Raw genomic sequence first — 60,994 nt, 5'->3', positions numbered from 1 at the left:
ACTAACTAAGCACTCTTCCGTTTGAGAAACAAAGTTTAGCTTCATTTTAGAAAGATCATTCTGTTGAAATACTTACTGTATGTGCATTTTCTTGGGAATTTTTTTTCTTTTTAACACCATGGTAGTTAATATCTCAAGCAGTGAGGTATTAAGATGCAAGTCCTACTTGACAATTTTCTCCAATAAAGGCTCATAATGTCATTTATTAGGATTTTAGAGCCAGAAGAATAATCTTCTGCTGTTGCAACATCAACATAGCAATGTCCACCAGACACTTTCACATTGTGACTTTCAGAACAGTTTTTAAACTGGTGGAACTTACACTCTGTAGGTATTTGCTAAGTATAGGTGCAGGCATAGCTGTGTGGTAAGAAACTTGCTTCTCAACCATATGGTTTTGTGTTCAGTCCTACTGCATGGCACTTCTGGTGTCTTCTATAATTCTGGGCTGACAAAAGCTTTGTGAGTGGATTTGGTTGACAGAAACTGAAAGACGTGTGTATATATATGTTTGTGTCTGTGTTTGACCCCGACACACACTTAACAACTGGTATTGGTTTGTTTACATCCCCATAATTTAGTGGTTCAGCGGAAAAGAGCCTAATAGAATAAGTACCAAGACTTTAAAAAAATAAGTACTGTTGATTTGTTTGACTAAAAAAAAAAAAAAAAACCTTCAAGGCATGGCTCAACTCCAAAGACAAGTAAAAAGATAAAATATACAATTTGCTTAAGTGTTTAAGTGCTGCAACAAAGTAGTTGTATGCTGTCAATTTAATGTGATTGTCCCCTGAAGGGAGTAATAATAAGGACACAGCAAATGTGTCAAGGCCGACAGGAAGCGGTGCAGCTTCCTAGGTCTAACCAACAGTAGTATTATTCCCTTCAGGGGACTGTCACATTAAGTTGACAGCATACAACTACTTCATCGTATCACTACTGCATAAATCTCTCAGAGAGATTTAGAAATGTATTATTTCTAAATGCTGCAACAAAGTTTATTTCATCAAACAACTATGTTCAAAACTAGCTTAAAAACCACACTCTGTGTGGACTTTTAAGCTAGCTCCTGTGGAGGGCTAATTGGGCTTGCAGCTCATAACTAAAGAGAGCAAAATATAATGACTATATGCCCCGGTGGTGCTTGATCAGGGGTTAAAGAAGGATGAGAATTAATTCTGTAATGCAATCACTATTGTTCTAGTTCCCAATAACTGTTGGCCAATTTGTCCTAAAGTTCTTATCTCAATGTAAAATTAATGATGTGAATGTCATTTATCTCCCCCTTGATCTCTGACGTCATCTGACAAACGCCACTAAAATGGTGTGAATCAGCCAAACTTTACCGGCTAGAAATAGCAACCCATATGCTTTTAAATCAGATCTCAATGCTGGGATCATCCTGATTCCAAAAAGGTATGTCTATGTAGAGCAAATGTAGGCTCAAATACAGAGGTCCCAGATGGACAGAGAGAGTTTTGCTTTTATTATTATAGATTATTGTGTCACAGGAACATTGTTTTAATTCAAGAACAACTCAATCCTGACAATGACTTCATTTATATCCATTGTCTCTCTACATGAAGAATTTGTTGTGGAGGATGAAACACTTGTTATTGTTCTGTGTGTGTTCATTGTTTTGTCAACATTATTCATAATGTTGGAAAAAGTAGATACTAAACTCAACACTTTATACACATTCAACTATGCTCACTAGACATCACACAATGAATCAGGTTTTCTTCTCAATTGTTAGAGTTTAACACTCTTTGCTGGCTCTACCTGACACAAACTCCAAATAGAAATCATAGGTATACACAAGTTTTTATGATTAATGAGAAATAATACTATGTAACTTGTTAGCAAATGTGGGAAAAACTTATAAATACCAACATGAATGTAAATAGTTAGTCATATGATTATTATTCCACTTCAATGAACCATGAAAACTAAAAACAAGCACATTGTATGTGTGGACTCACTGGTCTTGCTGCAATGTATGACTTAGTTGCAATTTTCTTGCTGTCTTTTATCTTTTACTTGTTTCAGTCATTTGACTGTGGCCATGCTGGGGCATTGCCTAGAAGAATTTTAGTTGAATGAATCGACCCCAGTACTTTTTTTTTTTAAAAGCCTGGTACTTATTCCAGTGGCAGATCTACAATATTGGGGCCCTGAAGCTTAAAATGTTATGGGGGGGGGGGGGCCTATACAACTAGCAACAGTAAGATAACATCCAACAAGGGTCAAAGAATTTTCTTGCCCTTGCAAGGAACTCCAGCCTTGAGGCCCTGATAGCCCAAGTGGTGATGTGGAGTCCTTAAAGATGAGTTTGACAGTGAGCGCTCTTTCCACCAGAAACAAAGTGTAGGTAATCACCGATATCTTTGTTGATGTGGTTGTTCCATGGCAGATTGCCACAAGTTTCTTTACAAATTTAAGCACTACATTTCAGATAGTGATACTCAAAGTCACTGGTGTGAACAAATATTTTCCAGACTATGCCTGATACTTTTAGAGTCATGGGAGTTGAAAATAAGGGAAGTATTATATACATGCATGATGCATTATAGAATGACATAAAACATAACAAATACCACAGTTGATAAATATAAGATTAATATTAGATTATAAGATACATATGAAAATTACAAAATACTCTTTCTTTCTGTTTTTTTTTATAGCAACATATTCCCTTACAGTTTTGTCATATGTGAGCTTCCTTGCAATATCATTTTCTAGGGACTATGCACAAGAAATTTAAGCGCTCTTCAATCATGGTAGACTGAAATTTATTCTTTATAAAGGAAAGCGTTGAGAAATTCTTTTCTGCTTCACAGCTCGTGGTAGGCATTGACAAGTACAGTGGTAATATTAGGGAACACTCAAATTCCACCAAGGTTGACTTTGCCTTTCATCCTTTCAGGGATCGATAAATTAAGTACTAGTTGCGTACTGGGGGGGGGGGGGGGTGTCAATCTAATTGACTGGGTCCCCTCCCCAAAATTTTCGGACCTTGTGCCTAGAGTAGAAAAGAACATTAGGGAACACGTCAATAGCACTCAATTTGTGGTCAATATCATCTTTGTAATGCAATATAAGTCTGATAATATCCTCATCAAATTCTGAATTGTTCATCAGTTCTGACAGAAATTTGAACCTTTTCGCAATCTGCTCATATGGCTCCATCCTCTTGCTTAAATGAATTATCAAGCAGTCATAGACTTGATTTAGAACTTCTATCCTAAATTTTTCAACTCTTTTCAAAGAATCCCTATCACTTGTTCCATCTGCAGATTTCTTTGTAACAATGCGTTTGGAAACATCAGAATAATTCTGATGGAAGGTTTTAATTTTAATAACTTTAAAACTAGAAGTTTGTATCATAGAACCAGGGCAGGTTAAAAAGGTTAAGTGGTTCATGATGGAAAGTATATCCAGCTGTAATAATCATAACATATTTGAAAGAACAGAGGGAAGAGACATGGACACTACTCTGAATTAAGAACTGTTATAGAGCAAAGATAGATTCTATTCTGTCCAGCAGCTGACAACCTTTCTAGTGACACACAAAAAAAAAAAAAAAAAAAAAAAATTCACTCAGCCCAAGCTGTAAGACAGGGTTCCCAACCATTTTTTATAATCTATTTATTTTATTCTGGTAAAGTCCTTTAGTTATTCAAAGTTTAAAAACTAGTTTAATAGAAACTTTTTTAAAATCTTTTGTTTCTTGGTGTTCCAGCATGACTGTAGTCAAATAACTGAAACAAGTAAAATACATCTATATCAAAAATTTTTCAGGAGCCCTTAAAATACTATTGTGGATCTCCCTTTTACTATTTTGCTGTGTGGACCCTCAAAAACCTTAAACCATCAAGGGCCATATGGACCCCAGTTGAGAACCACTGCTGTAAGACATGCACAGCAAGTTGGCTGGTTTTTCTTTAGTGTGTATGACAGGTGACAAAGCAATGTGATTGGGTGTAAGACAGTGACAAATGTTAAGAAACTGCGAGACCTGTATCAGCATGAAAAAAAATGTACCTTTAAATGAAAAATGAAATGAGAATTCAGTTTGAAGAGAAACAAACATGTCCACCTGACAATATTAGTCAGAGGAGCAACATTTTATTTACAAGTTATTACATTTAAATTAGACATACAGATAAATTTAGAGTTGATCCAGTCATTCAAACCTTGCAGCTTTTCCATTAACTCTGAACACAACTTGAATACAGTTCATAACTTCCAAGTGCAATTCTATCACAGCACTCATGATATCCCAAGTTATGTTTTTCCATATTTAATCAACAGCATAAAATTTTTCTTTTCATAAAATTTTGATTTTTAGGTGAAGATTAGCTAATCAAATCATGGAGTTGGAATGTAGTAGCAATAAACAGTTTCACAATAGGCAAATTATAGTTTAAATGGAAAAAAACAAAACAAAAAAAAAACACTGTTTGCAAACTATTAATAGAATTGCTTAGCTACTAAAACTGCTAAATTTATTTGACGAGAGAAAAAAAAACAAAAAAACTGAATAGTGATATTAAGATGACTTAGATAAATGTTGTTCGTGCCAGAGTCAAAATTGATACATTAAACAATAAATACAGCTTAATTCTTCTGGTATTAAAAATTTACATAAGCTTCATTCAAGTAGATTGTGATAAATGCAAATACTGCAATAAAATAAATGCAGAAAATTTTGTTCTTTATTTTCTTAAATATTAAGTAGAGTTCACTTCAAACTAAGTCAAAATATCATGCATAGTTAATCCCAAGCTAATTTTGAGGGAATAGAAATGATCTTAATATGGTCTTACATATTCTTAATTTAACTGCAACTGAATAGCTGAACCAAATTTAACTCTTATATATATATATATATATATATATATATATATATATATATATATATATATATATATATAACAATGAAACTGGTAATCACAAAAGTATACACATAATACAAATGATATGCTAAGTTAGAGAACAAACAAAGCATCTTACTTCCAAGTAATCAACTAATGAATTGATATCGTGAATAATCAAATGAAAAGTAATGTCAAGTACAATAAATATCTTAAAGAAAGATAGGTTGACAAGAAATGTTTGAAAAGTCTTCAATTGACTTGGCTCATACAATTGTAGAAATGAAAATTATATTGAAGAAAATAAATGTAAAGGAACGATAATAATAAAGTAACATTCATAAAAGAAAAAAATATTCAAAATGAGATTTTGTATTGAAATTCTCCTTTTTCTTTCTAATGAGAAATACTGAAAGCTAATTGCTTTTGAGCCAACTATCATCATTTTACATCTGAAACTTTATCTTTTCTCAGTAAAATTTTATATATATATATATATATATATATATATATATATATATACATACACACACATATAAAAGAATATAATGAGCAGCTGTAAAAATTCAAAGGACTCAGTCTTCAGTGTATGTTTCTTAGTCCGGAGATAACTATTCCAGAAAATAATAAGCATTAAGAAATCTTAGAAAACTCAATAGAACAGATCTTCAAATAAATGTAAAATAATGAGAATAGTTAATTTCAAGAAAATATCCAACAATTTAATAAATTCTTTTTCTTTCCTTTTGCTTTCATTTTTTTTACTTCATCCATACGTTTGCCAAACAATGTGTTCTTTGAAACAAATTTCTGTCTCAAAAACAATTTTTATACTTATAAAACTTTCCTTTAATTTGTTTCAGTATCATTTCAGCAGCTTGCCATATTCTTCATGCATCTCTATAAAAGTTCTTGATTTCTTTATACTTTGTTGAATCCCACTGCCTGCACTAGCCAAACCTGAATGGTGGGACTGCGAAGTCCCTTTATGAGAGGAGTTCAATATTTTGTTTGGCTCTGAAGGAAATATGTCAACAATATCATTATCCATAGTGTTAAATGGGTTAAACCTGTTTTGTTGTCCAAAGGGATACCGATAGATTGTGTTACTGTCATTGGGATCACAAGAATCTTTGATATTGTGGAGTCCATGCTCACGAAAATTAGAGCTGTGTGAGGAACAGTCAGAAGTTCGACTTTCAGAAAGATTGTTCTTGTTACGATTATTGTGAGAATTTGAAGGGCATTCACCAGAATTCAAAGTATTTCCAAAATTAGAGCTATCTTCCCAAACTTGACCCATAATTCTTTCACTTTGTTCTATGTTTGCCTGAAAGAAAAAAAAAAAAAGAATAAACATTAATTCATTAAATAACTTTTTTATAAGGAAATTAAAAATAGAAATTCAATTAGATTGAAACGAACAGAAAAACCAAAACGTACCATTCCGAATTAACACAGTCAGATCCTAGTTGTTAAACAAAGTAATATAAGACTGTCATTTACAGGGGATGTGAAACAAATGAATGTTGTAGTGATCTTCCAGATTAATGTGCAATTAGTCCAAAATTTGCTTTTATATAATGTTAGAGATGAAACAATTTTATTGTATTCTATCTGAGTTATTATGAGAACAAGAATGTCATTGTAAATTTGTATTCATTTATGCGAAAGAAGTATTTGAGCTAATATTTGATTGGCTGGAGCAATCAACTTCACTACTTCAAGTGGATGTTTCCTTCTGCTCTTCTTATTTACAATGGTCATATAGGAATGATAAATTTGTTTGTTCAACTCCAGTGGCTGTCATCTGCTGTTACCTACTTTGCATGTCTAATGTAACAGCCCAAAGCAGTACTGTTTTTATGATCTTAGAGAACAAATGCTTTATGACTTGGAAATAATCATCAGTTCTTTCAATAAAGCAATTTAATTAATATTTGGTGAAATTGAATTTCATGTAAAAACTATATCAAGATGGTGAATAAACAACACACTACTATCATTATATAATATCCTTGAATAGAAGTATTATTTGTAAAAAGATGAAAAAGAAATGACCCTCACCCACACAATATATTTACTTTGTATGTCATAGTTATAAATAGTTCAATTTCACAGCATAATTGTGAATAAGTAGTGCAATTTCAACAAAACAGGATGTGTGAAACAATAAGGATTGAATAATATAATGTAAAATAATACATTTATTTTAGCTCTTTGGAATTTTGCATGACAGCGATCAGTTAATCTGCCATAAATAGTAACAAAATGTCCTTGTTTTGCTTCCTATCCTCTTTCTCAATAAATAAGAAATAAATGCATTGGATAATATATTCTGGGATTTTTTATACCAGGTAAAAGATGTGATAGCTTTAACTAGAATGCCTTTGATCAAACAGCTTGATCAGAGCCTATGGCTAAACAAATTAAATCTCAAATGTCATGTAGTCTTAGCTATATAGGGCCTTAAAAGCAAACATAATCATGACTGAAATGCCTTTGATAGATCTACTCGATCAGTATTGACCTGGATAAAATAAAAATATCTCAAACTATGCTGAATAATCTATTCTTTCTCATCAACCTTCAATATAAATTTAACTTGGAGTCCTACATTGCACACCAGTGTCCTTTACTGATTATATATATATATATGTGTGTGTGTGTATATGGCTTAGTGGTTAGGGTGTCGTACTTATGATCATGAGCCTGTGGTTTCAAGGCTAGAACAATGTAAGAAGATATAAAGTACACTACAAAAAGAAAACAAAACAAAAAGTTATAGTTTTACCCTATATTTCTATATTTTGGGGTTATGACCTCTTCTTCAGGGCACATGGAAAAGTGAGGGATGGAAAAGGTCCTTGCTCAGATGTGTGGGGAGGTAGGAGAAAGAAGGAAGGAGGAAGATGACAAGGCACAGACTGGTGTTGCTATAGTAACTGGTCTGCTTCATGTAATTCCTTCCTGTTGCGTTTATGGCTGGTCTCAGTTTGTTGATAAGGAAGGCCTCTATGATTCTGAGATTGCTCTAGTTGCACTGAGTGACCTTGATGGATACTTTAAAATCCTGTATCTGGCACTTCTTTAGGTGTTTTTTGGTTGAAATGTCTGTGCACAGGTTATTTTATTCCAATATGCAATTTCCTGGTGGCGTTCTCAATATAGGATAAGTTTATTGTGCATGTTGAGGTTCAATGGGGCTTAGTCTTCAGCCCATTTCTGTTCATTACAGTCCTCTGAAGTATAACACAAGATTTTAAGACCAGCTGTCTTTGGGAACTCCTATAGGCTGATGATCTTATTCTCAGCGGAATTTAAAGTTGATTTAAAGAAAAAATTCTAGACTCTGAATTTTAACCTGGAATTAAGAGACATCAAGCTAGTCTTAGCAAAGACTAAAGTTTTAGTAAGTAAAAAGAAACTAGGATCTTACTACCATTAGGGAAATAGCCATGGTTGATATGCAAAAAAGGCGTAAGAAAAAATTCCATATAGTGTACCAAGTGTAAACTATAGGAAAAACAAAAAAAAAAGTGGGATCATAGGCAATTAAAGGAAAAAGTGAAGTACAGATATGGCAGGTGCAGAGGAGCAATAAACACATGAGTGTTCTGAAAACATTGTAGTCGGAGAAACAAAGAGTTAGACATGGTTAAAGGAGCTATTATATCAGCTGACAACAAAGGACTTCATCAAAGTGAAGGACAAATTATATGAAGTGCAATGCTGCATGGTAGTGAGATGTGAACCCTTGAATGCAAAGAAAACTAGAAAGAAATGAAGTGGGTATGCTCCACTGGCTTTGTAACCTTAGAGTGCATAAAAGGAGAGAAAACTGGATACAAGAATCAGATGTAGTGTGCAAGAGAAAAGACTGTGCTGGTACAGGCATATGAAGCATACAGAGAGTGACATGTATTAAAAAGTGGTGAACACTCAAGATGGAAAGGACCTATGGAAGAAGATGAATGAAGAAACAGACAAAAATGGTGAGAACTAATCTCAAGATGTTGCAACTCACTGTCAAAGAAAAGATGCTGACAGTGATAGTGTTGGAAAAGACACAATTGCTGAGGCAAGCATAGTAAAATATACATTAATATGGCAGGCTAGTGATGGAGGCTCAATATATATGATGCCTACATTTGGAGCTTTCACACAAGTGAGTCTCTATCTACAGCGCCTCTTGCCTGTTTGATTCCCCTCTCCTATTTACACTATCATACTACCCATGCAATGAGGAGAAAAACATTAGATCAACTCATACAGAATGACCATCATCAGTATATCTCTACTTCCTCCCACTATCACAATATCTCAGTAACAAGAGATTGCACAGGACATGTTATTTGATATACTTCTCTATTTCTCCACCTTTTCTGCAAGTCATAACTCTCCCCACTTCCTCAGGTCATATTTCTATTTATATTCAATCATTCTCTTACTATTACCATCTCAACTATTTGTCTCTCATGTTCTCTTTTACCAGCCAACATTATTACTCTATATCATTATTTTCTCCCTTCCATTACACCTTCTAGTACTGTGTCTCTTATCTCTCTCTTCTCTTCCACATAGTTACACCAATGAACCTGTTTTCACCATCATACGCTTAATCCCTTCCCTCTCTCAGCTCAGTTCATCTTCTGCAATCACCTCTTCTATCCACTCTCTTGGCCATCTTGCTCTGAATGAATGGAGACAATGTAGAGTTGAGAACTCATTTGATAAAATGTAAAATGCATCTAGTGCATTCTATATAGTTGGTGAACAAGTGGAGACAACACAGGGTTGAGAGAGCTTTCAGTCTTCTCAACCTCCTACTATTGGTGCAACTATAAAATACAGTCAAGGAAGAGTATGCAATCATAGAAACCAGCAGCAGATGAGCGACTATCTTTCCATACAGACACAACACAGGCTACACTTTCAGGTTTTTTGGATAAAGTTTCCAGAAATAACTCGATAGGTTTATCATGAATTCTGTAAAATATTCATGGGCCCCACTAGTATACATATAAGGTGGCGAGCTGGCAGAATCGTTAGCATGCTGGGCGAAATGCCTAGCGGTATTTCGTCTGCCGTTACGTTCTGAGTTCAAATTCCGCCGAGGTCGGCTTTGCCTTTCATCCTTTCGAGGTCGATAAATTAAGTACCAGTTACGCACTGGGGTCGATGTAATCGACTTAATCCCTTTGTCTGTCCTTATTTGTCCCTTCTATGTTTAGCCCCTTGTGGGCAATAAAGAAATAAGTATACATATAATGGGCTTCTTTCCCTTTCTGTCTACATATCCACTCACAAAACTTTGGTTCCCACAGAGCTATAGTAAATGACACTTACATAAGGTGTCATGAAATGGGAATGGACCCACAACTAAGTGGGAGGGAAGTAAAATGAATATATATATATATATATATATATGATAAAAAAATTTATAAATATTATGAAAGTGATAATACTTTTAAAACAAAAGAGTTTAATTTCATTTATGTTGATATGTGCACATGTGTGTGAAATTGATAAAATAAATTGTTGATAGTTTGAAGTAAAAGTTTTGTTTCATTTTTAACAAAATACTGATGACTTCAGAGCAAAAGATCGCATTACAGTTCACCTGCATTTTGCATCTCTGACTGTCACTCACACCCATTGTTTGTTGTTTTAGTTTCTGTTGTCCAGTGTAACCAATGCAAAACACATTGCATTTCATTACATGTAAGATTAGATTAGTTAAGCATTTACAATGAACTTTCAAATATAAAAGACAAACAGAGCAACTAAGTAGAGACACTGTTATAGGAAGAGAGTAGAAATGTTGTTGAATAATTTAGAAAACTATTTCATTAAGCCTTATGAGACAAATGCAAAAAATAATCAGAACAACTGCAGCTCGAGTCAAGTGATTTAGAAAGTAAAAATCTTATAAATTGGAATGAATTCAACAGCCTCAAATGCCAAAGTATTACCCCCCAAAAATGTATATAAAGACATGTAGTGTATTATATGTATTGATTAATTGAAACAAAAACAGTGTAGTTTATCAGAAATAAGGTAACAGAAGAGTTAATGTAGTCCTCAGCCAGAATCAGCATGATATAATGTGACATGGTTGATTTTATGAATGACAAGCTCAACCATTTGGCAAACTTCCACAGTTTCTGTCTACTCAATTTTATTCATAATGTACAGATCAATTTGAGGTAAAAGGCGCTTGTCTTAAATACTATGCAGTAGGAGTGAACCCAGGAGCTCATCATTGTGAAATAAGCTTCTCAACCACTTAGACATGTCTGAAGAAGCCTGTTGGATAGACGAGTGATTCAAATGGTTAGTTTTGTCACACAGAATCACTTCTGATTCCGCTCAAGAATTATGTAAAAGGAACATGTGCCTGTGGAATATCCAGCTGTTTATATGCTAATTCAATGTATGGGAAGTTCACTTGGTTGAATAACTGGTATAGTTATCCTTGAAATTGGTTATCCTTGTGCCAGTGCCATGTAAAATGCACTTGTGCTGGTGCCACATAAAAGCACCTGCACTGGTAGCACCTAAAAACACCCAGCACACTCTGTAAAGTGTTTGGTGTTAGGAAGGGCATCCAGCACCTGTCAAACTGTACAACCCATGCCAGCATAGAAAATGGACATTAAATGATGATGATAGTGATTATATATATATATATATTCTAACATCCACTTTTCTATGCTTGCATGGGTTGGACTTATTCCATCTGGCCCATGCACCCTTGGAAAAGTGGGCATTAACTCTTTCACATTCAAACCAGTCACATCGAGCCAGAATATTCAATATGCTTTATGTTGAAAATGGCCAGATCCAGCCTCTCACATCAACCCTATTATATCATTCTAAAAAATAAACAATCATATCATCAAAATCTCAAGGCTACAAGATAATGCAGGATAAATTCAAAATGGTGAATAAATAAGCATTACATTTGACAGAGTAATCTGAATGCTAAAGGGTTGAATGATGATAATGTACACAGAAGCACACATTCACAAATGCCCATGTACACATTTACTTCAAAATGGAAATACTACTTTAACAACAACCAATACTACAATGCTATGTATGTACTTCAAATAATAATGTAACGTGTGTTGGTTTGTTTTTTAACCCCTTTTGATAGTAACCCACCTGAAATTGCTTCAACTTTTGACAATTAAATTAAAACCTTTCACCATCATTTTATATAAAAAAAACCTCTGTTAAGTTACATTTCAAACATTAGCTTTATATAACAAATACTAGTTATTTTACTAAATCCTTCTAATTTTTTTTTATTATATTTCAAAATGATTTAAACAAAATCAATGGTTTATTTAATTTTATGTGGTAAAGAAATGGTTAAACACAAATTTGATTACAATTGTAACCAAAGAAGGAAACAACTGAAATAGCATAAACTAAAATACAAACTGGAAAAGAAGATATGGTAAACTCAGATTTTCTCAAGTAATAGTTTATTTTATATATTTTACATAATTAAAAGAAAAAAACAATCTAGTATAAAACAGAGGTCTTGATAGCTTCATATACTTACAGTCGTTTTGATATATTTAAAAAAGCTAAGACATACTTATATATAAACAATGGTCATGTTATGTTAAGGTGAAGAAAAAAAAAACCAGGAGTACAATGTTGATGTAACAGCTAACAATTTACACATGCAGATTTTCACAATAATAATAAAAAGTAGGTAGTTAAATAACAACAGAAGCTGAAGCTGGAGAAGGAAGAATGTTATTTATGCAAGGAGTATTATATGTGCATTGAGTTGCATAAATACTGAAGTATGAATCTATAAATTTGTCTAAATATATAAATGCACAAAAGTGATTGACTATGAACCAAGTATGTAGATATCAAAAGAACTACAGTATATGGTGGTTATTGATTAGTGTTGGTTTCCTTGCTATGAACAATTTATGGCACAGTCAATCACGAAAGCTACAATGACACACAAGCCCTTATAAGTTATGCATCAGTTTAGTCTAGGACACAAGCTGTACACTCAATCATGCATGTGTTAATATGGTGTTTCTATGTTCCTAAATTTTCCCCTTAACATTTTTTTTCAAATCTGCTGGCACTACTTCATTTTCCCCTTGGTTTAACTGTTGCCCACCTTAGCAAACACTCATCTTTCTCTGTGCTACCTCTCCTCCCACATTTTTTTTTATTATACTTCCTTGGCATAACAATATTTTCTTGGCTCTCATTATTCCCTGTATCCCTCAGAACAGTACTTTTATTCAAATTTTTGAATACCTTGTAAGGTTTGGTTATGTGGTGGTGAAAGTGTAGGAAGTAGGAAATACTGAAACCTGGTCTACTGTTTTGTAACTGGTAGTCCTAGAGATACAATAGAGATAAGCAAAGCAAACTTATCCAGTGCATTATATACTCAGAACATATAACTGTAGACAATATTGAAGAAATTTCAGATCAGGGATGGCATTTCTATTGCAGTTGTCCAGATGTGTATGTATGGATCAAATAGAAAAGGGCATGAGAGAGAGAGAGAGATTTTACAACTGTTAAGCTCCACCACAACCCCCCCCCCCCCCACAAAAAACAAAAAAAAACCAGGATTTAAAGAGACTAGTGGTGGTCACCACTGACAGAGTGGTAAAGAGCAAAGTTTCTTAAGTCCATATGTTAGTGGGGGAAGAGTTGCTTTGGAAAGCAAGGAAAACTTTTGTCACTTTTAGTTAGGGGACCATGGATACAGTAGAGAATGTTTACAAATGATCGAGGATTAGTTTTTGTACATAATATGAGAATGTAAGTGGAAAGAGACAGCAAAATGGTTAAAAGGAGAAAAAAAAAAAGAGAAACTAGAAGAGGGTAAGGTTAGAGGTAGAAAGAGATTAAGAGTGAGGAGGAAGGCACGGAGGAAATATTGGTTAATTCAAGGTAGAGACATTTATGTTAGTCAGGTCAATGATTGTGATAAGCTATTAGTCAATAGCATTATTCACATACATGCCTGTACAGGCATAAACCTATGGACAGCTGGACACGGGTTAGAAAATGTTCAAACACAGGTACAAATAAATAGTAGTTGTAGACAGAGAGAGAGAGAGTGGAAGTTGGGCAGTCAGTTCACATGTTCTCTCTGTTGCTTTCATACACACAAGCAAACAAAGGTGCTCAGTATCATAGTAAATAGCAACAGGTGTATATGTATGAAACCCACACATACTGGCATGCAAATTTATACATATACATGGCAATAGGTGCATAGATACATACATACATGTCCATCTGTAGTGTGTGTTGTTTTATATCTACATTTCTGTTATTGGATGGATCGAAGATGGTTTAGTTGTTAGAAAAACTATTTTTACAGCTGGATATACTTCTTCCTAATCTGCATTAGGATGTACAAGTAGATGTTTTGTTTACTTTCATTCAGTCAAACTAGAATAATCAGTATTATATGTCTTATTTAGAAGCACTATAGAGCGGTTACAGTAAGATTGGAACTTATATCAGTAGTTAGACACCTTAACCACACAGCTGGTTTCAAATTTTGGCAGAAGGTCAGCAATTTCAGGGGGAAGGGGTAAGTTGATTACATCAACCCCAGTGCTCAACTGGTACTTGTCATATCAAAGATGACTTTGCCCTTCATCATTCCAGGGTTGATAGAAATGAATACCAGCTAAGAACTGGAGTTGATTCAAGTTATTGTGACTCTCCACTGCCACTATTTCTGGCCTTGTCCTAATGTGAGGAATCAATATTAGACATCAACAGAAAGTTGTTTAAAATGAAAAAAGATAAATATTGGAAAATAGTATCATAAAGAGGGAAAAAAATGTAATTTTTTTCCATCTGTCTGTGTATACACAGCAGTAGACTGAGATTAATAGTTGGAACTAAAGAATCTGTTACTGAAAATATTTTGCTTTTGCCATCTGATGAACTTGCTTTTGCAAGCCAAGTGGTCTGAATGAACCATTCAAATTTGCCATACAAACAACTTAAATGTCTCTGGTAAAAAGAAATAAAGACACAAAAGAGTGCAAAGAGAAACTTGCTTGAAAATGATAAAGGAAAAAAAATCAGGACAAACTAAAAATAACCATTAACAATGTCCAACATTTAGTAAAAGGTACAGCAGATCTAGAAGGAAGTTGTTCATGGGCAACAGGTACCTAAAAAGGGAAGGTTGATCATGGTGGATCACACAAAGATCACTCCCAGCCTAAAGAATAGATGATAATGATGATATTGAAAATATCTTTTCAGAAAGCTCAGAAATTTTTATTAACCCTTTAGCATTCATATTACCCCCTCACATTGTTTTGGATTAATTATGTATTATCTCATCACTTTGAAATTTCAGTGATGTGAATGTTTATTTTTAGAATGACATTGTAGGGGAGGTATGAGAGGCTAGATCTGGTCAGTTTGAATATAAAACAGAATATTTGGGCCTGATGTGGCCAGTTTAAATGCTAAAGAGTTAAGCAACTGTTTTCTTTTGAATAGGTATGATACAAATGATGGATACAGTATTTTACAGGCACTGTATCATTTCTTTTAGATTTTGAATTCAGAATGTAGAGAGACAAAAGCTGAGTGCTTTAAAGGTATTTAGTCTGATGCCTGGCTGCATCTGCTAACTTGCCACCCTCAACGGTTATTGATATCTTATAATAAGATAGTCACTCACAGTTGTTAAGTATTAGGCTTCAAAAGAAAGAAATTCTTTTGGAGATTCAACAAGTAGCGGAAACTAATATCCAGTAATTGTCTAGAATTTAGAGTGAAGAAAAAAATAAAACTGTGTAAATGTTCATGCCTTTCTGTAGAATGTCAGTAAAGTATGTGAAGAGTGAAACAGTTACATTTAGGAACCAAAACCTGGTAGTCATAATCTTAATAATATAAATCTAGTGAAGAATACAAAATTGATATACTTAAGCACTATCATCAATGTTGTTGTTGCTGTTGGTAGCGGTGGTGGTAGTAGTAGTAGTAATAGCACTTATTTGGATGTACAAGAGTTACTTCAAAGTAAGTTACATTAACCTTATAAGCATTTTGACCGATCGTGTGGCCCAAATATTCTACAGGTTTTATTTACAAACTGGCCAGACCTGGCCTATAACACTTACCCTACCATGTCATTCTAAAAATGAAAACAAGCCTATCATCAAAACCTTGAAACTATAAGATAATGCATGATTAATTCAAGGCAATGTGAATAAACACATTCTACCAGTATACAAAGTTTCAAAGTGCTTAGTTAAAGAAAATTAATTAATCAAGCTGCCCATGAGAAGGAAAATATCCTTCTACTGCTTCACTTTCATACAAAAAAATATGGGCACAGGTATGGTTTTGAAGTCTGCTTCATGGTTCCAAGTTTGATCCTACTGTGTAGTATCTTGGACAAGCATTTTCAGCTGTAGCTTCAAGATGATCAGTATTTTGTGAATGAAATTTTTATCACAAAGTGTACAAAAACCCTCTGTATGTAGATGTGTATGAACATATGTATACATGTGAGTGTGTATGTATACACACACCAACACCAGTTGTCAAGTGGTAGGGCAGGATAAACACAGACAGACACGCACACACACACACATATATATAGCCTGAAGTTGACTGGTAGTTTGTGAATGGCATTTTTCTAACAAAATATGCAAAAGTCCTCTGTGTGTAGATGTATATATGTGTGTGTTTAGTAAGAGAGAGAGACAGAGAAAGAGAGAGGTAATGTTTATTGCAACTTAAACATGGCTGTTCTATAGGAACCAACGTTACTGCTATTTTATAATACATACAGGGTGTGATGGGTAAATTGTCACCATTTTATATTTTTTAATTTCGCACATGTGCATTGTTTGTTTTTTATTTTGTCAACTACACAGTATAGTAGGGTCAGTTGGGCACTGTCTATGAGAATAACAGCACCCTGACACAATTTGCTCTGCCAGAAATTTGGAAACAACATGCTGTACTGCTTGGCATTTGCACCAGAAGCTCCAATACGAACATTTCAGAGTGTTTGGGTGTCAATCTGGGGACAGTGCAGAGATTCGGAAAGAGCTGGATGACTCTAATGGTGATTGTGAAGGTACAGCAGCTCAAAAAACTCACTCTGATCGTTCTGATAAGAAAAGAACTCTTGAATTTGTTGGGGAGATCCAGGCCATGATTGACTATGATCCCTCCAAGTCAATCAGGTCTATCGCCAGGGACATGCGAGTGTCTGAGTTTCTTATGAGGTAGATAGTGCATGAAGACACTTGGTATTCCTCATACAAGATGAGGAAAGGCCAATTTTTATAATAAACCATCAAGGACAAGAGGAAAGATCACACTATGAAGCTTTTGAACAAACTCAAGTATCCCTTCCAACTGAACATGCTTTGGTTTTTCTCAAATGAGAAAAATTTCTGCCAGGATCAGATGATGAACAAACAGAACAACCATTGGCTTGCTGTGTCCCTAAAACATGTACGGAGAGTGATAAAAATCAAACATCCAGTTAATAACATGGTGTTTGGAGTGATCAGTAGTGATGGCGATGTTATGCCTCCATTCATCCTCCCAAGCGACCTCACACTCAACATGGAGGTTTACATCAAGTGCCTGGAGGAAGTAGTGCTGCTCTGGGTCAAGAGAGTGGCTACTGGAAGACCCAATGTCCGGCAACAGGACTCTGCACCATGCCACACAAGCAAGAGAACCCAGTCATAGCAGTTAGACAATTTCTGAAACCACATCAGCCCTAACATCTGGCCACTTAACTCCCCAGATTGCAGCTCCCTCCATTATTATGTGTGGGGTGCAGTTGAGTGAGAGACCAACAAAACTCCTTGTAACACCAAAGATGAACTGAAGGCAAGAATTATGGCAGCATTCACCAACTTAAACAAGGAGACCGTCCAGAAGAGTTGCAGGAGATTCTGAAGTCGTCTGGAGGCCATGGTTGAAGCCAATGGTGATTTTATTGAATAAATTTAGTCTTTAGTATTTCAAAATATTTTAATATAATTTTGGTAAATATATCTGTTAAAATGAGATGTCAGTGTTATTTTCATTTTTGCATAATTTAGATGACAATTTATTCACTGCACTCTGTATATATTCCTTTTTCTCTCTCTCTCTCCCTCTTTTTTTTATATAAACTAGTTCAAACCTGTTACTACGCTGCCAGCTAAAAATATTTCTAAATCATGCACATACCTTCATAAATTGTGCAAATAAATTCTAGACCAACTTTCATGGTGAACATTAATAACAGAATATAAGATTATACATTATACACACACACACACACAGAGTTATTGTTTTGAACTATGTGTTGCTTTGTCTTTATTTTGAAAGACAAAAAAAAAATTATATATATATATATATATATATATATATATATATATATACATACACACACACACACAGTCAGTTTTTGAGGTTCATGTTCTGTTGTATTGACTTGCACTTAGAGTATTTTAATCAAAACTTGTTAGTTATCATGGTGACAACAATACCTATCTATCTGGCTATCTATCTTTCACACACACACACACACACACACACACACACACACACACACACACACACACACACAACAACCCTTTCTCCTTCCCTTCTTTTATTCAAAGTGAAACTCCTTTTTTAAAGTCTGTATTGCTTTCTATATATTGAAAGACACAGATATACACATACATAATCCACCACACACACACACACACATACACAATCCACCACACACACACACACACACAAAACTATATATCTTTCAAAACTTGTTAGTTATGATGATGATAACACTACCATCTATCTTTCTCTCTCTCTGTATTTCTCTCTCTCTGTATTTCTCTCTGAACAACTCTCCTCCCTTTTTCCATCCTCTACAATATCTCTCTATCTCCCCACCACACTCTCTCTCATTATTTTTCTCTCAACAACAACTTTTTCTTTTCCCCTACCAAAAATACATTGTAACATATATTTCCATTCTTCCCTTTTTCCCCTCCCTATTATAGATGTTGTTATTGACAGACAGACACAGCGATTCACATGTCTTTTATATTATAAGATATATATATATATATAGAATATACTCTCATATGGCTATCATCTACAATACAGTTAAATATAACTGGCTTTTACATTGAAAACAATCCTAAACTACATCTTGACAAACTGAAAATCTTGAGGTGGTTGTTATGTAAAAAGAAAAAAGGAAAAATTTCTTCATATATGGAACTAATTTTTTATCACCCTTGCCTACAAAATAACTGTTTGACAATATTAACTCTTGATGACATAAGCAATCAGTCTTCTATCTTGCCTACACCTAGCTGTCCGTTTGTAACAGATAACCGGGAAACTTCAACAGCAATGAAATTAAAAGCATACTTGAATAACTGAGCAAGTAAAAAGGAATAAATTTAAGGAACATTTGTTTTTGTTGAAAGTATCAGAATTCCATCATGGTTATCATGAATATAAAAAGAACATTAAAGTAGTTAAAAAATTTCTTAGGACAATAGATTCTCTTTATGCATTCAGTTCAAGTGAACAAGTGTGAAACATGCAGACAATTTATTTTAGATGTAAGTGTTTATGTTATACAGAGTGGCTGAAAAACCAATGAAAGCCAAAAAGACAAAATAGTATGATAATAACAAAACATTCACACATTAAAAAAAAAAAAGAAAACAATAAGCAATAGAAGCAGAATTTATTTAACACGCAGGTGTTTAAATACTAAACTGTTCAGATATAAAGACAAATGTATTTCAAATGTGCGAAAGTCAAAGTTACATGATCCTAGTTGCTGATAAACTGAGATGGTTTTCATAGAAGTTAATCATGAGAACTCAATCTTATTAGGATACATCACCATCAATGTGTGCATGAGTATACAATTTGTTAAAATGTTACTTTGGACCACTCTGACTGCTTTGTTTGGAAAGTTCCCATTAGCTGTATATTAAGTTGCTCAGATCAATTTACAAGTAAGTAACGTCTACAATGTTATTCCATACACTATAGGTTTTAGATGTGTTTTAAAAAATGCAAAGCACAGAGATTTTTAGCAATGTTGTGTCTGCATATTGAAAAATATAAATATTTCTGGTACTTAGTAGTATGCAAATTAGCTTACCTAGTATCATGCTAGGTAAGCTAATAATTTTTTTTGTATAACTATATGATGTAATTTCTCAGCAAAACAATGGCATCAAGTAATTAAGGTAGATACTTGCAAACTTGATGCAGTAAACCAAGAAAGTCTAATTAATTGAAACAATCATCTGAATGAATAATTCTGGTAAAGGAAAAAAAAGAAAAAAAAGGTAGGGGATCACAACCTTGAAATTTTAACTGATTAAAATTAATAACATATAGAACACAGTGGGAAGTGAGTCTGATCTTTGATAACAGTGACACCTTTTGGCATGTAGTTTTATTAGACCAGATGTTCTCTAGTCCAGCGTTTCTCAACTGGTGTTCCCTGGAACCCTAGGGTTCTGCAAAAGGTTCCTAGTGGTTATGCGAGAAAGAGTGAAATAAGCTAATACTAATTTCATGATCACAATATACATGCACAATATATTATTGGTTATTGTAATATAGACACTATCCGATCTAACCTATTATGTTATAAAAAAAATATAAAAATATGGTATATAATTTTTTTGTGGAGGGGTTTCTTGAGACGTAATTTATTTTAAGGGTTACGCAAGAGTATAAAGGTTGAGAAACACTGTTCTAGTCTGATACTCCAGCCATTTTGTGGGTAACTTTAGTGTATCCTCAGGATTCATTCCACAGTAAGAATAAAGAATACATGTCTCAAGCATACATAAATATATAACTTCTATCTTCTTACATCTAAACTAGAAGATTAACATATTAGGAAATCTAATTTAAGTGAAAAAACCAACAAGCCGTTTATATTACATAACTGACAGCTATTTGTTTTTATTATATGTTGCATAACTTACAAATTTCAGTATATTCAACCCTTTAGCATTCGATGATGTTATTGCTAGTTTTAGAATGGTATTATAGGATAGGCATGAGAGGTTAAATCAGGCTAGTTTGAACATAAAACAGGAGGCATATTCAGGCTGGATATGACCAGTTTAAATGCTAAAGGGTTAAACAGTTAGTAATACAAAGTTTAGACTGACCACAATTAAAGCATCAGATTCTTTTCACTCCACCAAACATATTTCATCATGGTTCATTATTTGAACTTTATAACATAAGAATAAATGGTTACTCTAAAATCTACTCTAAAATGCTTTGTTAGATCACGATTTCAGACAATATGAGCAAGATTTAATGATTGACTTGCACGAAAATTTATAATGAATAAATAAATAAATGAAATGAAAAAATTCTGGAGACATTTTGCCTGTAAGTTCTACCTTTAGGCCCAATGTTGGCAGTCATAATCTAATTAACCCCTTAGCATTCAGATTACTCACTTAAATGTAATGCTTATTTATTCACATTATTTAAATCAATCATGCATTATCATGTAGCTTCAAGATTTCAATGAGACTGTTTATTTTAAAAATTACATTGCAGAATAGGAGCGAGAAGCCGGATCCATCCAATTTTGCCATAAAATAAGTAGAATATTTGGGCCAAATGTAGCTGGTTTAAGTGCTAAAAGGTTAAAGTCTAAATCAAGGTTGATTTAGGAGATTAACATTGATCAATAATTTAGTTTTAACTTATTTAGCTGAGTCGGAATGAATATTGCCTGATATTTTAGACATAACTGTGTTGGGTCTTGCAGTCAGAAACTATATTTCAATTACTTCTATTATTTAATCCTTTGCCTGTTCAATGCATTTTCACAAGTTTTTCCTACATGTCTATGTCTGTTTTCAGACTTTTAGTTAGCTCTTTTACATATGGTCTGTGTAATATAAAGTTTTCCTTTCATAAATCCCCAAATACTCTGTTGGATGGGAAAAAAAAAAAAAAAAAAAAGAAGGGAATGTCTATCATATATGATGCATGGTTGCCAGTGAATTCTATCCTGTGCAGCTCATGATACACAGGACAAACAATGGGGTTAAGTACTGTGGTAATGGGGTGTGCAGGTGGATGGGTAGAGGTGACTAACTACTGTCTAGTAGTTATAAGATATGATAGTCCAAATAAAACAAGGTGAGCACAGCAAGTGTTATTTACCACAAACAAGTGTTCGATAGTATGAAGAAAAAAAAAAAAGATGGTGGCTAAATAGAATATCAAGGTGAGATAAATGTCATGAAAGAGAGAGGTGTAGAAAAAGTTAATTTGTCAAAGAGAGAGAGAGAGAACAGAAGGAAATTATTATTATTATTATTATTAAAGACAAGAGGAAGAAGTAACAAGAGACGGAACCTGACATTTTAAATTCATATAACATTTCCAAAAGAAAAAGCAACAAATGTTTTCATAAACTGAAGATGATTCACTAAAACAGACAAAAAAAGAAAAAAAAAATTTAAACAGCTGTAAATTTACAGGACTTTAACAGATGTTAAACAATCGAGTATGAGAGATTAAGTGATATTATATAAGGTGAATCCAAACCATGATATTTATAATGTATTGAAATCCAATATAGCGATACAAAAGTTGTTACCCAAGAAAATATATACTCTAGGTTCAATAGCACTCATAATTATTCAGGGCGTCTGTTGTTTATGAAATACAAAATGGTAGAAATATTTTAATAGAAAGAATCCTCAAAAGTTTAACTATAACCAATCTTGATTCTAGTAAAAACCAATTCTAATCAAATATAATTTAGAGCTGTTTGTATAAACCAAGCTGAATCAAGCTTAGAATTGTAGAGACAGTATAGCAGAAAGTTAAACCAAACACAGCTAACATGTTTGTTACAAGCCTATATAAATAAGATTTATTGCAAAACACAAACAATGAAGAAGCTTGTTCCTTCTTATATTTTTCATTAACTGTATGATAATAGAACATTTAGCAATAAATAAACCAAAAGGTTAGCTCAGTCTGTAACTATAGATGTACTTTCAGAGATAAGCTTTCACTTGTGCTTTCAGAGATAAGCACAAGTGATACATATATAAAAAGAATAGAAAAAAAAAGTCAACAAGGTATTAGATTAACTGTTAAAAGATAGTTTCAAAATCAAAACTTGAATAACTAAGTTAAGAATTTCTTTTGAAAACCACCAATAGTCAGGTATATATATATATTTATTATCGAAATCGAACCAAATTCAACGACTGGCACCCATGCTAACCTCTCCTTCATTGGACACTAAACTCTGCTTGCGAAGACCTGTTGGGGCAAGTGAAATCGAAATTGTAATTGAATCAAATTCGATGACTGGCACCTGTGCCAGTGGAGTGCTAACAGCACCGTCCGAGCATGATCATTGCCAGAGCAGCTGTCTGGCTTCCATGCCAGTGGCACGTAAATAGCACCATTTGAGCGTGATCATTACCAGTGTCGCCTTACTGGCACTTGTGCCGGTGGCACGTGAAAAAATATTCAAGCGAGGTCGTTGCCAGTGCTGCTGGACTGGCTCCTGTGCAGGTGACGCATAAAAAACACCATCTTGAGGGTGGCCGTTGCCAGTACCGCCTAACTGGCCCTCGTGCCAGTGGCATGTAAAAGCACCCACTACACTCTTGGAGTGGTTGGCATTAGGAAGGGCATCCAGCTGTAGAGACTCTGCCAGATCAGATTGGAGCCTGGAGCAGCCATCAGGTTCGCCAGTCCTCAGTCAAATCGTCCAACCCATGCCAGCATGGAAAGTGGACGTAAAACGATGATGATGATGATTTGTTAAACAGGACAACAAACATAAAGGCAAGGCAAATATCTCAAGTCATATACAATATTATTACTGGAAAAAATTCAAAATCTTACACCTGTTTCTGGGATATCCCCCGAGTATGGGATATTCCATCATCAGAAACAAATAGGGAAAAAAAATAGGAAAAATGAGACTGGTATATATATTGAGATGACGACATAGAGAAAAGGAGTAAAAGAATAAGGAGATGGAAAGAGAGAAAGAAAAAAGAAGCATAAAAGTTCATAGTTCAACTTAGTGAAGTTATAGAAACCAGAAAATGAGTCCTTAGATGCAATCCTGTGTAGATCCATGAGCATAAGTCCTTAGGTGCAATCCTGCATTCTGTTATTGAACGCTGATATGTTTGTGTCTTTTCTTGGGATGTCTACTATATTAGGATTTTAACTCACATGGATCTATGCAGGATTGCACCTAAAGATTTATGCTCATGGATCTACGCAAGATTGCACCTAAGGACTCATGCTCTGGTTTCTATAACTTCACTAAGTTGAACTATGAACTTTTATGCTTCTTTTTTCTTCTTTCTTTCCATCTCCTTATTCTTTTGCTCCCTTTCTCTGTGTCATCTCATACCATTTTCATTTTCCCTATTTGTCTCTGATGACGGAATATCCCATACTTGGGGATATCCAAGAAACAGCTGTAAGATTTTGAATTTTTTCCAACAATAATATTATTTACGAGTTGAGATGTTTGCCTTGCCTTAATGTTTGCTGTCCTGTTTAACAATGATATATCCACTGCATCGGAAATCTGCCATGGCTCCATAACTACCATCTCGGCTATAACCCTGGAGCCCTAATAATCCGTTTCAGCACTTACCTAATCGTTAAGATCACCTGTGAACTAAACCCCCATACTTTGTGTATGTGTGTGTGTGTGTGTGTGTGTGTGTGTGTGTGTGTGTGTGTGTGTGTGTATATATATATATATATATATATATATATATATATATATGTTTATATAGAGATTCCCAGCAACATGGTTTTAGGTTCAGTCCCACTGCATGACACCTTGGATAAGTATCTTCTATTAAAGCTTCAGGTTGACCAAAGCTTTGAGAATTGATTTGGTGAATGGAACTAAAAGAAGTCCATTATATACATACATATATGTGCACCTCCTTATCTTGACATCATGTGATTGCTGTAAATGAGTGTCACTGTCATACAGGCAGTGTCATTCATTTCCAACATGCTACATAAACATGTCTGGCCATGGGGAAATATTACCTTACTTGAAAATAGGTGAGGGTTAGCAATAGGAAGGACATGTAGCTGTAGAAAATCTGCCTCAATAAACTTCATCTGAACCATATAAGCATGTAAAAGTGGACATTAAAATGCTGCTACTGATGATCCATCTATCTATTGATAGAAAGATATACATATGTATATATAAACACATATGGATACCTATGGATACCATGTAGCTCCCCTACAACAAGAATCTGCTCTGCCTCACCCCCTTATCTCATACCTTAACCCTCATCAGCATAAAACCTTTCCCCTTGGGCTTCACAGACTTGCAAGCTGTATGGCAACCTCACTAATGCCAGTAGCATGAGAAAAGCATCCAAGACATACTGTAAAATGATTGGCATGAGGAAGGGCATCCAGCCATAGAAACCATACCAAAGCAGACACTGGAGTATGATGCAGTCCTTAGACTCATTGGATCTTGTCAAATCATCCAATCCATGCTAGCATGGAACATGGATGTGCAACATATATCTAAGTGAATGCTAGTTTAACCCTTTTAATACCAATCCGGCTGAAACCACATCTGGCTCTGTAGTACAAATATCTAGTTTTCATAAGTTTTTAGTTAAAATCTTCCATCAAACCTTAGTCATTTTACTAAATTCTTTGTTATATTTAAAATTAATCAAAAGAAATACAGAGCATCTCAAAAGATATACAGTAACAAAAGGGTTAAAAATACATACCATTCTGATGAGATCCAATTATTTCTGAACTACTTATTAAAATATGGCTTTTTAAAAATGGTCCTATGAGTTATCTGCTTTTAAAATTGCTAACTTGTCAATAAGATTGCACCTCACTTCTTTTGTTACATTTAATCAAACCTCAAAGTATCCCTCTCAACACATGGCTATGATAATCTCTCACTACTCTTGCTCATGATCAGAGATGCACATATTGTCAGCCACTAAGGAACATGCTCAAAAAATACAAATTTGTTACACAGTGTATTAAGAAGGATTTTGTAATCTCCATGAAGATGAAAAGAGAAGTTTTAAATTTAAAATATCCCAGTATCAGATGCAATTCTGAGAAAAATCAAGGAAATCCTCATAAGATACTATCATATACTTAATGATTAAGTATCTTCTAAAATTCTTCCTGACTGACTGTTTCATAGTATTTTTCCCCAAAGAGGCCAAGCAGCAATAAGCAACATCATATAAAGCACACCATGTTCATTAGCTTTATTCAATTTGGTTTATGATAACATATAACAAAACTATCAGTAAATCTTGAGCTAACATAGTCTTGTGGTAATCAAACACTATTAGAATCCGCATCCAATTTTATATCTGCAGTATCTTAAATTTCATAGATTTAATACACTAAGAGGCAACATTGCATGATTATTACAGCAGCAGATGTTGTACAAGTAAAATCTGTAACGTGGTTGAGTCTATGATCCCCATGAGAGGTGGTAGCTTCTTAATAATGCTGATACCATTAGGAAAAGCATATATGCCATTACTTCAGCATTCCCATTTCTCTTAGGTCTTGGATCTAGTGAAGGCAACAGAAAATGGTGCGTGTGTGTGCATGTGCACATGCACAATTGTGTGTGTTTTATTTTGCATAACACCAAATCTATCTATCTACCTACAATCATAATTTTATATCCCATTTTCCCTCACAGCATGGATTGTACAATTTAATAGGAACCAATAAGCCCGAGTTCTGTACTGGGATCCAATGAGTGCTTTGGCATAGATTCAAAAGTTGGATGCCCTTCCTAAAACCAACCACTTTCCAGAGTGTACTGGGTACTTTTTTGTGGCACCATCACTATGTATATGTGTGTGTGTTCTACTTTCCACACCACTATATATATATCATCATCGTTTAACATCTGCTTTTCATGATGGCCAGCCAGAAGGCTGCACCAGGCTCCAATCTGATCTGGCAAAGTTTCTGCAGCTGGATGCCCTTCCACTCTGAGAGTGTAGTGAGTGCTTTTACATGCCACCGGCATGAGGGCCAATCAGGTGGTACTGGCATTGGCCACGCTTATATATATACGTATATATACATGAGTTAACATCTAAGCTCTGATTAATTTAAGTATGTTTTTAGCATTTACTAAAATAATAATAATAATAATGGTTTCAAATTTGGCACAAGGCCAGCAATTTTGGGGGAGGAATAAGTCGATTATGTTGACCAAGTTCAAGTGGTATTTATTTTATTGACCCACAAAAGGATGAAAGGTAAAGTTGACCCCAATAGAATTTAAACTCAGGACGTAAAGAGAGACAAAATGTTACTAAGCATTTTTCCCAGCACTGTATCAATTCTGCCAGCTTGCTGCCTTAAATAGTAATGATGATGATGATGATGAGCTTGGTAGAGGCAAAATGTTGTAATAACTTTTTAAGTATGAAGTAGATTATTTTATATATATATATAAATCTCCATGCACACACACATACATATATAAACATATCAAATGTCACAGGTAGAAAATACTTACATTCAAGACTGAGTTTCTGTGCAGGAATTTCATAATAGCTGCACTGCAACTCAGAGTCCTGATGGTTAGTGTTCCATACTTTTGTCATTTAATAAATTTAGCCCTCTGTTTCTAATGATATTGGGGTCTACATCTTTTGCTGTTATACATGGTTAAATACATAAAAATAGATAGACAGATAGATAGCAGCAGTAATCTTTTGGAACTGGAAAGCCAAACAGTGAATTATGGTAATTTAGAGGAAGAGATCTGACTGCAAGATAGAGAACCAGCTAAATAGCGTGCACTTATTACACACAGCATTAAATTATGACTTTGAAAACAGTTCAAGAAATGGGGAAAAAACAAACAAAACTTTCAGATATCTTTGGTGATGCTTTGTTAAGAAGCAGCCAACTGAATAATGGGATAAACAACTGAAAGATGTGACCTTAACAAAAACAAGTCACTGAAAAAAAAAATGATTCTAGGCATGCCTTTTGCTCACAACAATAAGGAAAATTCTTTTCGTAAATGTTATTACGAAAAGGCAATTAAGCTTACTTACCTTAAATACTCACATCGTTACTATTTAGTTTCATTCTGTTAGTAAAGGGGAAATTGTTAATCAATTAGTGTTAGCATGATTTAAAAAAATGAAAAAAAAAAAAAGGGGTGGTAGGAAGGGGAGCAAACTGCAAGCAGGCATCTGTGCTCCCGATGATGAATGCAATGTAAACTACATTTTGGGATTATAGCTTTAAAAGCAATGTTAGTCTTGCCAAGAAAAACCATAAGATTATAAAAACAAATAAAATAAATAAAAATAGAAATAGTGAAGGGATTGGTAATTTTTTTAAAACCAAAATAAAGATAACGTAGCCATCATTAGTAAAATCAAGATAGATATGTCATCTAGAATCACAATGAGATATACAAGAAAAGGGAAAATGGTTTAAGTTGAAGCAGTGAGGAAGGTAAACAATGCATGAACAAACATAAACAATATCAAATGACAAAAGAGGTAGGGTTCAGGAATAAGAGACTAATTTATTATGTCTTTAACTGTTTCATATTCACTTTAATTATACCAAAGACACAATGATACCAATAAGGCACATGGCATTAAGACAGCTAATATGAAAAAAAAAAAAAAAAGTCAAAACTCCTATGCTTGAAACAGTCCGACTTGCATTTCTCCATAGCAATAGTAGATTTATCCAAAATTGTGAAATTTTCCTAGAAAAAGCTACTTTTCTCCTGATTGAAGAGAGGTGTCAACAGCCTGAAACTAACAAATATCGCCCAAACATGCAGTAATAAATGAAATGTTAAAGACAAAAAAGCAGTCAGTGCTAAATGTTAGATAGGGAGTGTTTTAAGCAGTTAACTCTTTAGCATTCAGAATCTAGCAGCTTTGAGAGTTCATTGATGTGATTATTTACTTTTAGAATGATATTGTAGGGTAGGCCAGATCTGGCTGTTTTTTTTTTTTTTTTTACATAAAATGAAGAGACTATTTGGGCTGGATATGGTTAGTTTAAATTAATGCTAAAGAGTAAATGTAATGGGTAAGTAAGTAAATGTAATAAAAATACCTCCAAAGTTATAAGAGTCTTCAAGTCCAGGGCCTAGCCCAGAAGCAGATGAGAGGGAAACCTTTCCTTTGACACAACAAGTGTATTACAATTAACTTTCCCAGATAGAGCTGGCACCTATTCCAGACAGCTATGGTGAACTAAGGTAAAGTAGAATAAAGTGTTCTGATATGAAACAAAATATTTCTGGGACATCCAGAATCATATTTTAGGTGCAAATAACCCAAACTTTGTTCATTTCCATCACAACTGTGGCTGTGTGGTAAGTAGCTTGCTTACCAACCACATGGTTCTGGGTTCAGTCCCACTGTGTGGCACCTTGGGCAAGTGTCTTCTACTATAGCCTCGGGCCGACCAAAGCCTTGTGAGTGGATTTGGTAGACGGAAACTGAAAGAAGCCCGTTGTATACATGTATATATATATGTGTGTGTGTGTATGTTTGTCCCCCCAACATCGCTTGACAACTGATGCTGGTGTGTTTACGTCCCCGCAACTTAGCGGTTCAGTAAAAGAGACTGATAGAATAAGTACTAGGCTTCCAAAGAATAAGTCTTGGGGTCGATTTGCTCAACTAAAGGCGGTGCTCCAGCATGGCCGCAGTCAAATGACTGAAACAAGTAAAAGAGTAAAGACAGTGTTGTGATAGTGAGTGAAAGCTGACATGGTTAGTAAGAAGGCAGTAGTGAATAGCTGATATCTATTAAAGAAGGGGATGGAATATGTTAAATTTGGTTAATCTCAGATTGTTGAGTATAGTTCATCTTACATTAATGGAAGGAATAGCTGACACAGTATAGCAATTAAAAGTTAAAAAAAAGATTAGATTACATTAGGACACAATGGAATCAATAACTTATAACCAAGAACATTAATTCTTTTAATATCCAGACATGGACAGCAACATGGATAAATATACAAGAAACCATTGCTTTCCTTTTATCAGATGTCAGAGACAAAATAATGTTTTAATTTTCTGTAAAGAGTATTAAAAAAAAAAAAAAAGAGGGGTGAGAGAAATCAGTATAATTAATACGGCCTAGCAATCTTACTTGCTACACTGCACTAGAGAAACATTTATAGAATTGGTTTGCGTCTGTCTGATCTGGAAATGAAGAGACACCCAGAAAAATTTGCAATGCATAGATTTATGCATATGGTTTATCAAATGTGGTTTGCAGTGTATTGATAGAGTGTAATGTATTTCAGTAGGTAAATTAACATCTTAGTAATGCAGTCTTGTACAGTTATCGTATTTCGTACATTTAACACAATCCAATGCATAGAAATAAATAAATAACATGGTGGATGATGTAACAGAAGTAATGAAAATGGGAATAGAAAACAGGAAATAATACAGTATATATTTGTCTTAATCACTCTTTGAGTAGATTGGAGCAGTGGAAGTATGCTGGGTCCATAATTCAGAGGTTCATAGATCAAAACTACATTCTACAAAGAAATCATTCTCATCATCATCAACATTTAACATCTATTGTCCATGCTAGCATGGGTTGAACGGTGTGACCAGGGCTGGTAAGCTGGTGGGGTTGCACCAGACTCCAGTCTGATTTGGCATGGTTTCAATGGTTGGATGCCCTTCCTAATGCCAACCACTTTACAGAGTGTGCTGGGTGCTTTTGTGTGATACTGTATGAGTGCTTTTATGTGGTACTACATGGGCACTTTTACATGGCACCATACAAGTGCTTTTATGTGACACTGCATAGGCATTTTTACATGACACAGCACAGGTGCTTTTATATGGCACTGCATGGGTGCTTTTATGTGACACTGTACTGTGCTTTTATGGGGTACTACATGGGTGCTTTTATGGGGCACAGCAAAGGCACTTTTACATGGCACCATCATGAGTGCTTTACACCCCCAGAAGGGTCAGATACTATTTTCGATATTTATACATCACAACTGAGTTGATTTCAAATATACCAACCACACACACACATTTATCTACAAGGGTACGTAAAGTTATATTATGCAATAGAAATTTATACAAGGTCACCTACTGATTGAGGTAAACCAAAATTCAAGTGATGATAACAACAACAGCACTTTTCACTTAATGTGTAGGATCTTTGAGAATTGGAGATTGGTGCTTTATTATGGAAACTCATAAGACAGGAGTGAGCTCTATATGACAATGATATCATTACATATAAAGGAGTGTGAGGTTCAGGAAGAGAATCAGTGTTTGAGTAGCATGAAGCAAAGGTTGAATATGTATGGCAGGTTTTGTGCATGTGGCACTATGGCATGTGAAAACATGGCACCAACAGAACACATGGTATTATGACACAAATAGGGAAACTGGTATTGTGAGAAAGGAACATGTGACACTACTGAATCAATACAGACTATGTGACAATACAGGCTATGGAACCATATCAAATAGACTATATGATATTATGCTATAAGTTACTATCAAAATATCATAATACCTATATGAACTTCAATGCAGACTACATGACACCAAGATAAGAATAAAGACCAGAAATGGGCAACTTTTTTTGAGAAGTGGGCTGCAGGGGCATTGTTTATCATTAGGTGGGCCTACTAGTAAAAAAAGTCAAGGTTATTTTTCACTGAAGGCGCCATTCACAAAGTCTCTTGGTCTGCAGATTGACCATGGCTGATATTGACTATACATTTTGATAGCAATGTGATATTCACGTGGTCAATATAACATTATAGGTTATGTGACTATGATATAAATACAGGCCATGAGATATAATGACATTAATACAAAGCCTGTGTTACTATATCATTATAGAGTATGCTACTGTCAATATAGGGTATGTGATGCTATGATATTGTAAGCTTATGTAAAAGAATCTCATGTAAAGTATGGTATTACATTGACACTGATTGTGTTAATTAAAAAAAAAAATTGTTGCTATGAAGCTAGGAATGTTATGTTGTGTTTAATAAAGCTTGAACAAAGAAAGACACATAGTTGAACTGAGGAAATAGATGTAGTGCTAAAACAGGACATTTGTAAACAAGATTAAAAATTGAAATTATTATTGTGAGAACTCTACATATATTACTCCTTTATAGGATCAATAAGGATGAATATTAACAAAATCTACCCACAAATTATCAGCTGGGACAAAAATGAATTATTAGAAGATTGGTATGATTCAAATATATCCGGATGAATACCAAATTCTCAGTTCTTTAATTTATGTCATAAATAAAACAATGTTTTTTTAAATAATTATTTCTAGTTAGATTTTTTAAGATTCCTGAATAAACAATGTCATTCCAAATTTAACAATTAACATTATTTATCTAAGGCAAATAAGGATTATGTTATTCAAAGAATGTTAATAGATCTCATAATCAAATGTCTTTTTATCTCCAGCATGAGAACCTACTATTTCATGATCATCATCGTCATTATTGTTTTAATGTTCCCTTTCCATGCTCACATGGGTTGGCTGGGATTAGTTCAGTTGGGTCTTCTATGACTGGATGCCCTTCCTGTCACTAACCCTCACCTGTTTTCAAGTAAGGTAATATTTACCCTTGACTAGATATGGTCTCATGGAAAATTAGAAATGAAGGACACTGCTTGCATGACAATGACAACTATCACAAGATGCCAAGGCAAAGAGACAGTGACACACACACACACAATGGGCTTAGGTTGGAAACAAGGTTCCTGCACAACTTTTTATATACGTTTATTTATTTATTGATTTATATATAAGTAAATGCAATATCTTTTGATTGAATATTTTTATCATTTCAGAGCTTAAGTTTGAAAAATGACCCAGCAAATGACTCACTCACTTTTGTGAACAGCTATGTACTTTGTCACTGTATGGTTACAAGTCCGACCTAAATGCAATGTTATATCAACCAAGCATTTGGAGAAGATACAAAAGACACAGCTGGTTGTTGCACAGCCTACAATTGGTTTAAGAAGTTTCAGTGTGGCCAATTCGATTCCAAGATCAGCCAAGAAGTGGTCGACCCTCACTTATTGACAATGACTGTGTGCCTGTGTCAAAGCTGATCCGCACCTGATGTCACACAAGCTGACTGATAAGTTTGGCATCAGCTATACAGCCATTTTGCATCACTTGGAGGAAATGGGCAAAGTCAGCAAAATGGAGGTATGGGTCCCACATAAAATGACTGACTTTGACCATCAACACTGCATAGACACCTGCATGACACTACTGTCCAAGAAGTGTTATTTTGATTGGCTGAACAAAGTGGTTACTGCAGATGAGAAATGATGTCTGTACTCAAACATGACATGCAAAAGAAGCTGGACAGACAAGGGTGCAACTGCATAACCTCAGGCAAAGGCCGACCTGCATCAAAAGCAGCTCATGGTTTGTGTCTGGTGGGATGTGAAGAGTGTGATTCACTGGAAAATGTTGAAACACAATCAGACCACCAACACTCAAATATACTGTCAACAACTGTAATGGGTGGCAGACATGATTGCATAAAAACGTCCAGAATTGACTGATGTCATGTTGCTTCATGATAACGCCTGACTACACGTAGCAAATCTTACCCATGAAAAACTTCTGGAGCTGGAGTGGGACGCTCTCCCTGACCCACCTTACATGTCTGACTTGGTGCCAACAGACTACTACCTATTCTGGGCACTGCAAAACTTCTTGAATGACAAAACATCCACAACTGATGATGAACTGAAAACTGCAGTTGGAAACTTGCCAAGTTCTTCGATAGCAAACCAGTTGAATTTTACAGTAAAGGTATCTATGATCTATCCCATTGTTGGGAGCAAATATTAAAAAATAATGGTGACTATATTAATGTTTGATATGTGCTTTTTACTGCATTGTTAATAAAAGTTATGTGAGAACTTTGTTTCCAACCTAATATTAATTTCAGTTTATCAAATCCATTCACAAGGTTTCAGTAAACTTCTTTCCACACAGCCAAACTGATGTCTAATATTTCATGAGGAAAAGATATATATTAAAAATAAATTTAAAACAAAACAATCAACACTTCTCTCATTAACATCATAATCTTTCTATTATACATAGTTATAGTTTGCTTTAAAGATTATCTGAATGGAACAAAATCATACATAACAGAAACAGTGATTTTTAACTTCTTCGTTATTACATCTCTAAACATTGTCCAATCAACTGATTACCATAGTATCAGGAGGCAGAAATTTGAATTAATCAAAATGATTACAAACTTTCTCCTTAGCGTACTATTTCAGTTATGGATATGCTGGGATGCTAACCTTCAAAATAGTCAGAAGTACAACTTCATACCATGGTAATGGTATAATTCTTTCAAATTTTGGTGCAAGGACAACAATTTTAGGAGGTGGGGTAGTTGATTACATTGACCCTGTATCTGACTGGTACTTTATTATGCTGACCCCAAAAGAACAAAAGGTAAAGTTGACCTTGATGGGATTTGAGCACCATATATAAAGAGCAGGAAGAAATGCTGCAAAGCATTTTGTCTGGTGTGCTAACAATTCTGTCAGCTTGCCACTTTATGCTAATGATATAATAAAGGTACAACATTGGTGCTATTGATTTTAGTTGTTCATTCGGAGAACATCGAACCATAGAGGACAGGATGATAGAGATATGTTGCAGACATACTGAAGTCATACTAATATCGATGCTGATATGATGCCTACATTGGTGGTCAGTATTGTCCACTCAACTCCCCCCACCCCAAATGCTAAATAATTCTATTCATAAGATGTGCTGAACACTAGAGCAGATATAAACTAAGATGAGTTAGTTTTTATTTTAGTTGAGCTATTTCATTTATTTTGCTATTACCAATGGGAAAAGCGTAAATGTACAATTCTAATTTTGTATTTCCTTTGAAAAGTTCCCTTTTATTGCTGAAAACCCTTAATTATATCTGAGCAAGATGAAAATATGTTGTTTGATATTCTGACAAGTTAATTCACCTTGATGTAAAAATCATTTATTAATTTATATCTAAAGTCAGAATTCAGGGGGTAACATAGTTTTAATGGTAACAGTTCCTCTGGTTACAAAGATAAAGTATAAAATAAACACTTGAAAAATGTTTTAAATAAATGCTGGCATGGAGGTGTCCTTTATATTTTATTTGTCCCAGTCATTAGACATTTTAGTCAAATGTATCAATTCCAGTATTTATTTTTTTAAAACCTGGCCTTTATTCTTTTGGTCTCTTTTACTGAACCACTAAGTTAAGGAATGTAAACACATCAACACCAGTTGTCAAGCGGTGGTGGGGAACAAACACAGACACAAAGACACACAAATATATATATATATATATATATATATATATATATATATATATATATATATATATAAGGGGCTTTTTTCAGTTTCCATCAACCAAATCCACTCACAAAACTTTGGTCAGCCCAAGGCTATAGAAGATACTTGTCCAAGGTGCCATGCAGCAGGACTGAAACCAGAACTATGTAGTTAAGAAGCAAGTTTGCCTGCACCTAAAGAAGTTTGCTTTACAACCTTGCTTTCAGTTCAGTACTAGCTTGCATTGCATCTTGGTTACATGTGTTCTATCAAAGCCTTGTAAATGATTGATAAATAGAAACTATGTGGAAGCCAATTTGTGTGCATGCTCAAAATGTGTGCATATTTTTTTTACATGTCTGTTTTGATATCCGTCTTTAAACTGACATAACTTGAAAAACAACAACGATACTTAACACATACATAAGACAACTAGCAGCTATTACAATAGCTTCCCACCTATCATACTACAACACAAAGATAACACTGTTAACAGTCATAACCTTGATTTTCATGCAACTGGCACATTTAATGCACATATAACAGATGAGAAGAATTACCTTCATAATAAATAGGTCAAAGTACAAAATTCCAAGAAATAACCACAAAGATCTTAATATGGTGTTGGGCATAGGAAAGAAATAGTATTATTACACAACCTGTTTTGATACTGAATATATATTCATGAACTTGTGTGATTTACTTAAAGTATGGATCAGTGTAAAATATTGCTAGACTCATAACCACCACCCAAAGAGAATGCGTGCAGCATAACTGAAACACATGCAATCTGATGAGGTGACTGTGCTGTATACAATAGCTTTCATCGTTCACTTTTTAGTCATTGGATTGTAGTCATGCTGGAGCACCACCTCAAAGTGTTTTTAGTCAAACAGATTGATTCCAGTCCTTATTTTTTTAAAGTCTAGTACTTGCTCTATCAGTCTCTTTTGCCAAATTGCCAAGTTACAAGGACTTAAACAAACCAACACAGATTGTCAAACAGTGGTGGGACACACACACAAAGTTTCTGTCTACCAAATCTATTCATTAGCCTTTGGTCAGCCTTCTGGTTTCGAAGCAAATTTCTTACTACACAGCCACACTCGCATCAAACTTGTAGGAGATTGAATTATGTTTAAACAGTAACACACACACATACATACATAATGGGCTTCTTTCAGTTTCCATCTAGTAAACCCACTCATAATGCTTTGGTTGGCTTGGGACTACAGTTTCAACGCTTGCCTAAGGCACCACACAGTAAGACTGAACCTGGAACCATGTGGTTGGGAAGCAAACTTTTTGCCACAGCCATGCATTTGTTAATAACAAATGAAAACCCTAGAGCAATGGTTCTCAACGTTGGGCCTGAGACCACTAGTGGGTCTGGGAAAATGTTGAGGGTGCCTGAGAAAATTTTGAGAGGGCCTTGGATATTTCCTGGATTGGAAACAAGCTGTTTTTAGCATTCAATTTGTAGTCTTCACCAGTATTACCAAAAGATTTTTCCAAAACATGACAAATGTTTATCCTGAAACATTTCAAATGTAACAAATAAAATTCCAAACTGTAACAAATCTACCAAATGCTCTTTATGAAAGCCTTAACTGATACAAAGAATGAGACTATATTTGAAGCCGTCAAATCTTATTTTAAAGAAAAAGAAATCCCATTATTGAATCTGCTGGAAATTGCTACAGATGGTGCAAATGCAATGACAGGTAGACACAATGGATTTATAGCGAAACTGAACCCTCCCCACGCATCATCCATTGACAACACCTTGCTGCTAAATCACTCAATAGTGAAAAGGAGAGTGTCCTCCAATTGGAGATTTTATCTGTCAATTTTGTCAAAGTCAATGCTCTCAACGAAAGGCTATTTTCACAAATCTGTGAAAATGAGGAGCACCAAATGCTTCTATTACATACCAAAGTTCGATGGCTGTCAAAAGGCGATTATCTCACATGGCTTGTACAAATGTGGGATACACTTCTGCTTTTCATTGAGAACATGCACCTTCAAGCAAGCTGGCAGAAGCAAAAGGAAAAGGCAAACTTCCTTCTTGAAGCAAAGATATAAGACAAAGGCAAGAATTTTCTACCTTCCTGACATTTTCTCGTAGGTCAACACCTTAAATAAATCGATTCAAGGATGCAGTGCAATGATAGTGGACTGTACAGAGAAGAGATGGTCATTCATAAACAAGCTTGGTTTATGGGTAATTCAGCTTCAAAGGGGCGAATTTGCCTTTTTCAGTCATCTTGTTAAAACAGAACCATCAGAAGCTGTAATCATCAGCTGTGTCAGCCATTTGAAGAGCTTGCAAATGGACATGAGAAGACGCTTCCAAGATATGCTCAACTTGAAGCCACTAAAGTGGCTTTTTGACCTTCATCATTCTGATGTTATTAGCAATCAAGATCTTAATTCCAAACTTGCAGCCAATCATCCTGATCTTCAGGAAGAATGCAATCTTAATGACAAAGCTGGATAGAGAAGGTCTTTGTGGTTGGCAGCATGTAAAGACATTTCCAACACTTTTTCATGAAGCAATCCTCTGCTTTGTAACATCCTGGTTAGTTGAAGCTGGATTTTCCACATTTTCACAAAAAAACGTAATGCTCTTCAAATTGTGAAAAGAGGAGATTTGCATCTCAAGTTGAACCAATCTTTTATTAACCTAACTGAAAAACACTAACTGCAATGTGGCCATTAAATTGCTTCTTCATTTCTTGTAAATAAATAAAAATGTAAATATACTTTTCTTCCATTTTTAGATTTTTTTTTTTATTTTGCTTGCAGGTTCCATAAATAAGATATTAAAACACTGATGTAGTATTTATTTAACGATTGTGATTGTACCTGTACATGGGACTGGCATGTGGATTCAATTACTACTTTATGGGGGTTTATATTCCGGAAGAAGTTCAGATAACTGGTTTAGAGGTCAGTAGGTCTTGGGATTTTTTGATCATAAGGTGAAAAAAGTCGAGAACCACTGCCCTAGAGTATCAATTTGATAATGCGGTGAAAGCATAAAATATATTGCTTATAATATCTTAAATATGTGAAATGAATTTGACAAATGAATCCAGCAAATAAAGTGACTTAGTTTCAGAGGTTTTAGTCAATATGTCTAAAACGATACTGTATTGGTTTGGATATGAAATAATAATAGATAACATGAGCTGAGATAGTCACTTAAGTTTGTAAATAATGGCTTTTTGGTGCAGATATAGATCAAGTGGAAGAAATCAAGAAGTTATATAGTACAAATATAGGCTCTACAAAGAAGCTGACAAACAAGGACAGCTGTAGAATCATAAATCATAAAAGCCTTTGTAATTATCTATAATGTTATTAGCATTACAATTTTTATCTAAAACATGAAGATATACTAGAATATTCCATTCACTATAGACTAATAGTTTCTATGTCATGTACAAGATAATGAGTTTAGCAGGAGCGACCAATTTGACAACGATAATATGATATGATATACATGCAATCACGAGAAATAATAATGTTATCTAGAATGTAATAGCAAAACTGTTGGAGTGGAGTGCAAGGGAATACACTGTAATTTGAATCCATAGAGAATTCAGAACTTCTTTAAGTCACGCCACAAAGAGAAAGGTAAGGGAGCAGCAATCAAAACCATAACCAAATTCATTACAAGTAGGGGTTTGGAGTTCATATGTTTAAATTATACATATCAGAATAACATAGCTAACACAAAGACAACTCATCCAATACAAACAATTGTCTTTAAAAGGAGGATGTAGATGAGTTACTAATTGGTTTACAATCCTTCATTAATATCTTGCCATAATTAAAACATAGCCATTCTGAAAAAGGGTAACAATGAACATTGTTGTGTGGAGGGGGTTGAAGCATGCAGTTAGATGTAAGTCTGAAGCCTATTTGTCAGGTATATGGAAATACTGAAGTAACTTTCATAGTCAAGGCTAGAAAACTATTCAAGAAAAGGGTTATTAAAATCACTGTTCAGTATCAGTTTAAAAAGTAAAACTGATAAATGCTTTACAAACAGGCAATTTTAAAACTGATTTTTTGTAGATGAGGGAAAAAAGTAGAGAGAACTTATGTAGTAAAACAAAAATATTCAGTCATGTTTAACCCTTTAGCATTTAAACCAGCCATATCTGACTCAAAATATTCTACCTCTTTTAAGTCCAAAGTGGCCAGATCTGACCTCTCACACCTCCCCTACAATGTCATTCAAAAAATATACTATCACATCACTGAAATCTTGAAATTACAAGATGATGTATGAACTAATTCAAAACAATGTGAATAAAGAAGCATTACATTTGATAATAATCCAAATGCTAAAGAGTTAAATATTCAGTATGTTAGCTCTCCTTCTATAAGTTAGCTATATCCATCAATATTCAAATCTAACAAAAGAAAGGTCTCAGTGAGAAAACGAAAACTTGTCAATTCTAATTCTCACTTAGAGTGAGACTCAAATATAGAACATGAGGTGGCAATAATAACAAACATGAAGTGGGACTTTGATATGATTTCAGAGAATAACAGTGATGAAGATAAAGGAAAAGTGAGTGGGAATCATCATCATCATTTAATGTTTGCTTTTCATGCTGATATGACTTGGATGGTTTGTCAGGTGGTGAACCAGAGGATTGAGCCAAGCTATACTATCTGCTTTGGCATGGCTTTTATGGTTGGATGCTCTTCCTAATACTAACCAATTTTACAGAGTGTATTGGGTGCTCTTTATGTGGAACCACAAGGTCACCAAGTAAGCTGCAAGACAAAACTCTGCAAATGTGGGGTGGTGAGTAGTATTGAGGGAATAAATTAGTTTGGTCTAGAAGGAGCTGTGTCCATGACCTTTGCAAGCTCTCTGAGACTGGCAAGTCTGATGCCATTAACATCCTGAATAAACAGTTGCAATTTGACAATTGCCAGAAAAGCATGGGCAAGTAAGAAATTCTTGCAGGTTAATGTTTTGGCAAGGAAGGACTGGACACAGTGATCAGTGTGGAGGCTAGGAGGATTAAAAACAGTATGGATGATGAGAAGTGGAAAAATGAGAGAGTTGGGAGTGTGTGAGTAACAGCACAAGATTAGTGAACTCAGAGGAACTTAAGTCACTGTTGAAATGAAAAAAAGCAGAGAGAGGAAACAGCACATCCGTGAGCAGAATTTGGAATGTATTTAAGAGCCAGTTCATACCAAACAGTTAAGTGGCCTTTCTTTGAATGTCTGTGTGTCTAGTAACAGTATCACCCCAGACCTTAGAAGAGTACTTTATTGTAGGTCTCACTCAAAATTTGTAGAGGGTCAGTAGTTGTTGGGATTAAAGAATTTTATGGTTCCAAAGAGAAAAACGAGTCTTTGAGATGTAGTCTCTGCAATACCGAGGATGGGCATTCACAAAGAGAGATCCTCAGTGATAGTGAAACCTGGCAATAGAAGTGACAACACCAGTTTTAGTCAGGCATTGCTCATGATCGAAAAGGGGAAAGAACTGGAATACAATGTTTACTTGATATGTAGAGTGGTTGTGATTTTTTTAATACTGAATGGAATAAAAATTGGCACAATTCCATTAGAAGATGCTTCTGAGCTCTCTCTCTCTCTCTCCCCTCTTCTTTCTCAAAGTAAACAAAAAAGTGATGGTTGCCATGGTAATTACAGGAATCACTAGAATAGATACAACACTAATTAACAATTCTGAATAGATAATATAAAAAAAAAAATTACATATACTCTATATATATGTTTGATATAGCATGTCTATTGTTTAGTGTTGCTATAGCTATGCTGGACTTCAGTGTAATCAAACAGAATCAGGAACTATAAACAGCTACCAAGACAATTTTAATGAGTGTTCTTGTTTTTAATCCTGATGTTGAAAGGAATATTTTATTTTAGAGATATCAAGGTTTAGGATTAAAACTTACTTGCAAATTGAACATTAACAAGATTCACAAAATTAATGACCCATTCTCAATCTAAACAATTTATGATATATATATATATATATATATATATATATATATATATATCCACATACACACACAGTGGATTAATATGAGTGAGCTCACAGAGGCAGTTATCATGGGTACAAAATATTAAAAGTAAAAAAATAAAATAGTAATAAAAAAAGCATGCCCTCCTTCCAATATATGTCAGGCACTGAGTGCTGGAAATTCCATGTTATGTTTCTGTGTATGTGTGTGTGTATGCCTGTATCTAGATATCTATACACACAATCACAAAAACAACGAAATGTATAAAAACATCAGTGAAATGCTGGTAAAACACATGTCAAAAGGGAGTATGTATTAAAAGAGTTCATCACCTTTTTGGAAAAAGACAGCCAGCAAAATAGACCATGACATGTAAGAACCAGCAGAGATCAAAAGAAATGTAAGACAAAAACATGTGCCATTACCATACCTGTTTAATATCTACACTGAATATATATTCAGAGAGTCAAATGAGATTGAAGAATGGTATCAACAGAAACAGTATATGATATGCTGATACAGTATTTTTGGCAGACAGCAGTGAGAAATTACAAGAAACTGATGTTGTAAAAGTGCAGAGTGACAAGAAAGGTATAAATATGAATGTAAAAAAGTCAAGGACATTGGTTTATATAGTAAGACAAAACAAAAGGAAGCAAATTTAACCCCTCAGCATTCAAACCGGCCATATCTGGCTGAAATATTCTACCTATTTTATGTTCAAACCAGCCAGATGCAGCCTCTCACACCTACCCTGCAATGTCTGTTTTAAATTAATCATGCATTATCTTGTAGCTTTGAAAGTCTCAAAGCTACAAGATAATGCATGATTAATTCAAAAGAATGTGAATAAATAAGCATTACGTTTGACAGAATAATCTGAATGCGAAAAGGTTAAAGAATGGACAGAAGCTTGAGCAAGTAAAAAACTAATTCTTTAGGCCAAATGATAAATTAGGAAGATTGGTTTGAAAAAGATTAAATAAGGCTATAACAACATTTATTAGAATGAAAAAGATCTTCACCTCAAAAGACATAATACTGCATCTACAACTGAGGCTTGTAAAGTGTTATATTCTGCCAATTATCCTCAATGGGGCAGAAACTTGGAGGATATGCAAAGCTATGGAGAATAAGTTAGAAGCCTTTGAGGTGTGGATCTTTTGCAGATTGGGCTGGATGAGCTGGAAAGACAGGGTAATGGATGCTGCAGTACTAGAAAAGCTGAAAGTCTAAAGACACCTAATGTCAAGAATGAAGTTCACAAAAATATATTTTGGACATAGAAATGCATCATAATTCATTGCCCAAGACCATCCTGACAGGGACTGTTGTGGGGAAGATATTTGTGAAATGACAACGTTAACCCTTCAATATTCAGACTGGCCAGATCAGGCCTCCCACACCTACCATACAATGTCATTTTAAAAATAAACAATCACATCATCAAAATCTGAAAGCTACAAGATAATGCATAATTAATTCAAAGTAATCCTTTCTACTAAATGCACAAGACCTGAAATCTTGGGGGTGCAGTTAGTCGATTACACCAACCCCAGTGTGTGACTGGTACTTATTTCATTGCCCCCCCCCCAAAAGGATGAAAGGCGAAATTGACCTTGGCAGAATTTGAACTCAGAATGGACAAAATGCTGCTAAGCATTTTGCCCAGCATGCTAACAATTCTGTCAGCTCACCACCTTAAAATTAATTCAAAATAATGTGAATAAATAAACATTACAGTTGATAGTAATCTGAATGCTAAAAGGTTAAAGAATGAACTGGAAACAAGAGTCTGGCTGGTTATATACATTTCAGCACAACACAAAGGGAACTGGAGTCTTGGCAAGTCAACCACATGTATTTATGTATGTAATGTATGTTTGTATGTGTGAGAGAGCATAGCCTAGTAGTTAGTGTGTTGCACCTACAATTGTGAGATCATGGTTTCAGTTCCTGGACCAGGTGACGTGTCATGTTCTTGAGCAAGATACTTCATCTCTGCTTTGTGATCACTAGGCAACGTTGATTTGATGGAGGGATTGAACTAATTTACAGCACATATATTTAATCACTATAAACAAATCATTTGTGCAGGTTGTTCAGAAAGAAATTGCAGAACTATCTTTCTTGGGAAGAGAGACTACTATCATGCATGTGTATATGTGTATATATATATATATATATATATATATATATATATATATATATATATATATATGCATGTATGTTTGGAAGACTTTGCTAAAGAAGTCCCAAGTGATACAAGTAGAGGGAACCTGCAGAAGAAAAAGAAGACCAAGGAAGACATGGGAAGAACTGGTAAAAACTGATCTTAAAAGGCTGAATGCTATGATAAAGATTACAAAAGACCAGGACAAATAGGGAGAGTTTGTGTGGGAGAAGAGTCATCCAAACCAACCAAGCATTAAAAAACAATGGATATAAAAATGATGATACACACAATCTTTTTTACTAGTTTCTTCTATTTTGATGTGATCAAGCTTATGTTCTTTTAAATTGATGATAGTATGGAATGTATTAAAAAATTAATGAATGTGGCTGAGCAATCACTGATAAGATAGTTCTGCCAATTTAGATAAATTACTTGTGAATGTCTGATAGTTGTTGTAGACTACCACATGAGAGTTCTCAAATCACACAAACCAACAAGAGAACCCCTAAGCAGTCTCTCAGCATAAAAAAGCAGTCATATATTCCCCAGATCTTTACTTTAAAGAACATGTTTGTTAATGTACCTAGTACCTAATGTCTAGAGAAAAAGATAGGATGGTTAAAGCTGCAATACCTTTCTCCATTAACTATATTTGATCAAAGCTGATCTGGGCTAACAAGTAGTTAGCATTGTTGATGTTTCTTTGGAATTACTACAAGGGTCAGAAAGAAAATGAAGATAGGCTGAGAGTTCCTAGGAGAAAGAAGTCCAGCCTAACCCCAAACATGGCCAGATTATAATTCATGGCCCATAGGTAAGTTCTTTTTAGAAAAATCCAGCTGACTCCCATCAGTCTTTTGAATTAAAATAGGTCACTCAAATGACTTAAGACCTTACAACAGGGATTTTCAACCATCTTCTATCTATGGACTCCTTTGATTACTATTTTATTTTGGTGGACTCCCATAACCATTCAATGTTGAAAAACTAGAAATAATACATTTCTAAATCTCTCAAGAGAGATTTATGCAGTAGTGATGCGATAAAGTAGTTGTATGCTGTCAACTTAATGTGACAGTCCCATGAAGGGAATAATACTACTGCTATTTAGCCCCAGGAAGCAGCACCGCTTCCTGTCAGCCTTTCTGAGAAATTTAGAAATGTATCATTTCAATTTTGGAAATCAGTGAATGTGTTTCACTAGAATTATTATATGTTTACGAGAGCTTGACAGGCATCTCCAACTAGCAGGCCATTGCTACTGCAGACTGATGACAAGCAAAGGCTCAGAAACATGTCTCTGGATGCAGGCTTAGCTAAGTGGAGGTGTTTATCTTCCCCTTGTAAACATAACGACACAGGAAATGTGTCAAGGCCGACAGGAAGCAGTGCTGCTTCCTAGGGCTAAATAGCAGTAGTATTATTCCCTTCATGGGACTGTCACATTAAGTTGACAGCATACAACTAGTTTAAAAACTAGTTTTATAGAAACTTCTTTCAAAATTCATATTTTCTTTTACACACATTAACTTATGTAGTTTGAACTATGTAAAATGTCAGAGAAAGAAACCCATTTCTTGCAATACATGAATGAAAATCAAAATTTTTTTTAGGGGCCTCTAAAATACTATTGTGGGTCCCCAATTTACTATTTTGCTGTGTGGATCCCCAAAAATCTTATCTGGACCCTCAGGGGCCATATGAACCCCGATTGCGAACCACTGCCTTGTAGGAATGTGAGCTTCACAATACACACAAATATATATATATTTGTATATATAAGTTTGACTTTGAGCTCATAGTTTTATACTAGGTTTTACTCATAGTTTTATACTAGGTTTTAAGAAGCATAAGCGACTGACCATGTAAGACCTCTTCAGTAGACAAGTCGCAGCCTGCTGCAAGGTCAACTTATTTCAGCTGAATAAAATGGAGCAATGTGAAATGAAGTGTCTAGTTCAAGGGCACAACGCACTGTTTAGTTTGGGAATTGAACTGACGACTTAACAATGGTAATACTAATACTCAAAACATTAGGCCTACCATATTTAAATATATGTGTATATATATTTTATGGATATTTCATATTAGGCAATACGTAGTGTATACTAGTCTTCAGAAATAAAATTATTTGTCAAGCTTTAGCAGGACAAAGCTTCCGAGGAAAGTGAAACAGCTTCAATACAAACCGGATTAAAAATAATTTTAAATAATTACTAAATTATTTTCTTAGTAGCGTGGGTTAACGCGGATTCTAGCGTCAGACAAAAAATGCGTTGCAGAATTTAGTTAATGACTCTTTACATACTGAGTTCAAAACCTCTAGAAGTAAACTTTCCTTCCTTCCTTTGAATTCCTGGGTCGATTTAACCCACTATACTGTCACTCAAAATTAGTAGTTTTGCGCTTATACATTCATATTTACAAAAACGGGAGAAGGTAAAGAACACGCACACTCAGTGATTAGAGTTAAGGTTTTTGTTACGCTGAAGGTGGATGGTGTGCGTATTCTTTACCTCCACCCAAAAACGAATGTTTTGTGACTAATAGATTCTTATAGGATCTTTTTCAGATTAAAACTTGTCGTTGGAAGAAAACGAAAATGATCCCATACATACATACATACATACACACACACACACATATATATTATATATATATTATATATATATATATATATATATATATATATATATATATATATACGGAAAGAATAATTTTGTTGAATTGGATGTTATGCTGTAGAAAAAGTAGGCTGTAATACGAAACGCTATTACATTATATATATATATATATATATATATATATATATATATAATAAAGCTACACATGAATCTGTATCCAGACAGCATGCTCAGATCTTACATGAAATAAACAGCAGCGATGTCAACAAAGACAGGTTATTTAAAAAAACAGTCATGGAAGGACTGAAACAGTTTGATTTTCGACGACTGGTTTTCTAAAATGTTGATAACGGGGCGTGTGAGCTATAATAAAAGCATATATCTAATTCGAGCTTGATACTTAATGGAGGTTCGTCAAATATCCTAAGAAAACAAATAATGGAAAATAAAATTTGAAAACTATAGATGTGAAAGAATGTCTAAGTTTATATTTCAGGGTGGAGATGGAGTATATGTAATCTGGGTATACCCCACCTTTTAATTTTTTTTTTTTTTTTTTACGGAATCCTATATTTCAGACCACGGAGAATCCGATTCTGGAAAAATTTTTTCAAAAATCTCAATTTCAAAATTTCGATCCCCCCACCTCGGTTTTTATATAGATCCACAGGGTAAACCTAACCCTAACTCAAACCGTAACCCTGACCGTAACCCTAACACTAGTTTTGTGAGATTTGGCTGTTATTTCTAGCATGTAAATAGCCTGCTTGGTGGGGGGGGGGGGGATTGAAATTTTTCAAAAATTTTTTTTTCAGAATCGGAATCTCCATAGCCTAAAACGTGGGATTCTGTAAAAAAAAAAATTAATAAATAAGGGTGGGGAGGAAAGGTTCAGATTACATATAGTCCATCTCTACCCAAACAATAATTCCAACGCTCTCAGATTTCGCCATAAATGAATTTGGTTAGGGCTAAGAGACCAGTTTTGCAGGAGAGGGACTGATTATCGATTAATATTAGTAATAGTAACAACAACAATTCGAATATTCATTCTCATTGATTAATTGAAGGTAAACATAAAAGTAAAAGGCAAACAAAAAACACACACACACACACATAGACAAGAGGAAAACTCTTATCAATAGACATTTTTAAATAGCGAGTATTTTGTGCAAACATCTAAGGATGAAAGGAAACCAACAAAAAGTTAGATATTAATTGACTGATACAGGCTTTGTAGTTTTCGTTTCTCTTTTCAGTATTTTATGACAAACCAGATGGAGATTTGGCTAATGCTTGAACATCGGCCAAATCATCCTAACAAAGCCAGTCGAACCTCCGATATAAGCACCTTCGGTCGAAAATCGGCATTCTTTGCCCGGAAATCTCTGGCTTCTGACTCGCTTTCAAGGGATAGGTTTGCTGGAGAGATGGAGAGAGGGGGAGAGAGAGAGAGAGTTTAGTAGGATGACGAACGGAAATATTCCTCTGTCTATATCGCCTGAAATATTTTCAGGCACAATATCACTGGTTTTAATTTTGACTTCAGTTTTGAACGAATTTAAAAAATGTTTAAAGAAAGTAGTCGAAATGAGACAAATAATCAGCTATAGTGGGCGGACTTTAGGAATAGCACAGGGGTGACTGGGAATTAGAAATCAAAGACTTTGCTCACCTCTTCTAGTTGTCTTTGTAACTCGGTAACCATCATCTTTAGGTAGTCGTAGCTAGCACAAGTAAGAGCTTTCATCCAACTTTCCATCTCTTCTTGGGTGCTGGAACTCAGGACGTATGTCCGGGCACCCGATCGTGGGAAGACTATTTCGAATGTGAAAGATTCCCCAGATGTAGCCCCACCATTTCCTGTGGAAGATCCATTATTACAACTACCGCAGCTGTTGATGTGGTGAGCTGCAGCAAGTTCAATAGTACATCCTTCGAGTACTACTACCCCCATTGGTTCCTTATCGTGTTTCTTTTCATAGTAGAACAAAAGATTGCCCTTAAGAATGAACCATCGTCGCTGAAATGATTTGTTTAGTTCTCCTTTCTTTTGAAGGTATCCCTCTTTATCTGAAGACCTATTCGAGTTAGCGAAGTGTATTAAACTCTTCTCGTTGATTTTCATCTTCTTTTTGAAATTTTTTACTTTACTAACACGTTGGTTCATAGTTGAGAAATGAAACAATTGAATCCAGGCCGGCTGCTAGCCGCCACGCCACCTCTGAGAGACTGTGTGTTGTTTCGGGCGAAGCAAAGGAGTGTATCACTGCCGGGAAACGTAATCTGCTGTAGTTTTGATGGCATGCTGCTTCTACCTGGAACATGATGCTGCTGATGGCGGTGGTGGTAGTGACTGTAGTAGTTTGATTGGCGATAGTGTTGGTGATGGTTGCAGTCGTGATAACAACAATGATTCAGAAAGGGTTTGGGGTTTCTAAAACAAGGGTGATTTGTGAAGGAACTGCCAGAAAAAATAGGGTAATGTTGATATTGCACGCGTTGTGACAAGGATTGGGTCCTTGTCAGCATCAACACATTCATCCTTCGACCACCCCAGTAAAATATCTTCCTCGATTCTTCCAATTACCCTTCGACATTGATACGTTATCAAATTTCTGATAAGAAGGGGGCGGTGCCCAAATAATTTCACCGTTAGCAAGCAATTTTCTTTCTTCGCTTCTGTCACTTACAGGAGTCAGTAGCGGATATGACGTAACGGAAGTAGTGCTTGACACGACCAGCAATATTTCAACTACTGTGTTCTGGAATTATAACATAACTCATTCATATCATTGTTCTTTTAATGCTCGTTAGAGCATCAGATAAAATATCATGAAGTATTTCTGTTGGGCAAACATAAAGGACGTGTACACCACCCATTTTTTTCAAAAGTTTTTTTTTTTTCGAATTTCTATGTTTTCGATATAGGAAAATTCGATATTGCCCCAAAATCATTCCAATTTATTAATTTTAAACTTTTTGTCGAATTTCGTTTTTTTAAAACACGTAGAAGAATACAGAGATTACGAATCTGGGAATTCTTTTTTAATTAAAATTTTTCTTAAGAGAAACACTCGATATCCCCCCTCCACCCATCTCTTCCCCGCTTTCAAAAAAACTAAACACTCATTCGTCTGATGTTTTACGCATGCGTAGAATTCTACTGAAATAGTAGACGTAAAAAATATCAGACCACCATCAGAAAACCTAGCATGCTAGAAACAACAGCTAAACGACATTGTTGCTGGAAAAGTCTCCCCGCTTTCTAAAAAGGTGAAAGTGAAACATTCGGAGGCCCGGTGATGGGTGGAGGTTGAGGAAGGAGAAAAATTTACAAAAAATCTTTTAAAGATTCGTAATCTCTATTTGGTGCGCGCGTAATTGTAGTCATCGCGCAAGATAAACATTTATGAAATGCACACGTAAATAAGTTATGTTTACAAACTATGTTTGTAATTATCTATATAATTGATAGCAAAGTTTGTATAAAATTAAATTAAATCCAGGTTTCGTCACAGATCGATCAAGTTAGTAAAGTTTTAATAGTTTTGTGACCACATAGTGTCTCGATACATTCTAATGAAAAGGTAAAAGAAAGATAAAGTCACTCTCTCTTTGGAAGAGAAATTAATTTTTGACGTTCTAAAACCCCTCATAACATTTTTATTTTTAAGAATTTTCACAAAATATTTTCGATTCTGTCTTCTGCATAATGGAATTAATACGATTATCAATAATAAATAAATAAATTGTTAATATTTCCCCTACTCTCTTAATTCCAAAACTTACCATTGTTTTCGATTTTTTTTTTAATTCTTGGATTTCAAAATAGAATTAATACGATTATCCAATATTTAAAAAAAATTTTTTGAACTCCACGCCCCTAATTCCAAAGCTTTGTACTATTGAGTCTTGCGTGTTTGTGTAAGAGAAAAACATTTACTAGCAAAATATTATGTTATTAAAATAAATTATCTCTAAAATACCGCTTCCAGTGTTTCTGGTTTTCGATGAGAAACAAGTTGCATGTAACCCTTCTTTTTCGTTTTCCATGAGACCCATCTTCGCCGGGAAAATTGGAAGAATGACATAATACTCTCTCTTTATTTCTAACAAAACAGATCCTTGTTTTTTTAGAAATGAAAGTGACCCCCAACGAGAAGATCACAATCAAATTAAAATTTGGATTGTACATTTCATGAGCAAGTTTTCGAGTTTTAATACTTTATCTGCAATAATTTAAAGGTATGTCACAGATAGTTTCTCTTCATAACACACTTCTCTGTTAGTAAACGTTTTTCTCACAACAATTTAAAGGTAGGTTTGAGATAATCTACTTTAATAATGTAGTGACGCCGTAATAGCAGACGACATTTCCGGAAAGTTTATCCACGCATGCGCAGGGACTAGTTCCGGAAGGAATACAGGAAGAGTCTCATGCGCATGCGTAGTCATCGACATCCAAGCTTTCGCGCTTCTTTTCATTCTCTTTCACCCTGGCTGGCGAAGAGCCTAGACGTCGTAGCAGCCTCTCTCCAACATTCCAACTCTGGAGCTACACAAATAACCACGCAACTTCATTGACGGCGTCTCAGTAACCAAAGAGCGAAGTGCTGCTGAATTCTATTGTAATAAATATTGTTGTGTTGATAGTTCAGAATCTGCGTTCCGTTGTTTCTTCAAGAATTTAATACGGAAGCGGAGTGCACCTAATGGTGTATAACCACTTCCCTACAATAACATAATTTTCTGTTAGTGAATGATTTTCTCTTATGCAAACACGCAACAATTTTGATTTCGATGTATTTAAAAAATTATTTGGAAATTATAGAGAAACGAATAGCAGAATCGGACTCTTCGTATTAAAAAAAAATCGGAAATAGTGGGAAGTTTTAGAATTAGGGGTGTAGGGGAGGAATATTTGAAAACATTTGTTGGACAATTTGCACTCCTGCCTTTTTTTTCCCCAAAATTTCTTCGGATTTCTTTTTTCTATATAGATTAGGATTTCCCCACCAAAACACATTTTCAAAATTCTAATTTCCCTCTCCTCACTCCAATTTTTAAATTTTTAACATTTTCGATTTTTTTTTGTAATCCACATACAAAAATTCAGCGATTACGAATCTAAGAAATTTAAAAGATTTTTCTTAAAGAAACACTCATACCCTTCCCCAACCTCCACCACCCATCACCTCCACACTTTCAGAAAGCTAAAAACTCTGAATGTTTTACTTTTAGCTTTTTAGAAAACAGGGAAGTTATTTCAGAAATAATGTCATTTAGCTGTTGTTTCTAGTATTTCGGGTTTTCTGGTGGCAGTCTGATATTTGTGGCGTCTGCTATTTCAGTAGAATTTTATGCAGGCGTGAAACAGATGAAAGTGAGCAGGGAAGTGATGGGTGGGTGAGGTGGGGGAAGGGACATTGAGTGTTCCTTTAAGAAAAATTAAACTTTAAAAAATATATATATTTCCCAAATTTGTAATCTCTATTTTACTACATGGATTTAAAAAAAGTTCAGAAAAAGTTAATAGGAGTGACTGTGTGGTAAGTAGCTTGCTTGCCAACTACATGGTTCCGGGTTCATTCCCACTGCGTGGCACCTTGGGCACGTGTCTTCTACTGTAGCCTCGGGCTGACCAAAGCCTTGTAAGTGGATTTGGTAGACGGAAACTGAAAGAAGCCCGTCATATATATGTATATATGTATGTGTGTGCATATGTTTGTGTGTCTGTGTTTGTCCCCCCAACATCGCTTGACAACCAATGCTGGTGTGTTTATGTCCCCGTAACTTAGCGGTTCAGCAAAAGAGACCGATAGAATAAGTACTAGGCTTCCAAAGAATAAGTCCTGGGGTCGATTTGCTCGACTAAAGGCGGTGCTCCAGCATGGCCACAGTCAAATGACTGAAACAAGTAAAAGAGTAAAAATTAGTTGGGGTGGGGGAAATTAAAATTTGGAAAATGTGATTTTCGGGCAAAATCCTATTTTCCTATATTAAAAACAGAGATCCGAAAAAAAAAAAAAAAGACACTAGAAATGAGTGCTGTACATGTCCTTTACCTTTGCCCACATCTGTACTATAATAAAGAAAGTTGCTTATCATTTAACTATATATATTAGGTCATCCTATAAGTAATGCTTTTTTTCAATTTCATGAACTAAAAGTCAGGGGTGGGGCAGGATAAACTACCTGCATCAACTTGCTATATTAAAGCAGGTAGTAATTTTACCTTGTCCTTATTCTTAGTGCAAGTTTTGAAGAGTGCAGTTTGATTTTAACAGCTATTTTTTCAAAGCTGTAACGGAAGTGACAAAGGAGCATATTTGGCATATTTTGCTTTATGAGTTCAATAAAGGCAGCAATGCAACAGAAAGTGCGAGGAATATTAATGTAGTATATGGAGATCGGACAATAAGCATAAGCCAGTTCCAGAAATTCTGAGCTGGAAACTACAGCCTAGAAGATGAGCCTTGTCCTGGAAGGTCTGTAGAGCTTGATGAGGATGTCCTGCAAATCCTGGTGGAACAAAATCCCATCTTAACTGTTGAGGAACTAGTAGAGATGCTTGGATTTGGTCATTCAAGTCAGCACTAGAAGAAAAACGGTCATCTTTGGTTTCAGGATGAAAGGTGTTCTTCCATCAAGATAATGCTTAGCCACATACAGCGAGGATGACATTCCAAAGGCTGGAGCAATTTAAATGGGAAATGATGTCCCACCCACCATATTCACTGGACATTGCCCTATCTGATTATCATTTATTCCGCAGTCTTCAAAATCATTTGAACAGAAAAAATATGAATTCTGTAGATGAGGTGAAAACAGTACTTCTCATGATAGACAAGTGAATTTTGGAAAAGGTGCCTTGCAAGCCTACCAGACAGATAAAAGAGCATTGTAGAAAATGAAGGAGAGTATATTTTAGACTAAAGAGAACTTCATTGATCTTAATTTTGAAAAATAAAAGAAGGATAGAAAAAACACATTATTTATCAGATGACCCAATATAAAGGCTACCAAATAAACTATGTTTTTGGTACAACAACTCTGTTTTACTGCTAAAATAACCTCGGAAATGAGGTCGGGTCGCACAATTTTGAGGTCATTTTCAGGTAACATTTTGATTTGCTTCTAATGTTTCATTTTCGTCCGATGTTTCATGCATGCATAGAATTCTACTCAGAAAAACATTTATGAAAATGTACACATAAGTATTGTATTAAAATAAGCCACAACCAAAAAAATTTCATCAAAAGACATCCATTTCTATATATGTTATAAGGAAATACAGTTACTGACTCTCTCTCTCTCTCTCTCTCGTGCATGTGCACACATACATACAAAAAAGATGTATGCATATACATTCATGTACATGTATGTGAAAGATAATGTGTGTGTGTGTGTGAGAGAGAGAGAGAGAGAGAGAGAGAGGGAGTGAGTGCCACTTACACATACATGCAAAAAATACATACATGACAACATGCACCTTCACTCTCTCATGCACACGCACACACACATGTCCATTTCATATACACGTACATACATCTTTCGCTTTCTCCTCTCTTTCACTTTCTACTCTTTTCAAAGCATAAAGAAATATTACAGAAATTAGTGAACAATCATATGATTCCATACGATCGAGTCAACAACTTGCTGTTTCAAACAAAAGAATGCCATAAAATAATTTCCTTTGCCAGACACACACACACGCACTATAGGCAAGACTTCTGTACAAATTACGTTATTTCTTGCTGTGTGCATGCGCAAAATTACAGCTTAAATTCAGTTGAAATGACCTTTTTCTATTCTGTAATTTGTGTTTGTGATAAGCATATTTAAAAACCTGATCTTCGATATAAACTTAAAAGGAAGTCTTTCCAGAAATCCTGTCCTTTATCTGCTGTTTCTAGCATGTCCAAGGTGACACTTGCACCCATCCTACCTTATTTTTTTCTTCCGATTCCTATGTTTTCAATACAGGAGATTAGGATTTTGCCCCCAAAACATGTTCTAAATATTTTTATTTTCTTCCTCCCCACCTCAGTTTCTTCGTTTTTTACTTTTTTCCAATTTTTTTTCTTGGTAACTCATGGAGAAAAAAAAAAACAACATAGAATATGAATCTTTAAGAATTTCTTCGTTTTTTTCTTAAAGAAACACTAAAATCTCCTTCCCAAATATCTACCCATCACCTCACCACTTTCAAAAAGCTACAAATTCTCAATGTTTCACTTTTAGCTTTTTGGAAAGCAAGGAAGTTTCTTTGGAAATAATGTTGTTTACCTGTTGATTGTAGCATGTTGGGTTCTCTGGTGGTGGTCTGCTATTTCAGTAGAATTCTACACATACATGAAACATCAGACGAAAGTGAAACATTGGGGGGGGGGGGTTAGCTTTTTGAAAGTGGGTAAGTGATGGGTGGGCAAGGTGAAGAAAGTGAGTGTTTCTTAAAGAAAAATTATAATTTAAAAAATAAATATTTCCAAGATTCCCCCCAAAAAATTCGCAAAATGTTACAAATTAAGAAATTGGGGTGGGGACCAGGTGAAATTAAAATTTCGAAAGCTTGATTTCTGGGCAAAGTCGTATTAACTCTCTTTTATACAATGAAACAATACATAGTCTGTGATCCTTTTTAAGAACAGAAAGCACTTCACTTTTAAACAAACAATAACTTCCATTACACCAGCAATCCAGTTCACTATATATCAGCTGTGCCGATTCTGCCCATGAGAAAGGAACAAATAATACAATGTGGCTGTAGGGCATAACACCTTGGCAACGCTGGGATGCATTGCTAGTGTGTGTGTGTAGCATGGGTTGGACGATTTGACTGAGGACTGGCAAACCAGAAGGCTGCACCAGGCTCCAATCTGATCTGGCAGAGTTTCTACAGCTGGATGCCGTTCCTAACGCCAACCACTCCGAGAGTGTAGTGGGTGCTTTTACATTCCACCGGCACAAGGGCCAGTCACACGGTACTGGCAATGGCCATGCTCAAAAAGGTGTTTTTTATGTGCCACCTGCATGGGAGCCAGTCCAGTGGCACTGGCAACGACCTCGCTCGAATGATTTTCTAAACATGCCACCAGCACAAGTGCTAGAAGGCAACGCTGGTAAAGATTATATATATATATATATATATATATATATATATATATATATATATATATATATATATATATATATATATGTATATATAAAATTTAATTAGAAGATATGTTAACCTTGCAGAGGGATTGTTACATCCAGGGAAATACTAGTTCAATACCTAGTATTGTTGGGGAATGAAATTCCCTTAAAATAATAGGTATATATTAAGTTTATATAATTCATTTCCAGTTAAATGAAGAAAAGAAAATGGAGAGTAGGAAGTTTACAATTATCTATTATCAACAAATTGGTCATGCTTACTTCTTACTGCCATTTCAATTAATACTCAATAATTCAAATACAAATTTGTACATTAAATTTGAATTTATGTGATATGAACATAATTTCATCAGAGATAGAGAGATGTACCTTGAGATGTTATATGCAGACCTATCAGTTCATTTCCTTGTTGCTATCCTATTTTTTGGGGTATTTAGCAATATTTGTTGCTGTCCTATCTTCAGGGTATTTTTCTTGCTAAACATGTCTGGCAATTGAAAGAAAATGATACCCATCCTTTCAAAATTAGCTGGACAATTTTGGAGAAAGCAGAACCATATAAGCATGGAGCATATAGGTGCCCAATGAGGTGCAATTTGTGCCTGACTGAGAAACTTTCCATCCTATTTCAGGATATATACGCACAGAACCAAAGACAGGAACTTTTAAATTCCTGCAGAACGAGGTATAAAATGTCAAATAAAAATATACCACACACAGATAATGTTTGACTTTCATATTTGAATTTGGCCTTTTCACCTAAATACATGCCTCATTTTGTATTACAATTCTGGTACATTTTTCACCTTCACATTTTACATATATCTTTCAACTTTCAAGAAAACCTTTAACTGTTTACAAATTTAAATTCAAATTTTGCCAAGGTCAAATTTTAACTCATTTTCATATTTAAATTTTAAATTTATATTTTTAAAAATTTATATTACACTTAATTATATCACATTAATTTATTGCACCTTTTTCTTATTTTAATATTTAATACACCAGACAGTTTTTAATGTATTCATATGCATATATAGGTTATGGTGTATATATGTATATATGTGTATTTGTATATTTGTATGCATGTATACATGTATGTTACTATTATATATATGTATGTATTTATGTGGGTATGCATGTCTGTTTTAAATGTGTGGAGTGACAAGCTTACAGAAGAGTTTTAATGTATTGATCAATAGTTAGATACTTTCTGGGAACACCATCTTTCAAATCATTGTCTCTCTCTCTCTCTCTCTTTCTATTTTTCTCTTTCTCTTTCCTTTCTCTCACCACTTTTTATTTCTAATTCTTTTTCATTTTCTAACTTGCAACAACTAAATTGTGCATTTAGACTATATGCACAGTGACGTATGATGTGTGTGTGTGTGTATATATATATATATATATATATATATATATATATATATATATATATATATATATATATGTATATATATATATGGGAGAATTTACGAAAAAAACAACAACAGATGAGGACAGGTGGTGTAAACAACAAAAGGATGTATTAGTTTAACGCTCGGGAATAGAGAAAGTCTTTAACGTTTCGAGCCTACGCTCTTCAACAGAAAGAAATAAGGAGAAAAACACAGAGAAAAAAAATTGAATGTTTTGGTCAGCGATATGTATATCATCATCATCATCATCGTTTAACGTCTGCTTTCCATGCTAGCATGGGTTGGACGATTTGACTGAGGACTGGTGAAACCGGATGGCAACACCAGGCTCCAATCTAATTTGGCAGAGTTTCTACAGCTGGATGCCCTTCCTAATGCCAACCACTCAGAGATATATATATACACACATTAGCATATATATTCACATTTATATTTTACCTGTATATGTTTGTATATATATGTATGTATGCATGTATCAACGTTTGTATGTTTAGTGTATATATGTATGCATATGTTTTGTGTGTGTATGTATAAGTGAATATTTCGTATACGTTTGTATGTATGTCTATTTCTGTAAGTGAATATTTTTTAATTATAAACAGACTTATATTTTTTAATTAAATTTATTTTACCATTAATTAATTTACTTTGGGTATGCATGTTTTTTCCTTTTCAGCTAAAGTTAATTTTGATTTAAATTTTTTTTGATTTTACATAATATAATTTTAAAATCATAATAACATAATGAACCAAAAATAAATAGCTAAAAGTAAAGAGCCACACTGTGGGTAGCTAAAAGTAAAGAACCACAATGTGGGTAGCTAAAGGTAAAGAGTAATCATGCTTCTGCTACAACATCTTTTACTTGTGGATGTTTGGTCAAAATATTTTTGTTTTGGCAAAGTCAAGTGTTTTGTTGGTTGGCTTTCTGGTAATAACCACGACCAAGAAACAAGTTTTGATTGGTTGAAGGTTTCATGACGTCACTTTATTTTGATCAAAAATATTTTCTGTTTTGGACCAGTTGCAGCTCATGGCTGAAATAAGTGGGGAGGCTGCTTCAGAAAATTTTTAGCCATTGTTTTAATTTTGTGTAAAACGAAACAAACATATAAAGGAGCTTTTTAAAGGTTGCAAATTTTCATGAACTCTACTCACAGTCCATATGTTAAAGTTCCACCTTCAAGAGCAGTGGTTCTCAAACTTTTCAAAAAATTTTACATGCTGGTCGCCTTACAGTTTTTTCAATGATTCATGGCCTCCTTCAAAATGTAAGATAACTAACATGGGAAAATGATATATATTCATGTACTGTAATTTCCGGACTATGAACTGCACTGCCCATAGACCCACAATCCTGAAAATCACAATTTAATCCATGCAATGCCACATTAGGATACAATAAATACACACAAAATTTGTGGGGGATCAGTCGATCAATTGGTTACAAAAATTAGAAATGAAAACAATTCGAAAATATCCTGAGCATCCGGTATTAACAACTGCATGAGACCCATTTATGCCCATTTGGCAGAAAGAAACTGGGATCATACTCCCAAAACTGTGGTATATACATACATGACAGTGGCTCTCGAACTTTTGGCATCACCTTCCTCTTTCACCATGTTTGGGATGCTATTCCTCCTCAGTGTCAGGTCATTCCTCATACTGATTATTCAAGAGGTGCATTTCAACCAATTTAGCTATTTTTAGTAGAAGAATTGTAATTGCATCCCAAAATGTACAGGAGTTTCTGCTGGGCTTTAGTGAAGAAGACGTCAAAACCTCAGAGCACAAAACACACTGTGGTTTCCTTCTCCTCCAGACTTTATCACAGTAAAACCGAATTTCAAATAAGATTCGTCATATCTCATTTTCTTTTTTGGAGGCATTATAAAAAAAGATAAAATTCAGCAAACCATTGTATACTCTTTTTACTCTTTACTGTTTTACTTGTTTCAGTCATTTGACTGTGGCCATGCTGGAGCACCGCCTTTAGTCGAGCAAATCGACCCCAGGACTTATTCTTTGGAAGCCTAGTACTTATTCTATCGGTCTCTTTTGCCGAACCGCTAAGTTACGGCGGACGTAAACACACCAGCATCGGTTGTTAAGTGATGTTGGGAGGGAGGGGATCAAACACAGACACACAAACATATACACACACATACATATATATATGTATACATATATACGACGGGCTTCTTTCAGTTTCTGTCTACCAAATCCACTCACAAGGCTTTGGTCAGCCCGAGGCTATAGTAGAAGACACTTGCCTAAGGTGTCATGCAGTGGGACTGAACCCGAAACCATATGGTTCGTAAGCAAGCTACTTACCACACAGCCACTCCCATGCCTATATTCGAATTTATCATATACTACATATATTACAGGTGGGTATATATGCTTTAGTGTAGCCAGCTTTTGGATGTACTAATCAACAATAAAGCTTACTTCTCACTATTAATTGTGGAAGAAAACTAAAGTGTATATGAGTGTTGTTTTGTCTGTAGGTAAACCTCTGTGAATTGATAACCGTTGAGAAGACAGTTCTGTTGAAAAACATTGCCATGTAAAACAACCATGCTTTAAAAAGCCCAGCCATGATGCAGGATGAGAATGGGTGTCTGGCAAAGGGCAAGATCATGTGGGAACATGCACTGATGAGGATAACGACTCTGAAAGACCTGCAAATGTGTGGATTGCAGTAGTGGAGTGGTGAATCATATGAGTGAAGAATACCGATAACACATGCATGATCAACTGTTTTACCTGCATATTTTCCATTGGCCAACCACACTTGTTGTGCAACAAGTGTGATTAGCAAATGAGTGGGTAGGATTGGCGTGGGTTTTTGAGGTCAGTGACAAAAAAAAAAAAGATGATAGAATGCAAAAAATTGAAAATCTTGAAATTTCTAAACTTAACTGTCTCTAGCTGTCAGTTTTCATGATACTTCAGCATCCCTTCATGGTCCCCCTAAAATCACTTTGCGGACCCCAGTTTGAGAACCACTGTTCTAGAGGATGGACATATGCTTCTTGAGAATGGATACATGTTATGGCGATTTTGAGAAAAATGTTGGAATAGCCAAAATGTTAGAGAAAAATATTCTTGCATTCTGTATAATACTGACTGCATTTCTCATAATTAAATTATGTTGATGTGCAAGGGCCTGGGAACAGGGGATGCAGGGGGTGCACTTGCACCCTGTAAAATTTTTAGGGTGCAAAATTCAATGTTGGATCCCCTTATTTTTCCTAGGCTTAGAAAATAAGAACAAGGAACTAAAATATATAAAAAGAAACCTCCCCCAGAATCCTTAGAAAGATATATTACTAAACTAAAGCATCCTCAACATTAAAAAATTAGATCTTATATATATATATATACATATTGTTGTTGGCACTCCGTCGCTTACGACATTGAGGGTTCCAGTTGATCCGATCAACGGAACAGCCTGCTCGTGAAATTAACGTGCATGTGGCCGAGCACTCCACAGACACGTGTACCCTTAACATAGTTCTCGGGGATATTCAGCATGACACAGTGTGACAAGGCTGATCCTTTGAATTACAGGCACAACAGAAACAGAAAGTAAGATTGAGAGAAAGTTGTGGTGAAAGAGTATAGCAGGGTTTGCCACCATCCCCTGCCGGAGCCTCATGGAACTTTAGGCGTTTTTGCACAATAAACACTCACAACGTCTGGTCTGGGAATCGAAACTGCGATCCTATGACCACGAGTCCGCTGCCCTAACCACTGGGCCATATATATAACAACAACCACCATGGCCACTCCTCAATACTAGCACAAACTCCATGGTCAAGAGCCTTTCACAATTTACCTATCAACTTCCTCATTTCCCGATGTCGTCTTCTGAAAAAGGTCAGTAAACTAGTGACATCAGTTAAAAGGCCTCTTTTAAACAAAATACACACAAAATCGTCTGAAATGGACAGAAGATAACATGAAGGTCGACTTTTCAAAAATTTTGTTTACAGACGAAACTCGTGCTACCCTTGATGAACCTGATGGTTGAAGCAAGGGATGGGTTGTAAATGGTCGAGAAGCTCATCAACGCTTGAGATGCCAACAAGGGGGAGGAGGCATCATGATTTGGGCAGGTATTATTGGAGGCATTATGGTTGGTCCTTGGAAAGTGCCAGACAGTGTTAAAATGACTGCTGATGCTTACATAGCCTTTCTGAGG

At 34.9% G+C, this 60,994-nt stretch overlaps 1 protein-coding gene across 1 annotated transcript; it reads right to left on the bottom strand.

Moving 5' to 3' along the window:
• Positions 1-4,074: 4,074 nt before the first annotated feature.
• On the bottom strand, positions 4,075-52,230 carry LOC106882198 (uncharacterized). The gene is made up of 2 exons (XM_014932791.3): positions 47,877-52,230; positions 4,075-6,207 (listed from the first exon to the last, which is right to left on the bottom strand). Exons 1-2 carry the CDS (start codon positions 48,369-48,371, stop codon positions 5,743-5,745), a joined length of 960 nt encoding a protein of 319 aa, XP_014788277.1. The 5' UTR covers positions 48,372-52,230; the 3' UTR covers positions 4,075-5,742.
• Positions 52,231-60,994: the final 8,764 nt, after the last annotated feature.

The sequence above is a fragment of the Octopus bimaculoides genome, chromosome 1, assembly GCF_046866305.1.
Source record: "Octopus bimaculoides isolate indiv1 chromosome 1, ASM4686630v1, whole genome shotgun sequence".
Lineage (NCBI taxonomy): Eukaryota > Metazoa > Mollusca > Cephalopoda > Octopoda > Octopodidae > Octopus > Octopus bimaculoides.
This window is presented reverse-complemented; position numbering and strand designations above follow the sequence as displayed.

What these genes read in the sequence shown, in the direction of transcription:
- LOC106882198 (XM_014932791.3), bottom strand. Translation starts at nt 48,371, where the DNA reads ATGAACCAACGTGTTAGTAAAGTAAAAAATTTCAAAAAGAAGATGAAA. An exon ending in TACAAAGACAACTAGAAGAG is followed by an intron (nt 6,208 to 47,876) that starts GTGAGCAAAGTC and finishes TTTTTCTTTCAG; the next exon opens with GCAAACATAGAACAAAGTGA.